Source organism: Callithrix jacchus, chromosome 2 (genome assembly GCF_049354715.1).
Source record: "Callithrix jacchus isolate 240 chromosome 2, calJac240_pri, whole genome shotgun sequence".
In the NCBI taxonomy this organism is placed as follows: domain Eukaryota; kingdom Metazoa; phylum Chordata; class Mammalia; order Primates; family Cebidae; genus Callithrix; species Callithrix jacchus.
This window is the reverse complement of record NC_133503.1, coordinates 176,200,134-176,272,222: the sequence shown is the minus strand read 5'-3', so window position 1 is coordinate 176,272,222 and position 72,089 is coordinate 176,200,134. Positions and strand designations below refer to the sequence as shown.

Genomic DNA, 72,089 nt, shown 5'->3' with positions numbered 1-72,089 from the left:
AAGGGTTTTTCGTATCTCAATCTCCTTCAGTTCAGCTCTGATCTTAGTTATTTCTTGTCTTCTGCTGGGTTTTGAGTTTTTTGATCTTGCTCCTCTAGCTCTTTCAATTTTGACGATAGGGTGTCAATTTTGGATCTCTCCATTCTCCTCATATGGGCACTTATTGCTATATACTTTCCTCTAGAGACTGCTTTAAATGTGTCCCAGAGGTTCTGGCATGTTGTGTCTTCGTTCTCATTGGTTTTGAAGAACTTCTTTATTTCTGACTTCATTTCATTGTTTACACAGTCAAAATTCAAGAGCCAGTTGTTCAGTTTCCATGAAGCTGTGCGGTTCTGGGTTGGTTTCTGTATTCTGAGTTCTAACTTGATTGCACTATGGTCTGAGAGGCTGTTTGTTATGATTTCAGTTGTTTTGCATTTGCTGAGCAGTGTTTTACTTCCAATTATGTGGTCAATTTTAGAGTAGGTGTGATGTGGTGCTGAGAAGAATGTATATTCTGTGGATTTGGGGTGGAGAGTTCTGTAAATGTCTATCAGGTTTGCTTGCTCCAGGTCTGAGTTCAAGCCCTGGATATCCTTGTTGATTTTGTGTCTGGTTGATCTGTCTAATATTGACAGTGGAGTGTTAAAGTCTCCCACTATTATTGTGTGGGAGTCTAAGTCTCTTTGTAAGTCATTAAGAACTTGCCTTATGTATCTGGGTGCTCCTGCATTGGGTCCATATATGTTTAGGATCGTTATCTCTTCTTGTTTTATCGATCCTTTTACCATTATGTAATGGCCTTCTTTGTCTCTTTTGATCTTTGTTGCTTTAAAGTCTATTTTATCAGAGATGAGAATTGCAACTCCTGCTTTTTTTTGCTCTCCATTTGCTTGGTAAACCTTCCTCCATCCCCTTATTTTAAGCCTTTGTGTATCCTTGTATGGGAGATGGGTTTCCTGGATACAGCACACTGATGGGTTTTGGATTTTTATCCAATTTTCCAGTCTGTGTCTTTTGATTGGTGCATTTAGTCCATCTACATTTAGGCTTAATATTGTTATGTGTGAATTTGATACTGCCATTTTGATGCTAAGTGGCTGTTTTGCCTGTTAGTTGTTGTAGAATCTTCATTATGTTGATGCTCTTTAACTTTTAGTGTGATTTTGGAATGGCTGGTACTGGTTGTTCCTTTCTATGTGTAGTGCCTCTTTTAGGAGCTCTTGTAAAGCTGGCCTGGTGGTGACAAAATCTCTGAGTACTTGCTTGTTCGCAAAGGATTTTATTTTTCCTTCACTTCTGAAGCTCAGTTTGGCTGGATATGAAATTCTGGGTTGAAAGTTCTTTTCTTTAAGAATGTTGAATATTGGCCCCCACTCTCTTCTGGCTTGTAGTGTTTCTGCCGAGAGATCTGCTGTGAGTCTGATGGGCTTCCCTTTGTGGGTAACTCGACCTTTCTCTCTGGCTGCCCTTAGTATTTTCTCCTTTATTTCAACCTTGTTGAATCTGACGATTATGTGCCTTGGGGTTGCTCTTCTTGCAGAATATCTTTGTGGTGTTCTCTGTATTTCCTGCATTTGAGTGTTGGCCTATCTTGCTAGGTGGGGAAAGTTTTCCTGGATGATGTCCTGAAGAGTATTTTCCAGCTTGGATTCATTCTCTTCGTCCCCTTCTGGTACACTTATCAAACGTAGATTAGGTCTTTTCACATAGTCCCACATTTCTTGGAGACTTTGTTCATTCCTTTTTGTGCTTTTTTCTCTAATCTTGGTTTCTCATTTTATTTCATTGAGTTGGTCTTCGACTTCAGATATTCTTTCTTCTGCTTGGTCAATTCAGCTATTGAAACTTGTGCATGCTTTGCGAAATTCTCGTATTGTGTTTTTCAGCTCCTTTAATTCATTCATATTCCTCTCTAAGTTATCCATTCTTGTTATCATTTCCTCATATCTTTTTTTAAGTTTCTTAGTTTCTTTGCATTGATTTAATACATGTTCTTTTAGCTCACAAAAGTTTCTCATTATCCACCGTGTGAAATCTAATTCCGTCATTTCGTCACAGTCATTCTCCGTCCAGCTTTGTTCCCTTGCTGGTGAGGAATTTTGGTCCTTTCTAGGAGGCAAGGTGTTCTGGTTTCGGGTGTTTTCCTCCTTTTTTCGCTGGTTTCTTCCCATCTTTGTGGGTTTATCCGCTTGTCATCTTCTTAGTTGCTGACTTTTCGATTGGGTCTCTGAGTGGACACCCAGATTGTTGATGATGAAGTATTTCTGTTACTTGGTTTTCCTTCTACCAGCCTAGCCCCTTCGCTGTACAACTGCTGAGGTCCACTCCAGGCCCTGCTTGTCTGGGGTGCACCTCTAGCAGCTGTGGCACAGTGAGGGATGCTACCCGTTTCTTTTTCTGCTATCTTTGTCCCAGGATGATGCCTGCCAAATGTCAGTCTTTTGGATATAGAGGGGTCAGGGAGCTGCTTGAGGAGACAGTCTGTACTTTTTTGGAGCTCAATTGCTGAGCTGTGAGCTCTGTTTTTCATTCAGGGCTGTTAGGCTGCTATGTTTGATTCTGCTGCAACAGAGCTCATTAAAAAAAACCCTTTTTTTCTCAAATGCTCTGTGTTGGGGGGTTTGGGCTTTATTTTTCGATGTCTGATGAGGTGTCCTGCCCAGCTAGAAGGCAGACTAGCCACTGTTTGGCTGCCGAGGCTCCGCCCTGCTGTTGTGTGATTCGCCCTGTTCCTGCAGGCTCTGCTGTGGTCTCCGCCATGCCCTGCGGTGGAGTCTCTTCGTTGTAGCGTGTTGCCTCAGCAACAGCAGGCTGCGTCAGCAGTGGGCGTGTATCTCAGTAGGGATGGGTTGCCTCGGCAATGACTGGCTGCGTCAGCAGTGGGCGTGTATCTCAGTTGGGGTGGGTTGCCTCGGTAGTGGTGGACGCCCCTCCCTCACAGAGCATCTCGGACTGTCTGCTCGCGATAGTTTGAAATCGCGGTTTTGTTCGTCCCACTGGGTATCCCAAACGATCTGTCCCTTCAATCCCCTGGGCTGGCCTACTGTCCAAGTCTCGTTCAGTCTCAAGTCCAGCCCTCTCAAGTCTCAGGTTGCCGGTTCAACAGGGCACCCGGACAAGCGCGCCCTGTGGGGATTGCTGGGTAGGGCCGGCCGCCGCCGCCCCGGCTGCCAGCTTCGCCAGGCAGACCTACTGCCTGGCGTCCCATGTCTTTTTTATACTTGGGAGTTTCCCCGTTCTGTGGGCAACAAAGATCAGTCTGGAAATGCAGCTCCGAGTCACCATTTGCGGATTCAACGCGAGCTCCAATCCTGGGTTGTTCTCACAGCGCCATCTTGAGTCCTCCCCCCAAACTTTTACTTTTATATTATTTAGGTACTAGGAGAACACTAAAGAAAAGAATCAAAATTTAAAAGAAATTCAGGGAAGAACGCATGAAGGTGATTATCACTAAGTTGTGTTTGGAAAATAAACAAGATCGACCAGGTTAAAAAATAAATAAACCTAGTAGAAACAAATAAAGGAAACGATATATCTTGACTTCTACTCTAAGAATTTCAAGTCATTCTTTATTGCATTTTCTTAATTGTCAAAATAATTGTAATATCTACGCAGGCTGCTCTTTTATAAGTGATAAGAAATTACCTTAAACCACATGACTTTCTGGAAATTTGCCAGTGATGCTATTCTAATTTTTTTTAAATGCACAAATTGCCTGCATATTAAATACAAATAATAAAATATTTTGCATATCAGTATCAATTATATTGAAGGACAGTAACATTCAGTTCAATTGATAACTCTTCTACCTGGAGCTTTATAATAGTAGATTTAACAATTTTCTTTTCCTCTAAGAGCATAGAAAAGAGAGTTAATAATTTAGTTTTAATTACAAATAAACAAATAACTTACACATTTTTTAAAAAAATAAGATCCTAAAAAATGTTCAGAAAATTTTATTTTATCTCTTAAGTGATCCATGACGTAATTACTAGAATACAAAGCTGTGTTTTGTATCACTCAGTCTAGCAGATATATTTAACATTAATCTAGTGTTCACTCAGATATATAGGATTTTCTTCATAAAATGTGTTAACCATTATTAGAAGTTTTAGACATTTAGACTAAAAAAATTTAGCCACCCTGTAGTATAAATCATTCATGTACTCTTGTGTATAATAAACATATATTTATTGTTAAAATATTCTTTCTGAATGAAGGGACCCCCCCCCCACCAACAGGCTTTGTGTGAGCAACATGACCATTTATTCACCCAGGTGCAGGAGGGCTGAGTCTAAAAAGAGAGTCAGCTGGAGGGCAGTGGGATTGGAGTTGGTTTTATTGGTTTGTGGTAGGTGGTGGAAAGTTATACATGTTACAGTTTAGTGCATTTTTTTTTTGCAAGCTGGGAGAGGGAGTGGTAGGTTTGCAAGCTGGAAGGGCATCCTAGGGCCTGGAGTCAGGAGATTGACCAAGGTTGGTTACAAAGTCCAATGGCCTTATCAATCAGGGCAGGAATAAGAAACAACAGAGAATGTATCAAGTTAAGTAGGCACTGCAGAGGTTGATCACTTCTTCCTCTTTTCGTGGTCTTCCAGTTACTTCGGATTTTCCAGGAACTCAACTGAAGTGTACTTGCAGGTCACAGAGGTTAACATGGTGTCCATAGTGCCATCAGTCACACTTATGATGCCACATTACTATAATATCAGGTTATCATTACCCACATGGAGTAATGATGAGCATTTGATAACAGTCAAAATTTCCTAGAAAAAAACCATTAAAAGCAAACAGATTGTCTTACACATCAGATTTTAATTATGTTTTCAATTTTGGTGAGAACTTATAATTAAAAATAGTTTTAAGAGATCAAAAAGAAAAAAACAGTAATTTGAAGTCTTAAGCAATAGCAACATAATTGCTTATTTCATAACAAATTGCTATGATAAATTGGCTTAAATTTTTTTCTTTGCAAAATGACATGTAAATCTGTTGGGGTGTTTTTAAATCTAGATACACAGTTTTTTGTTTGTTCTGTATTTTGTCTTTAAAGAAGATAAATGCCTATATTGTAAAAACAGACACATATTGTGAACTTTTGCTTTTATCTATAATAAATAACTTTTAAAATCTTGCAATAATATAAAAGGTGACCATAAATAAGTATAATCTGAATATGCATGAATATACAGGTATGTGTGCATACATAGTTGTACATGCTGTGTGTGTGTGTGTTTTTGTGTGCGTGTGTGTGTATGTATAGATATAATAGATGTTTCCTGGTAGATATTCTAAAATATTATTGTAAAGCAGTAAAATTTTGTTATTTCTTGTCCAGGAATATTTACTTTTGTATGAATGTTTTCATGTTATTAGATGATTGATAAATCATAATGGGTAGCTATTTTGAATAAGAAATTTGTTGTGTTTAAACGTGAGATGATAACTTATATACCAGGTAGAATGATGTTGTATTAGTCAGGGTTCTCTAGAGGAACAGAACTAATGGAATATATATATATATGAGTTTATTAAGTATTAACACATGATCACATGGTCCCAGAATAGGTCATCTGTAGACTGAGGAGCAAGGAGAGCCAGTCTTAACCCTAAAACTGAAGAACTTGGAGTACAATATTTGATGGCAGGAAGCATCCAGCATGGGAGAAAGATGTAGGATAGGAGGCTAGGCCAGTTTCTCTTTCACATTTTTCTGCCTGCTTTTTTTGTCTAGCTGAGCTGGCAGCTGATTAGATTGTGCTGACCCAGATTAAGGGTGGGTCTGCCTTTCTAACCACCCTGACTCAAATGTTAATCTCCTTTGGCAACACCTTCACAGACACACCCAGGATCAGTACTTTGTATTTTACCAATTGACACTCAGTATTAACCGTCACAAATCCACCCCTTGTCAACTTGAACCCATACAGATCTCCTGAGATCATACATAATCTCGAAATAAAGACAGCAATAAGGTCATAATTATGTCTAACATAATACAACTATCCTTTGTACAACCGAAAACACACCTTATGATCAAAGGTATTAAGCATAGTGTCACTAAACTTCTAGCCTCTCATGAGCGATGAATTAGAAGTGTCAATTGCATTTATTTTGCATAACTCTCTAAACAGTTCATGCCAAGGACTATGAATGTTCTCTATACTATTAGCAGTAGAGTCCTTAGCGTTTTTGAGTCTAATAATATTAAGCAGCCAACTCCAGAAACCCCAAAATTAATGATAACCCCATCTTTAGTATTCTGTTCCTCTAGAAGCACTCCTGGTACCAAAATCTGTATTAGTCAAGGTTCTCTAAGGGGATAGAACTAATGGAATTTATATGTGTTTGTGTATATATATGTAAAGGGAAATTTATTCAGTTTTAAGTCACGTGATCACAAGGTCCCACAATAGGCCATCTGCAGGCTGGGGAACAAGGAGAGTCAGTCTGAGCTCCAAAACTACAAAACTTGAAGTACGACGTTCAAGGGCAAGAAGTATCCAGCACAGGAGAAAGATATAGGCTGTGAGGCTAGGCCAGTCTCTCCATATTTTTCTGTGTGCTTTTTATTCTAGCCAAGGTAGCAGCTGATTAGATTATGCTCACCCAGGTTAAGGGTGGGTCTGCCTTTCCCAGCCCACTGACTCAAATGTGAATCTCCTTTGGCAACACCCTCACCGACACACCCAGGACCAAGAATTTATGTCCTTTAATCCAATCAAGCTGACACTCAGCATTAACATTATAGATGTTCAGTTTGTGGAAAAATGATGTGAAGAGTAGCAGTTGACAATTTTATTCTGCAAAGGAGATTAAAACTTGTATGAAACAGTTTATACTTCATTGATGCTTTTTATTGAATTTGGTTCATTTTCCTCTATATTATCTTATTATTTCACTTGTTTGACATTTCTATTTGTTGGTAACTGTAGAAAATATGAGTCATTAAACATATTTAAAAAAGCATTTTCAGGTATAGAGTTTAAATGAGACTGTGTTCCTTTTTCAGCTTTCTTATAATAAATTATCTTTGCATCTTAATTCTTTTAGATATCAATAGTGTATGCATTATTTCAACTCTACTTTGCACAATAATATATCTGATATGTAAATGATACTAAAATTTATAGCAAGAAACAGTAGAGTTCATTTTACTCAAGAAAGCCACAGCATTTCAATTTAAATGTAACTAATTGAATCTTAATGTAACTGTGCTTTAATTTAATTTCTGTTTTAGACTATCTTCAATCAAAAGCCAATTGAAACTGTACTTGGGAAGAATTTTTGTTGTGAGTCATTTGATATAAATATTTGAGACATCACATCATTTTTCCCGAATAATTCATTGATTTATATTAGTAAATATAAATTGGATGTAAAATTGAAATATGAACTTTCATTATGTAGGAAAGTTATAAAGCTATTTACTTAAAATTATTGACTAGCAGTACATTAAGAATGCATTAGATAACATTTAGGAAAATCATTTTTAAAGTAATTGTATCTCAATTCATGTATGCCTATTATTTATAAAATTTAAATATTACACATCATAAATAAACATGTCATTTAAATTATAAATTATTCATACTGATGAAACGGCAACATTGGCAAAATAATACACCATGCTCATAATGAAGTGATCAAGTAAAATTAGACCCTGTTGTCCAGAAGTAGTGGGCATAGCATACAAAATTCTCCAAACATGTCTGTGCGATTTTCTTTCTTTTATTCTTTTTTTAAAAATCTTCATTAACATTTTGTGACTGGAGTCTTTCCCTTGTTCTCTTGTTTCAGCATGTAATCTATTGGGAAAATTTAAAAAAAAATTTATGCTAGCAATATCACTTTAAATCATTTTTGACTCTTTATTATAACAATTAGTCTACTAAATCTTGACTAATCATTAATAGCAATTTTTTATCTATGTCAATTTTTATTGATATTGCCAACATGATGGCTGGAAATCTTTTAATCAGAAAGTAACTGCATTATTGCAATAGATAGGTAACTCGAGTCACTTGCTTTCCATGTCTGCAAATTAAATAGATTTATAATTTCTTTAGAAGAAAAAGTTCAAGGCTTTTAACATGGCATTCAAGGCATCAGAAATATACCGTTCAGGCCAGCTGCGGTGGCTCATGCCTGTAACCCCAGCACTTTGGGAGGCCAAGATGGGTGGATCACTTGAGATCAGGAGTTCGAGACCAGCCTCGCCAATATGGTGAAACCCTGTCTCTAGGAAAAATACAAAAAATTAGCTGGGCATGTTGACAGATGCCTGTAATCCCAGCTACTTAGGAGGCTGAGGCAGGAAACTCTTGAACCTGGGAGGCTGAGGTTGCAGTGAGCCGAGATTGTGCCATTGCACTCCAGCCTGGACAAGAGCAAAATTCCGTCTCCAAAAAGAAACATGTACAAATTATTGTTATTCTTCTTCATAAGTGCTCTAGTATTCTGCAAGTTTCCTTTTACCAAGTGCAGGTCAGTCTCACTTCCACAAGTCTGCTTACTATTTTCTCCTTTACAAAAACTCAGACAAGTTTGTGTGTGTGTGTGTGTGTGTGTGTGTGTAGGTAGAGGCTCTAGATACTATTCATCTATCTAGAGCCTCTACCTACATTTTCTACCAAAATACTATCCTAAAGCATCAAGGATTCCTGACTATAGCCCTTTTTCTGCAGCTAATTAGTTTATGAATGCTCCTAACATCCCTGACAATTTAATTCTTCTCTCCACTCTCTAGATGTTATCTTTACTTATCTTTCTTAACATCTTGCTCCAATAATTTTTCTCTTGTAACTTTTGTACACTCAGTGTTTCTGTTATTTTGTACTATATCTCTTTAACAAGACATATGGTCCAGCCAATGACATACTTAAAATAACAACAGTAATAAGGAAAACAATAAAACAGTAACATTTCTAAAAGTTCATATTGTCCATGGTCCTACATCTCTCTGTGCTTATGCAGCCACAGTCTCAAAAAATATGTATGCTATCTGCCTCTACTTTATGCATCATATATTTTTTAAACAACTGCCATTTAGTTTTGTACCTAAAAACTAAGCCTAAGCTATGTGTTAAGTTTAAAAGACAACAACAAAACATACCTTTTAAATATTCATTTTACTAGAACTTTACTCATCACTTGACATTTTTGCAGATTTCCATCTTGAAACCCTTTTGTTTAAATGTGTTAACTGCAGTCTTCTTTTTGGTTTCTTTTTAATGTCTTTAGATTCTCTTAATAATTTTCATCTTTCTTCTGCCTTATAGAATCCATGGTCTTATGTAGAGTAACATCAACACCCCAACTATTTCACTCTAAATGTTCTAGATAAGTGGCCTTTTCTAGACTTCAGACTTCACTGGCTAATTATGCAGCTTTCATAAAAATCTTAATTGCCTGTTAGTTTTATTCTAATTCTAATCATATTTTCCTATTTAGATCTTTTTAAAAGTTGCTTTTAACTCATCGTGTACAGTCTGAATTTACTAACTTCCCTGCCAACCTTGTCCCCTATGTATTCCTAATATGACCATCATAAGTATACATTTTTACCAGAAAACTATTAAACATAGACTTTATTATCTTTTCTGCATGCACCTGAAGGGTCCCATTTTTCTCTAGAGCCTTCTACTATTTTTCAATCCTATTCCTTCTGCCTAAATTCATGAGATTATCATTTCTCATCTTTTACTATAGCCTCCTAGTTTTTTAAACTCAATCCTAACACTTGTCTGAAGTAAGTATCCATATCCTTCACTCTACTCAGAATGATTCCTACTGGTTTCCTATGAGTTTGCAATAAAGCTGACATTTCTATGTCACACATGCCCCTTCTCGGTTTGTATTATTTCTACCTATCTCAACCTAATCCCTATGATTTTCCACACTCACCCTTCAAACATGGTTGGAGAAATAGTTGTAGCCTACCTAACTGAATTTACTCATGATTGACTTGCCCTCTCTTCTCCTTGATCTAATAAACACACTCATCCTTTAAAAGTCAATTCAAATGCCAACCTCCATAGGGAGCTTCCACTGTACTTTCAAGCAAAAGAGTCTTTTTCCTATATTCCCAAGACACCTCATTTATCTTTATTAGAGCAGTTTTAGGTGACATTTATCGAGAAATTTCTCTGGAGTTGAAATTAGGCCCTAAGGAAAGGTCAAATAACTAGTAAGTTTTGGGACAGTTTTCAATTTGGATCCCAGAACAAAACATCATTCTCACCCCACAGACACACACAAATACAATCACCACTAAGGAATTCTGATGCTTACTTACTGCATTTGCCAGAAATCCTTTGCTTGTCTGGACTTTAATGATCTGAAATATTGGAACTGGATTATAATTATCCTTGTTCTATCATCAGCACCTAGCACAGTTACTGAAACATAAGGGGAGAATATTAAATGTTTTATCATTGATTGAAGAATGGATGGATGGATGAATATATATGTTCAAGTATTTGCTAAACTAGTACTATTTTGAATGACTAACATATTGATCTTCATTGAATGAATTAATACACCAATAAGCAAATGATCCAGTGAAGGGAATGAAATCAATGAGAGAATGTACTTTTATGTCTTTCTCATTTGACTTTTTGCAGTTATAGTCTGTCATCACTGAGTCCTGGGTAAGGCCTTGTGTGGGCATTTAAGTACTATACATGGGTACATTTTTCTGTCTAACTAGATATAGTCTGATGTAGGCAGAAATAGTGACTTATACAATTCTGTCCAAAATGCTTAGAAAACGGTTACATATATCAATACCTATTGAGTGACTGACATACAATCAAATACCTGTTATTTTATTAGTTTTAATTAAATTTATGTAATGAATTCTAAGTTATAAAAATAACAGAAAAATCTATTGTATTTCATTTTTTTGGGGGGGGGGTGAGGTAAATTGTCATTACAGTAAATTATATCCAAATAGGAGTCAAGAGAAGGACAAAGCATGATTTGTTTTCTTACTGTATTGTTGACATTTGCTCTCAGTCATTGGTCTATACTGTTTTGCTTTATTTTCTTTCTGCAGGAAGAAATACGCCAGTGCAATTTATTAAAACAGTCAAATAGTATTAATATGCCCTCAGTACATTTGATGTATCATACATGGGTGATGCTTTAAATAGCACTAGAGAGTTAATTAGATGTTTCAGATTTATAAAGGGAAAGATTAAGAAGATAATGAACTGATAAATCAGTAATAGACCTCTTATGAAGACTAAGACATTTGACTCTCTTCATTAAGATTTGTCTCCTTAAAAGAAAATTATTTCTTAAAGTGGAATCATCAGATATTTAATATGGTCTGTTTCCCCAAACAACATTTAAATGACAAATAAGTGGGTATAGAAGCTACAGAAAAATAGAAAACTAAAATATTTATTCTTCATCTTATTAGACATTGTGTAAAAAGTAAACAAAAATATGTTATTGATTACCATTTTTATAATTTCCATGTCAGTATACATATGTTTAAATCATTAAAGTTAAAAGAAACACTGTGTTCTCTAAAACCACAGTATATAACTGATCAAAATAAAGTGACTCTTTCTTTTATTAAAAATAAATAAAAAGAAACCAAGATTTAATCTATACACATGCTGAAGTAATTTCCATTATCTTCTTACATTTAATTATGCTTAAAATCAGCACATCTTATAAATTGCTAACTTGATATACTGACATTTCTTAAAAAATAGCAAAACGTAAAGAGGATAATTTTATGTAGTTTTTAACTTGATTACCAAGAAATACCTAAAAGATAAGAATAAATTGCATTCTGAGTAGTCAAGAAAGATAATTTTTAAAATAACAAATTTATGTCCTAAGATTTCAGAAAATGTATCTCAAAAGTGATTGACAAGCATTGATTGCAAATGTTCATATTAGCATGACTTAAAGAAAAAAAGAGATTTTGATATGTATTAATATTAATCTGAAAAGCAAATGAAATTCAGTAAGAAAACATAAAACATGTAAAAAATAAACTTATACAAATAAGCCTGAAATTAATTGAATATTTTAAAGGATATATAACTAATAAAATTATTCAGTTATACACATGTTAATGCTAATATTAACAAGTTATAAACCTAGTTGCCACAAGGGACAAAACCTTTCAATGGTTTTGGACAATGGAAAAATGTTAAGAACAAGAAAAACTACTCTTTACTTTTTCCAGAACAAATATACGAAGGCAAGGATGAACGGTTACTTCGAAAAATGTTATAAGACTGACTAATCAGTAGGTTGAGCTACTCCTATTATTAGCTTAAAAGTTCTATGAAAAAGAGTAGACAGGCAACCTTTTGTGAGTCAATTTCTTAATGCTGCCCTGGGTATTACAGTTAGCATCTTAATTTAAAACTATCTGCTTTTGATTAAGTTTAACACAAAATTTTTTTTTCTCTACTCCTTCCTTTGTACGCTTATTGCTGTAGAAATTTCATATTTACACAATCAAAGACTATTAAGACATTACAATTATTTATTTAAGGTCTTCCTTAATCACATAAGAGTAGAAAAGTGTTACAAATAAAATATATTTATTTTGCTTTCTTATTTGCTGATGTAATTACATTTATCGGTGTTCTTTATTTATATACACAGCAATAAGTTACTGTCTAGTGTCTTTCATTCAACCTGAAAAATTCACTTTGTATTTTTTGTAGGGTTGGAATAAATGTTGGGTAATAATAAATATTCTGTTTTTGTTTTGGTTAAAATTGTCCGACTTCCTTCTTCATTGTTGAAGGGCAATTTTATCTAATATAAAATTTTAGGTTGTCAGTAATTTTTATTTTTTTATATATTTAATATGACGCCATATAGTCTTATAAAAAGTGACTGTTAATCCTTGAGAAGACCTTGTGTTTGATGAGTCTTTTTTCTCAGACTATTTTCAAGATCCACTCTGCTCTTGGTTTTTAAAAGTTTGTCTGTAGTGGGTCTAGATGTGGATTTCTTTATCTTATTGCAGATCACTGAGATTCTTGAATATGTGGATTACTGGAGTTTTTAACGTTAAATTTGGAAACTTTTCAGTAATTATTTCTTAAAAGTATTTTCTGCCCTGTTCTGTCTTTCCCATCCAACTATCTGTTGCTATGCTTCTTAGTGTCCTACAAGTCTCTGAGGCTTATTTTCCTTCATTCTTTTTGTTGTTGTTGTTGTTCCTCAGATTGAGTAGTCTTTATTTACTTATCTATAAATTCACTTATGCCATTTTCTGCCAGAATAAATATGTTGTTGAGACCCTATAGTAAATTTTTTAATTAAATTATTTTATTTGCTAACTCTGAAATTACTATAGTGTCTCATGTCTTATAATTTTTTTTCTCTTTATTGATATTCTTTATTCAAAGTGATATTATTGCTTGACTTCCATTTAATTATTTAGGCATGTTGCCCATAGTTTTGGGAACATATTTTTAATAGCTGATTTTTAATATTTGTTTGTGCTGGGTGCTGTGGCTCATACCTGTAATACCAGCACTTTGGGAAGCTGAGATTGGTAGATCACTTGTGGTCAAGAGTTTGAGACCAGCCCGGCCAACATTGTGAAACCCCATCTCTACTAAAAATACAAAAATTGGCCAGTAGTCCCAGCTATTCAGAAGACTGAGCGAGGAGAATCACTTGAACCAGTAGCTGGAGGTTGCAGTGAACTGAGATCTCATCACTGGACTCCAGTCTGAATGACACAGCAAGACTTCATCTCAAAAAAAAAATAATAATTGTTTGGTAAATTCATCATCTAGCCATCTCGAGGTTATTTTTTATTGGCATTTTTTTTCTATGAGCTACATTTTCCTGATTCATTACATATATCACACTATTTTGCTGAAAACTGGACATTGGCCAGGTGCAGTGGCTCATACCTGTAACCTTAGAACTTTAGAAGGCTGAGGCAGGAGGATGCTTGAACTCAGGAATTCAAGACCAGCCTGGAGAACATAGCGAGAATGCATCTCTACAGAGATAAATAAAATTAGCTGAGCTAGGTGATGTGCATCTGTAGTTACAGCTATTCTGGAGGTTGAGGTAGGCAGATCACTTAAGCAGAGCATGTGAATGATGATCATGTCACTACACTCCAACCTGGGTAACACACACACACACACACACACACACACACACACACACACACACACACACAAAATGAATAAATAAAAGAAAAAGGAAAGGAAAACTAAATATTATAAATAATATAATGTGGGAACTCTGGAAATCATTATTACCCAGATTTGTTGTTTCTGTGTTTTTTATTGCAGTTTTTGCTGCTACTACTATTTGTTTAGTGATTATCTTTTTCTCTTTTTTAATTTAAGTTCTGGTATACATGTGCAGAACGTGAAGGTTTGTTACATAGATATACATGTACCATGACGGTTTGCTGTACCTATTGACCTGTCCTCTAAGTTCCCTCCCTTCACTCCCCACCCCATGACCGCCCCTAGTGTGTGATGTTCTCCTCCCTGTGTCCATGTGTTCTTATTGTTCACCTCCCACTTATGAGTGAGAAAACGAGGTGTTTGGTGTCCTGTTCCTGTGTTCATTTGCCGAGTATGATAGTTTTATAGGTGTCCCTATAAAGAACATGATCTCATTCCTTCTTATGGCTGCACAGTATTCTATGGTGTATATGTACCACATTTTCTTCATCCAGTCTATCATTGATGGGCATTTGGGTTAGTTCCGTGACTTACCTATTGTAAATAGTGCTGTAATAAACATATGTTTGCATGTGTCTTTATGGCAGAATAATTTATATTCCTCTGGGTATATACCAAATAATAGGATTGCTGAGTCAAATGGTATTTCTAGTTCTAGATCCTTGAGGAATTTCTATACTGTCTTCCACAACAGTAGAACTAATTTCATTTCCAGCGATAGTGTAAAAGCAGCTCTATTTCTCCACAGCCTTGCCAGCATTCATTGTTCCTTGACTTTTTAATAATCGCCGTTCTGATTGCCAAGAGACAGTACCTTAATGTGCTTTTTATTTGCATTTCTCTAATGATCAGTGATGTCGAGCTTTGTTTCATATGTTTGTTGCCTGCATAAATGTCTTCTTTTGAGAGGTGTCTGCTCATATCCTTGTTCACTTTATGATTTTTTTCCTTGTAAATTTGTTTAAGTTTCTTGTAAGTTCTGAATATTAGACCTTTGTCAAATGGATAGATTGAAAACATTTTCTCCCATTCTGTAGGTTTCCTGTTCACTCCGATAATAATTTCTTTTGCTGTGCAAAACCCCTTTTTGTTTAATTAGATCTCATTTGTCATTTTGTCTTTTGTTGCAATTGTTTTGATGTTTTAGTAATGAAGTATTTGCCATGCCTGTGTCCTGAATGGTATTGCCTAGGTTTTCTTCTAGGGTTTTTATAGTTCTAGGTTTTACATTTAGGTCTTTAATCCATCTTAAGTTAATTTTTGTATAAGGTGTAAGGAAAAGGTGCAGGTTTAGTTTTCTGCATGTGGCTAGCCAGTTTTCCCACTCCCATTTATTGATAGGAGATCCTTTCCCCATTGCTTGTTTTTGTCAGGTTTGTCAAAGATCAGATGGTTGTAAATGTGTGGTATTATTTCTGAAATCTCTGTTCTGTTCCATTGGTCTACATATCCGTTTTGGTACAAGTATCATGCTCACTAACTCATTTTATGAGTAAACTGGGAAGAGACACAATAGTAAAAGAAAACTTCAGACAAATATCTCTGACAAACACTCATGCAAAAATCTTCCATAAAATATTGGTAATCCATATCCAGCAACACATCAAAAGCTAATTCACCACAATCAAGTAGGCTTCATCCTTGGGATGCAAGGCTGGTTCAATATATGAAAGCTAATAAAGGTAATCCATCACATAAACAGAAGCAAAGACAAAAACCACATTGTTATCTCAATAAATGCAGAAAAATCCTTTGATAAAATTCAACATTTCTTCATGTTGAAAACTCTCAATAAAATAAATATTGATGAAACATACCTCAAATTAATAAGAACCATTTATGACAAATACACAACTGATATCATGGTGAATGAGCAAAAGCTGGAAGCATTCCCCCTGAAAACTGGCACAAGACAAGGATGTCCTTTCTCACCACTCCTAGTCAACATAATTTTGGAAGTTCTGTCCATGGCAATCAGGCAATAGAAAGAAATAAAAGGTATTCAAACAAGAAGAGAGGAAGTTAACTTGTCTCTGTGTGCAGACGACATAATTTTGTTTTAGGAAATGTCATCATTCTCAGCCTCAAAACTCATTAAACTGATAAATAATTTTAGCAAAGTCTCAGGATACAAAATCAATGTGCAAAAATCATTAGCATTGCTTTACAGCAACAATAGTAAAACAGAGAGCCCAATAATAATGAACTCCCATTCACAATTGCTACAAAAATAATAAAATACTTAGGAACACAGTTAATGAGGGATGTAAAGCATATTTTCAAGAACTACAAACAGTGCTCAAGAAAATAAGAGAACACACAAGCAAATGGAAACACATTGCATCCTTATGGGTAGGAGGAATAAATATTGCCAAAGTGGCTATACTGCCCAAAGTAATTTATAGATTCAATGCTATTCTCATCAAATTATCATTGACATTCTTCACAAAATTAGAAAAAGTTTTATATAAAATAAAAGAGAACCCTGTATAGCCAGGACAATCCTAAGCAAAAAGAACAAAGCTGGTGGTATTACACTACCCGACTTCAAACTATACTATAAGACTACAGTACTGGTACCAATATAGTGACTATCTTTGACTGATTGTTTAGGTCTGTATTTTTTATTGTATGCAACCCCAGAAGGCTTTCTGTCCAGTTAGCTTTGTGGTCAGCTAATAACAAAAAGATATAGTTTTTAGCAAATTGATTTAGTGTTATTTATTTACAGTGAGAAAGTTGGTTCTATTATGTCACATATCAGTATTGGAAATTAGGAGCATTTGTCTGTTTGCTGATCTTTCTCTACTCCTTAATTATAAATCCTTCTATGACAGACAAGATCCACTCCAAACTGTAAAAGGTATTTATTTTAGTTTTATTTCTCATTTATGTATTCATTACATATTCTCATCATTGAGACCTCAGATACTCCATAGTACACCAAGGGACCTAATTTTTCTCTTGTAGAAGTTTTTCTATCAAATTTAATACCTGTTGGGGGAGTTGCAGCATCAGGAGAGAAGTAAGCATTGGCAGGCAGGGCAAGATATATGATCTATCTTGTGTCAAATAGCAGAACTATATTTTTCTGTAAATATAACTCCTCTAGTTCTGCTTATTCATTTAAAGCTTCCATCACTTTAAGTTTTCTTTGTGCTCTGGCTCATGCAAACTGTAGATCAACCACAGATCCTATCTGCTCACTTTATGTAATTTCTTGAAATTATTCCTAATGACTTCAATATTCACTTTAATTCTTTCAGAACTAACAACCTTTAATCTTATTGCTATCACCATTCTGTATTGGCTTTTTACTAATATTCTATAGTAGACGATATTATGGTAGGGTGTTTTTTTCCCTTTCCACCAAACAAGAAATTCAGTATGATGATGTTACAATATTAAACTAGGATTCTAATGCTTTCTCCTTAAAAAATAAAACTCTTCAGTTTTCTAATTTCTAAAATTAATAAAAGTGTATTTTATTTATTTCATCTACTATTATTTTCAATACATTTAAAATTTTTATTTGTTTAATTAATATTTATATCTTAAACTATCACCTTATCTTAATTTAAAAACCAGTCTTTATATCCTTTGTACTTAAAACATTGACATGTATGAGATGTTATGTGAAGTTTTTTTTAATGCTGTTAGCACTTTTTATTTTCTAAACATATGAAAAATGTGTATGTCCTGGCTGTTTGGCAGGTGCTTCTCTTTAATGATTTCCTGTCTGTATTAAGCTGTCTGAACAAAGTATATAGGAAATTTACATGCTCACAGTGCATACTATTGGCCACCAAGTTCAGCCTTAGAAATTATGAGTTGATTTTGGTTTGTGGGCTTTTTGTTTTCTTTTGGGGTTCTTTATGCACTGACATCTGTGCTAGTAATTTATGAAGAAATTGGTAACTAGGTGGCACATCATGCTGACCTTTTAGTATGTGATTCTTTATTGTTACTAAGAAAACATGTTGTTTGTCAGCTAAAGATAAATTTAGTTTTAGATAAGTCAACAACTTGATAAAATATCAAAAAGCCGTAATCCATAAAGGTATTAATTCCATATAGAATATAATATTACGTGTGAGAAAATGCAATTTTTTTGCATATAGTAGGTAAAGGGTTTATTGCATAATGCAGATTAAATAATAATACTGGATATTGTTTGACCATTGCCTCACAATCTTCATACCCTATTATAGGTTATAAAGTTTCCAAGTGAAATTCAATTTGAGTGCCAATAATTAATTCTGAATTTTACAAGAAGGCAAGTGATTTTTTACTTCTTTCTGATTTGAAACATAGCTTATGAATGCTATGCTTAACACTTAGGTTATGGGTTGATAGGTGCAGCAAACCACCATGGCACAGATGTTACCTATGTAACAAACCTGCACATCCTACATATATACCACAGAACTTAAAGTAAAAATGTATATATTCAAAACACATTGTTGTATTTAGAGCAAACTGACTATTACAGATGCAATGATCGTTCATATCTGACTAAAACACCTGTAGAGAATATTATTAGTTAGTCTAATTTTGTACATTGCAATAGTAATGAGATATATTTTTGATAAGTTAGAAGTGAACCAAAAGGCTAAAATAAATTATATTAACTGAGGCAATTTGAAATCCTAAAATAAACAATAATAATTATGGAAAATTTACTATATACTATATATATAATAGATATGTATACATATCTGTATATATGTATACATATACATATATGTAGCAGATATATATATATATACTATATATATAAAACGTGTGTGTGTGTGTATATATATATATGTTTCACATGGTATTCCTAAAATAACTGCTGAAAAGCACAAGAAAGTTATTTATAGAAGTGAGCAGTTGTATGCACCCTAAACAACTTTATAAAATAGTGCTCTATATTTATATTTAATTTTTATATTAATGTATTTATAATAAATTTTTTCTAATTCATACCAAGACAAGAAAAAAAGGCATGAAGAAGAACCACTATGTTTTTATGTTATATTGGTTTATCCCCTTCAAAAAATTGTATAATATTTTGTTGTATTAAAATGGCATATATTACATGCATCCTTCTCTGAATGTCATTTCAAACTTATTGAATAAGAACAATTTCTTTAAAAAAATAGAAACAATATAAAATGTGATGACAAAGTAACAATTTATAATACACATCTTGAATTATTTGGTATATCTAAGCCAGACCAAGTTATAAGATAGTTAAAGATTTTTTAAGTGGTTCTGAACTTCCTCCACTGAGTAATTTAAGATTCTAGTAGAAGATGAGTATAGATGATACATTCCTACGTTATGGTTATGCATTACTGAAATAATCCAGTGCTTATGAGGATCTTAGAGCATCCCATGACTGCAGAAATCAGAGATTCCTCAGCCCTTCTTTATTCACCTTATTTGATTTTCCCATGCTCAAATTTAAATTTATTCTCTCAAATTTAAATTTTGTTCATTTTTGACATATAATTATATTTTTGATATCTTTCTAGGTCATATAAAATAATAACTCAAATGCAGTAATTTATTTGTATCCAGGGTATGACTGATAAATATTATCAGTTAGTCTTATTACTGTACAACATGAAAAAGATCAATAGTTCTAGTAAAGTTGCCCAGTTACCTCGAAAACCCCATAAAAACATAATTATAACCACTATAAACGAATCACCTTATAAGCAAAACTCAACCAAACCTTCAACATGCATATGCCTGGGAATTAGAAATATCTTGTATTACTAAGGATGAGCATTTAAAATGAATATTCAACCACATGATCAGGTAACATAAGTTACGTTAGTTCTATTATTATTCTTGACAAATGAATATGTGTATCTTTGTTTCTCTTGAACTATCAAAATGTGAACATTGATTAGATGTATGTTTACTCTGAAGAAAAATAACTATGCTGGTATCAATGACTTACTCTGATATTCAGCTCTTACCCAATTTCCCATTTAAAAAAAAATCCTCTTTTAATTGCAATCTTGTAGTTAATAATCACAAATTGAGCTTATTGATTATCAGCACAAATTAAAAATAATAATTAATCCAGGATGAACACAGAGCTCTCTCCTAATAATCTAGGGAATATATTGGTGAAATCTGACAGCTAGAAAAATCACCATTAAACTATTTCTATGTCACATAACTTTTGCTTTAAGGGAAAAACTACTTTTTAAATTACACCTGTAGTTTTATCAGTCTTTGCTCATCATGACAGATTAACTTCCAAGTAAATTGCAGAACAGTTCTCTGGGTGGCCTTAAACTGACCCAGTTCTCCTCCCATCTGTTTTGCTTATAGTTCTGAAGAATAACTATGGAATATGCTGGGAATGCAATATGCTAAAAAATCTTTGAAAACGGGGGAGGAACTAGTTGGAACAGTTAAGGCTTTTTTTCATCCCACCCCACACCCCTCCTCCGGCCTAGAAACATGTTACCCTTCAATGTTTTCTGCCAGTATTTCATAAAACTTCAAGGGGTACTTCAGCTGTGGTGCATGTGGGGTGCACATAGGTGAGACTTGTAGCTCCATGGACAGCTTTTTTGAGCATGGTGGTGGAGGGTCATCAGGAATCCTAGGCTTCCATTTTCCCTTGCTGCCTGGCTGTGAGTAATAAACCTGCTTCATATAAGTGTTTCACTGGACTTAGACCAGTTGGTAACCAGCACATGGTGAAACTGCTTCACATGTATCATACAGCAGGCTTTTAGACCTAGAATATGAGGAGGGCTTTTACAATTTAGACTGTAAGAGGTTCATGCCTCCACCACATATATGTGGATTTGGATGTTGATGAAAAAGGTTTTTCATAAAAATGCTATCTAACGTAGAAATAAAGCCACTTACTTTTCCAGATAGGATAGATTCACAATTTTTTGTAGGCTTATTATTCATTGTGTTTCAAAGCCAGAGTTCCCAATCACAGTTTACTTAGCACAGAAAGTTCATCAATTTTTAAGTAATTAATAGTTTTACTTCACTTGATGCTCTCTCCCTTTGCTGTTCATACTCATTATTATGGTTGTCAATTATCTTCTTAACCGATGATTTTAATAAAGGTAGCTCTGCTATTAGCAAATTGCTCAGAAGCTGCTAATAGCTCTCCAGAGAGCACTTGTCTCACCCTATATCTCCCACCTTATCAAAAGGTCACATTAATTATATCACCCTTACTGAGAAAAAAATCAACATGTCAGTCAGACGTGCTCACAATTGTGCTGCAGGTAGAACATGAAGATAAAATCAGGTTTATTTTGTGTCCCAAAGTAGCCCATTTACATTTAGCTCTTGTAAATGCAATTAACACAAAGAAAACAATAGATCACACTTAGATTCATAAGTTTACTTTTTGACAAAAGGCTAATTTCTATTCTTTTATGTTTATAGTAACCAGTAAAATATTATAAGTCATCAGATATTTGTCAAAAATAGTTTTAAAAAATCTTTGTGTAATGGCTCCAGAAGTGTAAGGGTTTCATTGTGGCTGCAGAGATCTTTTGTTCATCATTTCAAGTTTTTAATAATTATGAACATAAATTGATTTCTGATAACCTTCTCTCACTCTTATATGTTCCACATTCTTGGGATCACAACTTAAGAACTAATTATGAGAAAAGCTAGGGCAGAAGCCAGGGAAACTCTAGGAATTTGAATATTTCTAATTAATATTAATATATATTACATGCATAAGTAAATATTTTCAATTCACTTTATTTTCAAGTGAGTTCTATGTGCCTGGGAGCCAATTTTTCTATTCAACATTCTTCTGCCATTAATAAATTATCTTTCACACAAGAAACAATTATCCATTTGTTCATTTCATATGGTCTTTAAATATTTATTAGCTATTTAAATTGAGAATAATGCCACAATTTACAATGATTTTTGCATTACTTTGGCCAAATTATTGACTATGTACATAAGTTATGGTCCCAGCAAAAGAGATGGCATGCATATTTTAGGATAATTTAAGGATTTTTAAAAAAACTATTGTTTATACAATTAGAAGTAGATGTAGGAAAATAATAAAAGATAATACAGTGGTAATAGGTTTGGGGTATCTAAACCCCTAACGATGACAGGATTGAATAGGGCAAAAAGTTGCTTTGGAATGGAAAGTAGAGTCAGTAGAAAGTCTCCCTTAAGAGGACCTGTGACTATCAACTGGAACACAGCCAGCCCCAGTAACTGGGCCTGGAGACAGTCAAGGGGTAAACACCCTCCTTCCACTCTCCTCTTTCCTGCTAATGTTGGATTCCTTTGTGGCAACACTTCTCAGAAGCAAAATTCAAGGGAGACCATTGATATAATCCATATAGATCAGCTTCCTGGGGTAGATAATATAGTAGAGAATGGTTGAGAATTAATCTGAAGAGTTAAAATGAAGATGGTGATTTTAGAGACTGAATATATCAATTTCTAATTGTCAGCTGGGATGAAATAGGACATAGAACTGAGAAAATATGATACATGCAACATATTGAAATAGGCAAGTTACTTGCATTTTTAAAAAAAAAAGGAGTAGAAAACTAAGAAAGCTACAATTTAAGAAGGAGTTTCAGACTCACAAAACGATTGATATGTTTGGGAGAGAAGCAGTTTGGAAGCTCTGAGTAAGCAAGAGTAAAAGGTAATATGGAGCCCCCTAACTTGGAATCAGGGCTACTAAGGCAAACCCCTCTCAAGAGCATCAGTCCTATGCTATACTACTGGGGAAACTTGTCAAATTACTAAACATCTCAAAACCTATTTTTTTTTCCTGATGTATAAATTGTACAGGGTAAAGCACAATTACGACTGAGATATAAGATGTAAATGAGAATTCTGAGCTTAAAGTCCAAGTGTAACAGCTAATCTTGATACAAATATATTTGATTTTAAGCTTATATTTCTTGGCTATATACTGGTCTAGACTGTGGTCTTCAAATATTCATTACAAATTTAAAAATTATAATTATTATTTATCTCAAAATCTAATAATTACAGGGCATAACTACTCTAATTTTCACTTCATTGCAATTAACAATTATAACCTAGATTAAAAGATTTATAATTAGTTTCTGATATATTAAAGAATCTTCTCTGTATGATATCTTGAGCACAATTTTAACTGTGTTTTTATTCATAGTAAAATACTATAGTAATGTCTTTATCACCCCGGTGAGCCATTCAACTTAAAGTACTTATTTCTCCCTTAGCCACATGGAAACCAGCACTGCCCTTTTATTACTCAAATGCAACCTTCCCACAGGAGAAAACACTGCAAAAGAGAAGAAATGCTATTTCCTACTCCTGGATTTAAAGTGATTGATACGTCCCTTAGATTAATTCTTGTAATGCTTGTTTAACTCAATTAAATTTTAAGTAATTCCTGAACAAAAGTGGCGTTTCCACCAGGATCCTGTTGAGCCTGAAATGATTACCACTAGAGTAATTTCTACGGGTTAAATTACTATCTCTTAAAGAATCTTTTAAACTCAATATGCGTTATTGAAGAATAGGTGCTCCAGTTAGAGACATTAATGCCAAATTGATAATAGTGTGTCAATGTCATTACCTAGTAGGTCTTTCGATGTCATTCTAAATGCCTTCTATTTATGGACATTGAAAATATATGTTCAGTTTGGGGGATGCTAATAGGAATTGATGTTTCACAGATTGATGGCAACTGATAATACATAAATAAGGCCTCAGAATGAGTAAATTATATCAAAGTATATATAGTCACAATGCATTCTGTTTATCAGAAAAATATCATGTAATTTATTGGCCATGGAGAAAATATGTGTCATGAAAGCTGATTTTTGATAAGGGGCCGAGATTTTAATTAATGCTTTTACCTGCACACTCAATTTAACAATGACATTCAGATAGAAAATCAGTATCTAGTTTTTCAAAGAGGAATTCCACACTGAGAGTTGAACTGATCCTCATATTGGAGTCTTGTTATTTGCAAAATATATTGTTAGATTTCACCATGAAGGGAATACTTGGAAGCTCAGGAAAGTCTTTAAGCATAAGTATATTGAATATACAATACTTTTTTCTTTTTGTTTTTTTTTTTGTTTTGTTTTGTTTTTAAGATGGAGTTTCACTCTTGTTACCCAGGCTGGAGTGCAATGGCACTATCTCGGCTCACCACAACCTCTGCCTCCTGGGTTCAGGCAATTCTCCTGCCTCAGACTCCTGAGTATCTGGGATTACAGGCACGCACCACCATGCCCAGCTAATTTTTTGTATTTTTAGTGGAGACAGGGTTTCATCATGTTGACCAGGATGGTCTTGATCTCTCGTGATCCACCTGCCTTGGCCTTCTAAAGTGCTGGGATTACAGGCTTGAGCCACTGCGCCTGGCCAATACTTTGTTTCTAACAGCGAAACTCACTGTTAGCTTCAACCTTGGATACTAATATTTCCATTTTTTTTGTGGAGATGCTCTGATAGTATACTTATGTTATCACTATATGAAACTATGGAATATAAATTTAATAATAATAGATATAACACAATTTCAGTCAAGCCCTTTAAATATATATATATATATATATATATTTAAATGAATAAGTATAAAATATTTATGTATAATCCATATAGCACTCATAGTTCTAGTTAAGGAATAACTATATACAGAATAATCCAAATAATAACAGCTAATGTCTAGAGAGCACTTATTTATAAGTACTAAAAATAATCCAAGTCCCAATACTCCACTTTAGGTTTCCTGTTTAAAATGGCATCCTCCTGGTAGTGCAAGCCAGTCAACTTCAGCAAGACCTAGTGCTCCACTGTAGTTCCCGGCAGCCAGGTCCAAGCACTTCAATTAACTTCCAGGAGATGTTGGACCATGCAGGAGTATCAGAGCAAGAAACTGATATCTGACAACAGAGTGAGAGTTCAAAGATTCTTTATAGCAGTCACTGTGAATTAAGTTCTTGAGGCAGCTAAGGGATTGAATGCAAAAGAAATTGTTTTAATTAAAAGCCCAGATCTTACCTGGAAGAAGAGGAAAGGGTGTCTTCGATCACGGTTTGAAATGAGCTGTTCACTTAACAAAAGAACCTAAGGTTGTGGGATTGCTGGCTAATCAGATGATTGGGTATATTTGGGGTAACAAACCAAACTCCAAAAGAAAATGTGAACGTTAGCAAGCTGAGGGTTACTGAAACCTTGGACATTTCCAGAAAAAAACTTACCTGACAATTCAGATGGACAGGTCTGGCAATGGCCCCATGCTGCTGGGCAGGCCCCAGGGGGCATTGACATTGAAGAGGTGGCTGTTTCAAATTCAGAACCTGTTTTTAAGGAGAAAATTGACATTTTTCAAGGGATAAAGGACAGCTGAGTTCAGAGTTCAGCAGATGGTAGAAAATCTAGGCTTCCTTGGGTCTTTGAAAAACCAGGTTGGAAATCAAATTAAGAAACTGTATAATCTCTTCCTAAAAGTTGATGCTACTCAGGTGAAAGTGAATCCTTTTGGTGAAACTTGAGAAAGACAAGTTGTCTATTTTAATGCCAAGAAAATCTTTGATGACAATGAAGAATTCTGACAACAGGGCATATTTGCTATGAATGACAAACCAGAAAATGAGCCTGATAATGGTTGTTCTTGTGATAGTGAGTGAGTTCCCACAAGATCTGATGATTTAAAAGTGTGGCACTGCCCCCTTCTTTTGCCCCTGCCACCATATAAGAAATCCCTTGCTTCTCCTTCACCTACTGATATGATTGTAAGTTTCCTGAGGCCTTCCCAGCCATGCGGAATTACAAATCAATTAAACCTCTTTCCTTTATAAATTGCCCAGTCTCAGGTAGTTCTTTATTGCAGTGTGAAAATGAGCAAATACAGAGCTCATTGAAAATGAAGTTGTCAGTTGTGACCTAAAATACATAGGACTGTATGCAAAAATTTTCTGCATTGCAAATTGTTGGGATTCACTCAGGGTGGCTGGCAAAATATCAGGGAAAGTTATAAAATTATAGTTTCAAAACTTTTGGAAGGCTCAAAAGTTTTAATGGAATGGGCTGAAGGCAGCCAGTTTTAAAGTTAGAAATTTAAGTCACAGGGTAAAGATTAGAATAATAAAAGCTTCCCCAGTTAATTCTGTTTACCCCACATTCTTTTGTCCCTACTCTTACTGTTTACTCATGTAAACTTTGTGCTGGATGGTCCTCTCAGGGGGAGGTCAAAAGAAAAAGAGAATTATCCGTTAGTGGTGGTTTTTTTTTTTTTTTTGAGACGGAGTTTCCCTCTTGTTACCCAGGCTGGAGTGTAATGGTGTGACCTTGGCTCACCGCAACCTCCGCCTCCTGGGTTCAGGCAATTCTCCTGCCTCAGACCCCTGAGTAGCTGGGATTACAGGCATGCGCCACCATGCCCAGCTAATTTTTTTTTGTATTTTTAGTAGAGACGGGGTTTCACCATGTTGACCAGGATGGTCTTGATTTCTTGACCTCGTGATTCACTCGCCTCAGCCTCCCAAAGTGTTGGGATTATAGGCTTGAGCCACCACGCCCAGCCTAATGGTGTTTTCCTGGGCCCAAGAACCAAAACCTTTTATCATTCATAAAACCACTCTTTTAACCATGTTAATTATTCACAAGCATGTTGACTTGAACCCTCTATTATTAAATCTACACTGAATAAATGTGAGGAGGAAGAAGAGGTGGTAGTAGGTTAGCTCTAATTGCTCTGAGAGCAGCTGAGAACCATCCCTAGCCTGTTCAAATCACTGTACTGGGTGTGAGTGTATTTTCTTCATCTTTCACTGAGTCAGGGTCTGCAGGACAGATCTCTGAAGATGATGATGAATGTCTCAGTGAATAGTGCTAGACTACCCATGGCTACTGGTGATACCGTTTTCCTTAATAGTGAGAAGACAGCCAAATTCTTGTAATCTTGGAAGCTCAAGTATATCAAGCATTCACATTGCTCACAGTTGATCCTAAGGTTGAAGCCATTCTTGTCAATATTTTTGGTGGTATTGTCCACTGTGCCATCATTGCCAGTGGTATCATCAAAGCCTCCCAGGCATTAGAATTAAAGATGCCCTGGAGGGAACCAATGTTCAAGAGACTCAGAGCATAACAATAGGCCAACAGTGAACACCTCATTACATCAGCCCAAGAAGGCTGTGGCCAGCATGGCCAATAAGTGATTCTCTGTCCTGATCAGCAGGAGAAAGAAACACATTTTTCCTTAAAAATGAATTTCTCTCATCAGTGTGAAGGAAATTGTTCTCATTGGGAAATGAAGGAGAAAAGTATGAGCAAGAAACACTGTCTTAAAAAATCTTTTTTTTTTTTTGAGGTGGAGTCTTGTTCTGTTGCCCAGGCTGGAGTACACTGGCTCAATCTCAGCTCACTGCAACCTCTGCCTCCTGAGTTCAAGCAATTCTTCTGTCTCAGCCTCCTAAATATCTGGCTGTAAAGGTGCATGCCATCACACCCAGCTAATTTTTGAATTTTTAAAGTAGAAATGGGATTTTGTCTTATTGGTCAGGCCAGTCTCGAACTCCTGACCTCAAGTGATCCACCCACCTTATCCTCCAAAAGTGCTGGAATTATAGGCATGAGCCACTGCACCTAACCTGTCTGAAAAATCTTAAATTTGTATTTTCTAGAATAAGATATGTAGACAGTCTGAATCTGGTTTTACTTACAGTCTTTATAAAAATAATGTCCTGGAATCTCATACTTTTCTATCATGGTTAGCCTGCTCAATAGAGAGTGTTTTGCTGACTTAGGGGAACCGTATATGTGGAAAAATATTTTGTGTATACTAGAAATTTGAAATCAGGTCCTAGTTCACTTACAAGAATTTTGGTGGACATCTAATTTTGCATAATTAAAAAAAATTACAGGCCATAAAAAACACAGACAAGATTACATTTAATGTATAACATAACAAAAAGGCACAGCTAAGACATCCAAATGAAAAGCTATTATACACTGCAGCAGTTTTTACAAGTTTCTAATTCCAACACGTTTGAAAAATCTGAGTATTCCAAGTATATTTTACAATGGAATTTCTGCATTAATATACAGGTATTTTACTATTTGCATTAATATGGAATATACTGTTAACTAAAAAGAAAGCCAGGAGACTTATTTGTGATTTTAGAGTAGAAGTTTCCATTTTAATGTCAAAACTGAAGAGTGCTGATTCTTATGAGAATTTCTATAATTAAGTCATTTCAGGATGAGACAAAGCTGAAGATCAAATTGTGTTGATTATCAGAATCTTCTCTCCTCTCTTATCTTCCACCCTGAGCCACCCCTTCCTCCTAGAATCTTCCAGCTTGTGGTAGAAAAATAGGAACATGTAATTGAAGGAAATATGACTTCTTTTCTATGATGTCCATTTTACTTGTGAGAAAATAAATTGAGATAAGGTTTCTCTTCAACTTTTGGAAAATGTTTGTTGGTATACACACTCAAATAAAATTCTGTTTATAAACTCTAAAATAATAATTCAAGTACTAATAGCTAATAGATATTATTTTTTTAGGTTATTAAATATATTATCAGTTTTCCTTTGTGAATATACTTGAGAGTCAGAGCAAAGGCAAAGTTAAACTGCAGCACGATGCTTTATTTGCACATTTCTTTCTTCTTTGGGAGTAAATCATCTTTTTTTTTTCCTTTCCATAATTCTGCCTCATTACTCTGATCTGAGTAATACTTTTCTTAGGTAATTGATTACTTAGTTGGAGAGGAAGGCACTATTCCATTGGCTAAAAGGAGGCCAAAAAAAAAAAGAAGTTTTTACTGACTTTTGGTTAAAAGTCCTTCTGCTTTGATTAATATTGACTCTAAAGAAATTGCATGTTGATTATTATGGTTCCAAAACAGTATCAGATAACATTATGATTTGAGTTCCCATTTAAAAAATCGAATCATCTTTCGATGTCAAACAAAATAAAAAGTGAAAATAAAGCCATCAGCATATAAATTATCAGAGATATGGTGGTACTCTATCAATGCCATCTGAAAAAATTATTTATGTGAAATGTTATTTTTCCCTATTGGTGATAGATTATAGAAGTACACCCTATCAACCACTTGCTATGGATGGAAAAGTTATCCGAAGCAAACATATACATAACTCCATGTCTTAGCTGGATAATCATGGGTGAAAAAGAAGAAAAGTGAATATAAGATGGAAGGAGTTCTAGGAAGTAGGCACACAGTGTGAGAAGTTTTTACTGACCGTTTATGGTCACAAGAGTTCATCCACTGTAGAATATGTGAAGTCATCCAATTACTAGAGTAACCATGGTGATGGAAATGGACATACCCGTAAGCATGCCATTGTTTTCCCCAAAGCTTCTCTAGCTATTTAACCAGCTGAATGTTTGACCCATCAACAACAGAAAAAAGCTGTGAATATAACTTTTTCTACATGAATGCCAATCAGTTACTTAAGGACAAGTTGATTGCATCATTCATCTTTCACCTTGAAGGAGGTATCACTTTGCCTTCACTGCGATTGACAGATATCATTATATGGCCTGACCTTCTGTGAGCACACCGTCTCAGCCAGAACCACTATTTGAAGACTCACAGAGTATCTAATTTATCAAATGTAGTATCTCCTAATATATTATCTTGGCCCAAAGAACCCACTGCATAGTGAAGGATCGCATCAGTGGGCAAATGACTGCAGGAACCATGAGTCTTAACATATATCTCATCATTAGGAAGCTCTTGCTGACCTAATGAAACATTCAGATGGTTACTTAAAGGCATAACTAGCATAGAAGGTGGGAATTGATTTCTGACCCTGTCAGAATGCTTTCCTAGTTTCAGGGTAACGATGAACTCATGGCTTTCTCAGGCATTATATCTCAGATAGAAAAGACAGGTTCAGGAAAAAGAGGATAGAAATAGGAGAGACACCATGCCATTCTCAGAATTTTTTGGTCTGCAAAGATTGGATAAACGATTTCTGGTAGCATGCTGGTCATGAGAGTACTTGTAACAGAGGGAAAAACAAGGTTTCTCCTGAAGTTATATCTGCTACCTATTTTGGACTTCACATACTAAGAGATCAGAAATGTGTGTTTATAGATTTTATAATAAAAAATTGGAAATTACTAAAGTAAAAACATCAGTCATAGCTGTGTATGGTAGAAAATGTTAAGCAAATAAAACAGCAAAAACTTAATGAAAACATTGCTACTTTTATTTCAAGGGGTTAATCTTCTGAAATAGAATATTTATTATGCAAATATAATGTATTATAAAATATTTATATATTATACAGTATAGTTTATACATTATACTGTATATTTGTATATATATAAAATTATGTTTATAACCTATACAAATATATATATAAAATTCAAAATAAAAATTGAGGAAATACTGAAAGAGATGGTTCCCCATAATGCAAACCAAATGGGAGTGATTCCTCTTCTAACCACATAAAATCCCATAGAAAGTCTTCCTCCTAGAATTACAAATTCAAAATTGACTGGTTCCCTATTTCTTATCTATAATATTGAAAATAACATAAAAATCTGACATCACACTCTCTTACTAAACCTGAAAGTAGCAAACATTCCTATCTATTGCTCATGGAACTGGAAAAACATACAATCCTATGGAGGCTTTGCCAAACAATTAATGCATTTAGCCTTTAACAAAGTATTCATATCACTGCAACTGTACCTTCAACATACTTCTCCACAAACATCAAACTTTACGTTCATTGTGTCTTAGTTGATATTAGCAAAAATTTTAAACAACCAAAATGTCTCTAGGCATTTATTAAATAAATTACAGTTCATCCACTTAATGCAAGAGCAAGTGGTCATTAAAGCACACTGCCATGTGTGTTCCTACGCAACTGTCTTACATGCTCTGCTCATGTACCCCAAAACCTAAAATCCAATAAAAAATTTAAAAAAATAAAATAAAATAAAATAAAATAAAATAAAAAGAAAAAGAAAAAAGAAGATGCCTCTATAATTATAGGGAGTAATCTCTGGAATATATTGTCAAGTGAAAAAGGCAAGTGCATAAGAATGTACATGGTTATATAATATGTACACTCAAAACCACAGATTTGTCTATTATCACAAAAAGAATGTTGAAAAAAGTATTCACAAACTATAGAAGTTGGTTTCATATAAGGAGAGAAAAACTGTTGAGAAAATAGGAAAATTGTGGTACTTTTCTGAGTATAGCAATTTTATGTAGTCTTGATTTTGCACATGTAAATGTTTACAAATTCAAAATAAATTTAAATAGGAGAATGAACAGTCTTAAAATTGCAAACAATTTACAATGAATAAATTTAACTCTATTTAAATTAGTACTAAAGCTGCCCACAATTAGCACTCTAGCTGCCTAGAGAAAAATATTTGATATTGTTAAAGGATAAAACAAATAAATAATGCTAGTGTTATTAAAAATAACACTTTTAAGATAAAAGGGGAAAATGATTCAAATATAAAATTCAAATAGATTACACAAAACCTCTGAAAATTATGTTGGAATTGGAAGTATAAATTGATGCATTATTTTTAAAATGCATTTTTTGCCCTGGTGGCTGAAAGATGCAGTAAAACCCTGCAACTTGATACAATAGTACTCTGGTTGTGTGGCACTCCAAGAACTAGATGCTTATTTCTAAATGTTATTCCTACTAAAAGAAAGTGAGAATCTTGGCAAATGGTTGGTTCCACCACCGGAAAAGAGAACATATAAAGTAAGCCCGCCACATGTGCCAGACATGTAAATAGGCAGAGAATATTGGAAGAATGTGAAAAAAAAAGTGCAGAAGATAGCTTGACAAGATTCCCACTGACCACATTTGTGACAATTTAGACAATTTGTGACAATTTTTCTAGCAATACAATAAATGCCTACTCTAAACTGCAAAGTGTTAGTTAAATTGAATCTGTCAGTCCATAGAGGGGGGTGTGTGTGTGCGCGCGCGCGTGTGTGCAGGTGCACACGCACGCACGTGTGTGATAGAGACAGAGAGATAGAGACTTAAATACCACCATCAGAAGTGAACCCATTTTCCCACTTTGAAAATTGATAATTGTAAATGAAATTATTAATTAGGAAGCCTTTCTATTTATTTGTTAAGAATTCAAATTCAACTACAGTTGAGAAAATAAAGTGTATCAGCTAATAAAATGTGAAAAACAATAAAATATAGAAAATAAATTTGCAAGTACAAAAATGAAATCGATTCAAGTGATAATCACCAATATATGCTAAAATTACTTAATAAAATGTTGTCAGCTAACAGTATATTTCAAAGATTGTGACAAAGTATCAGCAAACATTATTTACCAATTGTAAGAGGAAATCAGATCTTCATAGTGAACATATCTGGCAGGAGCCAAAGTAACAAAGTATTCAAAATTTTTTATACTTATACATTGGCTAAGGGGATATTATATACCTGCTGAGGAGATGTGACATGAAACACACAACATCACCTCCAAAACATTCTTGACAAAATGTTTAATCTAGATATAATCTAGCATTTAGGCCAAACTTCCAGTTTAAGAAATAATCCAAATTGTGAGAGACTTGATAAAGGCTGGCTATCACCATAATTAATAATAATCATGAAAAAAAAAATGAATAGAAACTCTACATTGAATTAGTATAAAATAAATACCTAATAACAAAATCCAACGTGTGAACCTTGATCAATTATTAATAATTGATATTTTGAAACTAACATATATATTTTTAATTAGGGAAAATTAAATATGAAATGAGCATCTAATAATATTAAAAATGATAATGATTTTTTACTTATGTAATTATGTGAGAGAGATTAAAGAGACCTTATGTCTTCAACTTAGCTAAAAAAGGTTAAAAACATAGACAGATGGCTATATCACATACCAATATGATAACAATTGCTAATTCTTAATACTTATGATGTCGGGCTCAGGGTAATGTTCTATGTTTTCCAATTTGAACTACGTTGTGAATTTTATTTTTGAAAGTTGAAAAATTATAATTTCAAAACTTTTAGAAGTGCTTCAAATGAACTATGTTTTTAAAGCAATCTATAGCCCTTTTGTATGTTTAAATTAAGGTTTAATTTACATGCAATTCACTCTTTTTGGCATATAGTCCTGCGAATTTTGACAAATGCACAACAATCATGTAATTAACACCACAATCAAAATGTAGACTAGTTCTCCAAAATTCCCTCTTGCTCCTTGTCAGTCAGTTTCCCTACATCTGAATACTGGCAACTATTGATCTGTTTTCAGAAAGCATCGCTTTGTTTTGCAAGAATATTAAATCAATGGAAACATACAACATGTACCTTCTGCATTTTTCTTTAATAAAAGAGCATGTCCAGATCAAGTTATTTCTTCATCATACCTTTCTCATTTATTATTTGTCATTATTTATTTTTTCTCATCTTTTCTTTCCAGATAAAAATTTACAATAATCCTAACATTAAAAATGGGTTAGTATAGCACTCACAATGTACAAAAACTCTTCAGCTGACATTAAAGAGTGATAGTATTATACTTTCAGTGTAGAAATGATTGATCACTATTTTCATATTGTGCATAATCTAAAATTGGGAAGATAGTGAAGCTCACAGTGGATCTGCATGGCATGTAAATCTCTGACTGAAATAAACGAAATACCACATACTTAAAAAACAGCCATAAATTAGTCATTTGTTAATTAAACTATTCTAAGAGCATAGAGTGAAATAGGTTTTCTCAAAAATTCAAATCAACCATAGGCATTGTCTAGAGAAAAAAAACTACTTTGAATCAAAAATTTCACCCTAAACCAAATCTATGCACCTATTTGCAACTACAATTAAAAATATATTTTTGAAAGTAAAAACTAAAAACACATTAGAATTTAATTGCTTTTAGATAAAGTATGGGTAATTTGGCACCTTTAACTTTTCTAAACTTCATGTTTTGTTCATAGTTAGAACTAAAACTTGTGTTCCATAGAATCAAAATATTCACGTTTCTCTCAATTCTCTAAGATTTTTTAGATATTTTAGTCCGGAGATCAGAGGAGATCCAAATAATTTTTATGAAATATGGAAACTATTCTCAGACTTTCTCTGGAAGGAGAAAAAAAGAAGGTCGACTTTCTATATAGCAATAACTATAAGAAATCTGAATACTTTATTCCACAAAATCCTCACAATAATTTTTTTTTTTTTTTTAGATAAGTCCTCCTCTGTCACCCAGGCTGGAGTGCAGTGGTGTGATCTCAGTTCACTGCAACTTCTGCCTCTCCGATTCAAGTGACTCTACTTCCTCAGCCTTCCCGGTAGCTGGAATTACAGGTGTGCACCCAGCTACTTTATTTTTATTTTTAATAGAAACAGGGGTTTCATCACATTGACCAGGCTGGTCTCAAACTCCCAACCTCAAGTGATCCATACTTCTTGGCCTCCCAAAGTGCTGGGATTACAAGTGTCAGCCATTGTGTCCAGCCCACACAATAATCTTATGAAGAAAGCGTAACCAACTGATTAAAATGTTGGCCTCTGAATATTACTGCTTTGATTTATTCCCTGACTTCATTGTTTTGCTGTGTTAATTTGGGAAATTTACTTAACCTCCCTGGGATAGTCTCCTCACCCATTTAGTGAGGATACATTTAATATCTTTTAGGTAAATTATCGATGATTTTATAATTCTTTATCTCAATTCCAAAATCCAAACAAATCTGAACACCAAATCCTTTATCTACAATTCCAAACAAACCTGAAACAAATAAACCTGAAAATCAAGAACCTTTCCCAACTCATCTGGCAGAAAAATGAGACTGAATCTGAATTCGTTTGGTGGCAAGATCTGACATGAATTAATATGAGATGCTTTAGAATTTTAGTTTGTGCCACTTAGTGTGACAATCTATGCTTCACTGCAGAAATATCAGTATAATTGCTAGTATTTGTTCCAAGTTGAAGATACAGAAATGAATTAAATAACTTATGCTAATTTCTAGGGATTGAGATTTATTTTAAATAGTTTTTCCTCTTAGAGATTTCATAAAAATTTATGTAATTTAAGCATTATTCAAAAAGGAAATGTGGAATAAAATTACCATAGAGTTTATGATTGGTTTAGAAAGTAGTATATGAACCTAAATGCCATTAATGTTACTTAATTTTATTTGCTTTGTTGTTCTTATTTATGTATTTATTTTTATAAATAAATAAATACTTGTGTACTGTTTGTGTGTGTGTGTGTGTAATTTAATGTTAATTTTCCTGATTGTGTTTGTGTATGTATTTATATGTGTGGTCATTTTCATATGTGGGAAGTGAACAGGCTACATTTGAGAAGATAAATCTGGAGATGTATCAAGGAGGTGCTAACTCAGATTTAATGTGGTAAGGATTTAAAAATATACAATTTACCTATTTTGAACATTATTTCAAACTACTATTAATTATTTTCTCACAATGCAGTGTTTTCTATGTTTTTGACACAAGGCTTTGTTTTTCCATAAAACAACGTCTTAATTGATTAAAAAAGAATATTAAATTTAATGAGTTTTCACATTGCATGGTAGGATGTTAGAGGTCTAAGTGAACAATTTTTAAAAAATATATAATTATTTGAAATTTGCCTTTAAAAGATATAAACATATGACATTATTTTGTTGATATTTTAATTATACTGCTGCTTTATCTCATTACTAGGTACTGGTTTCTTTGCAAATCAGATGAATGGAGCTAAGGCCAGGTAAATAGCTTAAAACCACCTGCATTTTTATGTGGGAAAGTTATTGACATATTAAAATTGAAATCTTTAAATACCCAAAGTAGTGCAATATAAAAATTTTGAATCCAAATGCTGCAGTCATGAAAAGTTCTCCAGATTAAACTATAATTATTATTTTTAATTTAACACAGATAAGTGGATTTTAGATAGCTTCTTTAATTTTAGATTTATTCTTTGTCTCCAACTTCTGATGTTTCTGTATCACTTCCTTTCAGAAAATGTGTCTTCGAATATTTTGCAATCAATTTTTTCTTTATACAGACACAGTTAAAATATGTATGTATACTCCTGAAAAAAATTTAAAACAAAATATTGTTCTCATATATTTGTTAATTTTTTAAATAAGGTGTCAAATGAGTTTGAATTTTAGAATGTGCCGATGAAATAATTAATTATTCCCAGAATCATAATATCAAGTGATACTTTTTTTTTCAAATGGGCCATACAAATATATATGTCATGAATTCTGCACAAAATGGATAATAAATATATAAATCCAGATGTTAACTAAATAGAAAAATAGTGAGAATATAATGTAATGTATAATGTAATAAAATATAAAGTATCCACTGATTCATTTTAATTTCAGACTTTTAACTATAGTTTCTAAGTACTGGTAATATCTTCATTAGACTAGTATTTTGGTGTCTAGTGGTAAAGGTATTATTTTGTGATATTTACCTTCAATTCATATTAAATGTAAATGGTTTCCTGCTTTCTTCTCTTTAAGTTTCAATAGTAATTAAGCCTGAAGGGTATACTAGTATTGCTCTTAAAAATAAGATGAATATTGCATCCCTAATTGATTACAAAAGTACTTCAAAGAAAAGCATTAATTAAATGAGTAGTAAAACATTTACTCAGAAAATAAGAACCCAATATTTTCAGTAAAAAATTACACAAATTTTCCATGTAGATTTAAAAAAGAGATTTTCTTAAGCCAGAAGTTTGAGGTCATTTAACTTTGTCAAGGTCTGGAATTTTATTCTCAAACATACTTGAAACTAACTCAGATAACTTTGAGTGTCCATCAAATTTTTACAAGAGACATGAGTTGAAATTACCTGTCATAATAATGGGTATTTATCAAAATGAATTTGGATAGCTTCTTTAATTTTAGATTTATTCTTTGTCTCCAACTTCCAGTGTTTCTGCATCACTCCCTATCAGATTTCTCTCACTTCTATTTTTGAGAGCATATAGTTTTGTCGTGGTCTAATGTGAGAGTATTAATAGTCTCTCTAGAAGGTTTTTTTTCCTCTGGAAAATTATGACATTAAAAAAATTACCAGCTTTCAATATCTCTCTAGTAATAGAAATTCTAAAATAGAAACCAGGAATTGCAATATCTATTCTCCTGAAGTGCTGGATTTCTTTTTGCCCTTCCAGATCTCCTCTTTACCTTTTTCATCCAGCCTGTGACCCGAGGCCCCGATCTTTACACAAGGTGTCATTAAGCTTTCTGCCTTCTTATTCTCACTAAATTCAGTCCCCCACAAGAACCTAGAGGAGACCAGAAAATGAGAAGAGAGTGAAGCCAGGACACTTAATAGCAGGACTTTTCCCTACCTATTGCTATGAGTTACCTATGTCCCTCTATTGCAGATGGCATTTCTTGTGAGAGTCTTTTCAGGCTATGTGACCACTCCCCTTATCTCCCTCTTCTCCCTGATATTGCAAAGACTAAGTACTTTGCCGCTTTCTGTCAGTTTTCCCTTTCCTTATCCACAACTTTGGAACGAGTCCATTTGTTCAACTTTCTTTTGTGTTACTCCACTTTCATGTGCAAACTTTTCCAGATGAAACTTTACTATTGGAACTACTTAACCTGTGATGGGTTGCTAAAAATAATGACAAGCTAAGTTCATATCCACAGGAGTTATTCTGACATTCCAAACAAAAAATATTAAAAAGTAAATGTATAATCTTAATATTTTAGGTTGAGAAATAATTCAAGGCTATAAATATAAATCTTCAAAAGTAGATCTAGCTTTTTTATTTCAGAGCAAGTACCCTGTCTTACCATGTGCACTGAATATTCTGTTTTGTCCCTCAAATCTAATCTCCATCTTTCTTTTTTTTATTATTATTATACTTTACATTCTGGGGTACATTTGCAGATTGTGCAGGTTTGTTACATAAGTATACATGTTCTATAGGGTATACATAAGTATACATGTGCACCCATCCCCCTGTCATCTACATTAGGTATTTCTCCTAATCACTCCTCAGCAAATGCAAAAGAACAGAAATCATAACAAATGATCTCTTAGACCACAGTGCAATCTCCACCTTTCTTTATCTTTCCCTGTGTCCTGTGCCTAATATTATCTCAATGTCCCATTTGAATTCCCTTGCTCTCTGCTTCTAGCTGATGTTGGTCAATGATTAGCATCAACAGAAGATAAGAAAGAAGGAAAGAGATACATAGGGATATTTATTCAGGGTGCTCCTTCCCTGTAATTTCTCAGTCCTAAGGAGGGTGAAGAGGTTTCCCGTATTGCTAGATGCTGTATACTTCAGCATCCTTCGATAGTTCCCTTAACTCTACCCAGGCTTTAGTAGCCATCTTTTCCATAAATGCTATTGTTACCAGTTGGTGTTTGTCACACTTTCCTGCCAGGATTTTGAACAAGTTAGCATCTGATTCATTTACAAATTGATTTTTTAAAAATATGATGTTTGCATCATAAAACAATGTAATGGTTTTTCTTTTTCATTGTAGTGGAGTAGACAATTTTAAACTTATAAAATGGACACTTTTATCATCCACAGTCATAAAATATATCTTAGAAAATTATTTTTATCCCCAAATTGCCTTAAATCTAAAATGCAACATGGAATATTTCAAAAACAACTATTTTAAGAAAGCCAACAAAAACGTAAACAGAGGATTCATATCAAGAGAGATGAGAGCAAGTATGACTGTATGTCCAGGATATCCAAAGGTGTTTCATTTTACATAGTATCAAGATTAAATTCACAACAGTTTCCCTGTTCACTATATAATATATCCCAGTAAGACAGTTAGTTTTATGTTCTTTATAGTCAAATCACAACATTATTTTAATATGTTAGAAAACATAATATAGATTTTATTATTTAGAAGATTTTTAGGCTAAGGTAATTGTTGAAGTCAGAAGTTGTATTCATTCTTCTTTCAAAGCTACCAGGAAAGTTGTTTCAGAATACATGTACTTTCTCCCACAACAGGAATGAGTCTGCAATTCAGGGTGAATAATCAACAAAGATATAAGGCAATATCTTTATTATGTTAATTTTATCTTTTGGAAAAACAATTATGTACTGTTTTGTGGCATGCAATAAATTATAATGAGTGCTAATGTTTGTTTCAAAAAGATTTAGATTTTAATGAAAAATGTGTATGTCTGCAATAAAACTTCTGAGGATACACTAAATTTGGCATATAATAAATATAATATTGGGTTCAATATGTTTCTAATTTTAAAACATCACATGATTTAAAAACCTAGAACAGTTTTAAAAATTATCATAAACTTTAACACTCCTATATATGAAAGTTTAACTTATTATCTTTTATATAAACCAAAATATAAAAAATAAAAAGCATACTACCTATATGAATGTATGTCAGTTTCTTCTGCCCTTATGGAGATGCTTTGTTAGTGATTATGCTTAGAGAGATATTTTGAATTTTCCAACAACTATTTTAGTAGCCTTTGAGAGCTTTATCTGATTGGAGGAGATTCAGCATTCCTGGTGTAATTTAAGAATAATTGTGACAAGTACCCTTTGACACATTATATTTAGTAAATGCCTTAAAATATTTGAAGGGTGTCAAAATATATCAATCTTTTCAAATACAAAACTCTGTCAAAGACTAAGAATGTAACAATTAAGGTGATGTAGTTCTTGAAGTTATATAACAAATGGCTTTCACATGTTCATTTTTAAAATAAGTAGGAGTGTATCTTTAGATGCAATTCATTAATACAGTCTTAAAATTAAATGCCACCATTGTCCTATGTGAAAAAGATATTCCACTTCATTTCTTGTAAGTTTTTTCTCCCCTTCACTTTAGATGCATGAAATTAATAATGACTTTTATAAGCATTAAAAAGCTTTGGTCCTTAGAAAGAACCAGATCTATTCTATGTTAAAGTAAAATAGTCCAAAATTGAATGAATACATCTAATTTCATTCTTTAAATGGATAAGTGTCCTGGTTTTGTATTTATTGCTTCTAAGCTCCAAATTTATTCTTTTTACCTACTATGTTAAAGAGGAAAGTGGCTCTATAATTTTTTTTTTTTTTTTTTGCCAGTTGACAATGAAACTGTGTCAGTGGAGGGTGCTAGTGAGATATTAAAGCTTATTTAGAAAGAAAGAAAGAGAAAGAGAGAAAGAGAGAAAGAAAGAAAGAAAGAAAGAAAGAAAGAAAGAAAGAAAGAAAGAAGAAAGAAAGAAAGAAAGAAAGAAAGAAAGAAAGAAAGAAAGAAAGAAAGAAAGAAAGAAAAGGAGGAAGGAAGGAAGGAAGGAAGGAAGGAAGGAAGGAAGGAAGGAAGGAAGGAAGGAAGGAAGGAAGGAAGGAAGGAAAGAGAAAGTACTCTACTTCCTTGTTCTGATGTACTCACTTGGCAAGTTCCTGAAACATATATGGCATCCTCCTGCACCTGCTTCCTGCACTGCCTACAGCTTATTTAGGGGGCATGGCTCCTGCAACACACTGTGGCAGTACCCAGTGGCTACCAGCTTCCCTGGGCATCCAAATTTGGACAATTTTATAGCAAAGCGCCTCCAGAGAAGTTTCTCATCAACAGCCTTCCTTGGCATACTTCAGGGTAGACTTCTAGCCAGCTCCATTAACAGGTACCACAGCAATTTTTTTCCATCCAAAAGCCATAGGCACATCCTGGATCTTATCCCTAGAGATGTAGCTTTTCCTCTAAATAGTGGTTGCTGTTCCTACATTCTTCTCTGTTTGAATTATTTCTAAGAAGCAGTTCCTGCATTACTTTAAACTTTTATGTTAAAAACTATGTAATTTTCCTGTTCAAATTATTGTGCAGCTTCTCTTTCTGCACTGGGCTCAGACACAGTCAATAAGTAATTTTGCAGAACTATTCATTAATTGTCATTTCTTTCTGCACTTATCTGAATGCTTATATATACTAAAAGATTTGGGAAAAAATGTTCATAGTAGCCATATTCATAAATATCCAGACAAACAAAAAGGAAACAACACAAATGTCTATCAAATTAGAATAAATAAGTGCATTTCATGCCAATTACAATGTCGTATGTTATAAGGGACATTTTACCAATTGTATTCTCAACTACTGAATACCACGCTGTGCCTCCTGAAGGAGGGCAATGTGTCTTGAAATTTATAGACAGTAGGAGAGATTACTTGTAACTTCAGCACACACTCTGACAAAGAGATCTTGGCCATTGACCTAGGTGTATACAACCATCGGCCTACATGTGAGTCTGTGAATGTTGAGGTAATAATGAAAAGTCTTGTCATTTAGAATTTATTACAAAAGCATCTTGAAAATCCCCAGCAGCAACAGCATAACCTAGGACATCTTAAGCAGCACATTCAGAGACTAAGACTCATAGGATTCACTGGGCTACCCCTGGGTGTTTCCAAATATGGTGACAAAAATCAACCAGCTAAAAGGCTAAAGATGAGACTTATAGTTTATTGAGAAACGAAATAAATTATAACTACAGCCTTGGAAGTAGTTCCTGCACAGGGATTCTAGCTTGTGGACCTAACCTTCATTTTCACATCATTTTTTAGAGATTATGAGTAGACAACACATTAGGGGCTCCATAACAGACAGGATCAATCAATGTAGCATAAGCAGATTTGAATGTTAAATGAGTGGACAATAATGTCTCAGCCCCTCTGAATGCAGTTGAAGCCACATATTCCATGAATACTGCAGCTTTCTACCTCCAATACATGTTTCTCTTTGCTTCTGCTTATCAGATTCAGCTCTTCCTACAGCACCAAGAGATCTAGTCAGGTCCCATAGTTTTATAGTCCTAAAATGCTTTGAATTTAGTGTTGCCAAAGTCAATATTCAACTAGTAAGAGGCAAAAAACAGAAACTTCATATTTCAATCTTCTCATCTTTCTTTAGAACATGGCTAAGGTATAGCGTTTTTCTGACATTCCTGGGAAGATTGAGCTTCCTTGCCCACCTCATTAAACCACTCACAAGACTGCCCTCTACCGGCTATTCTCTCTTCTCTCTTACTTTATTCTACTCTCTCATTTATACGTCCTGGATCGCTTAAGAAAAATATACCTATGAATAGCCTTTGTTTCAGGATTTCTTCTGGGTAAAACTAAGATGTCTCTAGTTGTGTTGAAAATATAACTACAAGCTTACATTAAATACTAATTTGGGTTCTACAACCACATACCCATATTGGTGTATCAACGTCGTTTCAGTACATAGCTTTTTGCTCTCTTCTTTGCAATTCAAATGTCTCATGTCATACCTCCCCATATTGTGCAAAGTGAAATATTTAAAATCCCATGTAGCCACATCTAAGATTTATCTCCAACAGGTGCAGTCATATCATTGTAACATTTCATCCTACAATATAAAAGTAGTAATTCCTGTTGTTCTGGAGATGCAATGTTAAAATTGCTGCTTTTAACTTTTAGTGCATTTTTGAAAAAGAAATAGAAAATCACGTTCTAAGACCAGGAGCTAATCTCCATAAACTGAACAAATTTAAAGAAAAGTCCATTTTTTTCAATAACCATCCAATTAAGGATTCACGAATGGATAAAATAAGGTTATTAATGATGGTTCTCAATGTAAATATTAGTGTGTTCTAATATTATGTTATTCTGCAATCAGAGACATGATAATAGCTTAATTGGGAGTTCATAGAATGACTGTTTTCATTACTGGGTCATTATTTCATTATAGATGTCTATATTTTCTGAATTTTCTTAATAATTTATAAAGTAATTTTAATAGAATTTTCTACTAAAATTAGATTTCTATAGACTAGAATTGGATTTCTATAAACTATTAAAATTAGATTTCTATAAATAGGATTTTATATTAAAATTATAAATGAAAAATCTGTTTTGAGCCTATGTATGTACACTGTGACTATAACTAGGTAAAATAGAAACGAGTACTTTTTTTCTTTCAGAAAATCTAGGGTAACCTGGAATTTCTATACAGTTAAGTATAAACAAAATACATGAAACTGTATTAAATGAAAGACAGTTTCAATTATTTTTAAACTATCTAAGAAAAGCAAAGTTCTGGAAACAAGTACTTCACCAAATTAATATTGACTATTACCAGGAATTTGAAGATTATTTCATTGTAGATATCTGTATTTTCTAAATTTGCTTAAGAAACTGCAGATTATATAACATGATTTTTTAAAAGTTTTTAAGGTAGACAAAATTACATAACTATTTAATTTATAAATATATATTTGATTAGCAACCATTTTCCTCTTCTGCAACTAAAATGGACTTGTATTAATCTCTGAACATGGCTCTTTCTTTCCATCTTGTATTCCTTATAATATTGGTGCCCAATAACACTTTCTGCAATGGTGGAGATGTTCACATTTCTGTTCTGTGCAATAGAGTGGTAACTTTTAAATATTTTAATAAATTGAACTTTAAATTTAAATAACCACAGTTAGCTAGCAGCTACCATATTGGACAGGACATTTTTCTAGACTAAAAAACACATACAAATAATAACTTTGAATTACAATTAGAAAAATAGAGGTTGATCTGTTCTTAAATATAAAAACATTCTGAGTCAAGAAAATACAGTCTGTTTAACTGACACAGTTCAAGTTTTATTATTTTTCCGATGTATTTCATCAGCAGATTTGAATGCTAAGAAATTACTTAATGGTTATTAAATATGCATTGTATGTCTGCGGATTTTGCTTTTATGTTTTGTGGTTTAGAATTGCAAGTGGGGTTTGAATTCACAGTAAAACTTAATGTACCTTTGTGAATGAATGCAACTGTGTTTCTAATTGAATACATTAAGATATTGTACTATTTTATTGAACTAATAAAAAGTCTAATATTAAGTTAGGCATATGTCGTATGCTTAGAGGAACTGAATGAATAGTTTAATTTAATATTGAATACTTTGAAACAAGAACACATGTATTAGAATTTAAAATAGTTATTATTGCTGGTTCAAATGAGCTGGTAACTTTTACAACTATGTGAGCATGTTGAATTCTCTTGAAAATGTTCAACATAAGAGTTTTTCTTTCTATATCTACATCATGTATAGATATAATGTTTAGTATATATATCACATAATTTTTCATATACAAAAAATGACATTTTCTATTATATATGCAAGTTACCTGGGTGCACCTTATGATATTCATCAAAGAAATGAAGGATTTTACTTAGTGAGCAAATATTATTTTTACTCTCCATGACATAGTATTAAGAGAGTAGCATACTGAGAATTTTATTTCTTATTTTTGTAATATTAAGTAAATCGTTGTAGCAGTCCTGAAAAGTGCTTGAAAAATGTTAATTCATTAGATAATTTTATGTTTATCTAAGATTTCAAAGGGCATAATGAATTAAATTTTAATATTAATAATAACCCTATGTGGAATGTATCTGTATATGTGTAAGGCGGATTTAATTTTGAGAAAGGTATGGAGTGTGTATATCTTGGGAATATAATAGTAGTACATTTACTTACTTTATATTCACCAGTTTGGTTGTTTTGCTTTAGGGTAGTGCTATGCTTCAGGATAAATCAAATTTCTTTAGAAAAGCTAATAGGTGAAAAACCCTGGTAACTATGGTTGCTTTCTAGACCTTCAGCAGCATTTACTTCCAAGGCACATTTGTCATAAATGATCTGAATACATTTTTTGGTGTTTTACTGATAACGAATTTCAATCTTCATCCTTCTCTCTTTCTCTTCCAACCCACATCCAGGAAAGCTAAGAAAGCTTGGATGTTCCTTTTTTTGGCAGTAGTAGGGCTTCAAACACTATAAATACCTGCCCATATGGGAATCCCCACTCTGGCCCTATCTTCTGACCATGAGAAAAAACTCTAAACCAGTCCTCTTTCCCTGCTTTCTCAAGCCATTTCCGGAACTGCTTATGAGCCACGATGCTCTCTCCAGAAACCCTCAGTTTGTGAGTAATACACCTTTTCATTCTGTGTGTGTGTGTGTGTGTGTGTGTGTGTGCGTGTGTGATCCATTTCTACATCTAAACCAACTTTTTGAGTTGTGTTATATCCTATACATTAACAGTGACGGCACAATTGCACAATGCTCAGTGTGGCTACTGATGACTACCACCACTGGTGAGCCTTCTTTCCTTGTCTGGCTTCCTAACTGGCTTTGTTGCCTGCTGGTGAGCCTGTAGTTTGAGCTATTTCTTGCTGGCAAGCTTACACTTGGAACTGTGCTGCTTTGTGCTGTATTTGCTGAATTCTACCCAGCCTCTGTTATAGATTTAAAACTCTGAAGTCATATATTTTGATGACTTGTATTTAGGAACAGAAGTAGAGAATCGAATATCTCCTTTCAGTGTCCCTGAGTCATATGTCTTATTCTAGTCGTATTTGTGTATCTTAGATGAAGTTTTTCATCTCAATTCCAGAATAAGCCTTGTCTGATATTAGACTCTGGCAAATGACTCTTACCCTATGACCACTGTTTTTGTGTGTCAACTTCATGCTGGCTCAATTTTATAGGTAACTCAGGTGAAAGACTTACACTGTGTGTGATATATGGGCCCATCAGATGGTTGGTTGTGTAGAGTGGAGGAAGAAGAGTCAGTATTTAGATTTCTGAGGTCCACTTTTTTAAAAGCAGAAGGATCACTAGAATTCTACAAAATAAACTTTGTTGTTTCTGCTGCTACCTATGTCTCTAACCAAAAAAGATCTTGAGTTTCAGGATTATAAGGAAAGCATATATGATACTCCTGTGATGGAGCTAAGAGTTTAATTCAGCCATTTTTATTAAGGAGGTGTTTAACCCTCATGATATTGATTCCAGCTTGTTTGAAGGAATAAATGTAAATATGAGCTGGGTAACAGTGATTATAAAAAGGAAATAAAATAATAAGAAAATTCTACCTAAGTAGAAATCTAAGATTTGCTACAATAATGTATGTAGCTAACTGATCAAAAAAGGCACAGGTTGGATTTTTTTAATTCTAAGACATAGGTAATTTAATTAGCATCTGCCAATATGCACACCCAAAAGCCTTCATGGTTTTAATTAACACTGGGATTTAGTTTACGTTAGTGCCTTGGAATCCCACTAATTTTAAATAAGGTACCTCTCTGATCTTGGGGTTTATAAACATAAAATGGGGAACAAATAGATATTCCTCACCTTAACTATCATATTGCCTTGCCTAAATCCTTCACGGTTATGGTACCCATTGTCCTAAAATATTCTTGAGTTTGGCTAAAGACATTCTGATCAAATGAGTAATAAATAAAATTAAATGAACTCTTTGACACATGTAAATTAGCTTCAAAAAAAATGAAACTCCATTGTTCTTCCATTGCAGTTAAAATAGTTAACACGGTGCAATGTAAAGTCAATCAAGGATTGAAATAAATTATAAAAGACCTATTTAGGCTGGGCATGGTGGCTCATGCCAGTAATCCCAGCACTTTGGGAGGCTGAGGCGGGTTAATCATGAGGTCAAGAGATAGAGACCATCCTGGCCAACATGGTGAAACCCCGTCTTTATTGAAAACACAAAAATTAACTGGGTGTGGTGGCACATGCCTGTAGTCCTAGCTACTTGGGAGGCTGAGGCAGGAGAATTGCTTGAACCTGGAAAGCAGAGGTTGCAGTGAGCGGAGATCGGGCCAACTGCACTCCAGACTGATGACAGAGTGAGACTCTATCTCAAAAAAAAAAAAAAAAAAATACCTATTCAGAGAAAAGGTGATTATTTTCATTACCTCCACATTTATAGCCCAAGCTAGGCTTTTCTTAAACTTAGAAAGAGTGAGTAGGCTTTACAATTGATTACCACAAACTTAAAGCTACTTAATGCTGTGAACCAACATTGTCTCAAATGAAGAAGCAAAATCTACTCTTCCCTGTGTACCCAGGGGATATTTCAGCAGCTTTGATGTGGTGCATAGTCTTTACTGTCAGCATCTTAAACATGCCCAGCTTTTTCCAGGAGCACAGGTGCAACCTCACTGATAGCATCCTCCTCCGTAGGAGTTTCCTTTGACACATTCAAAATGACATACTCATTTTGAGTACACAAAGATACTAAAAAAAAATTTCAAAAATATAAAATGGGCAATTGCCCCACACATAGTACAAAGCCCACCATCCTGTTTAAAGTTCTGAAAATTATTTGGTAAACTGAGGGACACTCCATCCCTGACACTGTCAAAAAACTGCTATTGACCTTTTTATCACTCACAATGTTAAAAGAAGCCAAACATCTTGTAGGCATTTTTTATGCTCTAGAGGCAAAATATTTCTCATTTACAAATTTTGCTTAAGATTATTTATGTTATCCTCTATCGTTACTTGCAAATCAGCCTACCTTGCACACAACCCCTTCCAACAAAGGGTGCTAAACATCTATAAAAATTACAATAAAGCAGCCACTTCCACTTGTCTCCCCAGAGACTCCTTCATTGTAGGGACTTTAGAAACCTTCTCTCATGGTTCCAAAAGGTTTTGTTCCATGAGTTTATCACAATATTTTGTCTATGAGTTTCTTTTTTTTTTTTTTTTTTGGTGCGCCGCAATAAATCGTACTACCTGGTCTCACAATCTAGGTCAATAGAGAGGCAATTCCTGGTCACATACTGTACTCTCTTGAAAACAGAGGCTCTTAACAGACCCAAGATCCTTGATCCTTCATACCCAGCTATTCTGCCTTAAGTCATGGAAGCAACAACCTAAGAGCTTAGCACAGCTATTGAACTCCCTTGTTATTGAAGCAATCTTTTCTCAAAGATGTGATCCTTCTTTCACATCTCACCTGCAGTAGGAAGTAGTCTCCACTTTCTTTCACAGAGAATGTGTTGCTGGAGAAGGTCACTTTTCTCTCAGTCCTCTTGGTTACCTAGGGAGCCCCCTGGGATTAACTGAGTTAATAACAAATGGAGTTGCTATAATTTGCAGATGGCATCTGGAGGAAAACAAATATTTCACCCCAAAATATACTTCTTTAAGGTATGTTGAGGTGGTTGTTCTGAAGGCCTGCAAACAGAAGTAATCCTGCAAAGCTGCCTTTGGTGGGGGAGACTTGTGTCTGGAGAAAATCCGTACTATGCAACCAGGCTTTCTCTGAAGGCCCTCCCTTGTCCAGACCCAGGAAAGGTGAACTGAAGTCTGATGGCTTTAAAGACCTAAGAAACATTTACCATATTTTCTCCCTAAGGGGTACTGCCTGTGAGAGATTTCATCTGCATTACAAGAACATAATTTGCTACACAGGCATCCTCTTTTTTTCAGTACTATAGCCTGTTTTGCTGCCAGAACCTGTTTTGTCTTGCTCCAAAGCCCTTATTTTTCTGTAACTCCTGTGCATGCTTATAAATTTGCATGTTTTTTTCCTTATAATCTGCCTTTTGTCAAGTTACTTTTGAACAAACTTTCAGAGGGCAACGGGAAGAGGGCCCTTACACATTGCCATCATCACATGTGATGGAACTCATGGAGAAATACTGCTTTCCACCCTTTAACTGGGACATCCTGATAAAGATGGGACCTGAGGTCAGTGCAATTAAGATGATCGTTGGTAGATGATCACAAACTAACAGTGGCATATTTACACAATATATAATATGCTTATGTGTATATATGTCATTGCTAAGCAAAAACAAAATTATAACAAAAGAGAAACATAACCACAAAAATCTCTATTACACGCAACAATATACATCAAATATTTGAATGATTCAGATATATGCACAAAATATATGATTCAGAAAATGCACAACACAGTATGCACATGAAAGCTCATTTTTGTTTTTTAATGTGTAATAACAGTATTATTTTCTGTAGAAATTATTCTTATATGTAGGAAATACATACTTTGAATAAAGTTTCACAATATGTGCAATGTGCAGAAAAAATAAAATTGTTCAACCATGTCATTAAATAAATGAATAAATGAGTGACACAGATATAGATGTATAGAAGCAAATATATAAAAAATTTAACAGTTTATAACCTACTTTTTAAACTTTTCTAACTTTATTAATATTCAAAGTACAATTGGAAGGAGTATATGAGGAAAAGTAACCAAGTTCAATTAATTTATGAAAGTGGGAACTCAAATAATATAAATACCAGTAGATCTGAATAATTTTATATTGAATTACAAGTTGAATATTTAGAATAAAAAAGCTTTGTTTCTACCATTTTTTATAGTTTTGTTTTTTTTGTGTGTGTGCTTACTTTTAAATTGTGTAAGTCCATTTAGACAGAGATCGATTGATTTATTGATTGAGTTTTTGAGACAGGTCTTTCTCTGTCACCCAAACTGGAGTATAGTGGCCCATTCTCTGCTTACTACAACCTCTGCCAACCAGGTTCCAGCAATTCTCCTGCCTCAGCCTCACAAGTAGCTGGGATTAAAGGAGTGTACTCTTGAGCCTGGCTAATTTTTGTATTTTTAGTAGAGAGGAGATTTCACCACATTGGCCAGGCTAGTCTTGAACTCCTGACCTCAGGTAATCCGCCCACCTCTGCCTCACAAAGTGCTGTGATTACAGGCATGAGCCACCATGCCTGGCCCAGACAGAGATTTTTATACATAATAGTTATGTGTAATTTTTTTTCTAATTTTTGTCTTCTGTACCATATATTTAACTTTCCTCCATTTTCTTCCATATATAAAGCTATCATCTTCTGAAATTTCTTTAATTTGCTCAAATTCATTTAATTTCTGCTTTGACCACAAGATGTCTCCTGACACACTGACTTCAGTAAATGGTAATTTAAACTGCTAGTAACACCATATTCAATAACATTTTACTTAAAAAATTCTACATATCTTAGTGGTGATTCTCTACAGAGCCTACAAAGAATTTCTTCTGAAATAAAATAATTAGCAAAAACCTATCACTTTTTCACTTAACATAAAAAAAGAACTCCTTGATCTCACTCATATGTGGAATCTAAAAACTGAATCTCATGGAAGTAGAGTGTAGAATAGTGGTTACTAGAGGATGGAGAGGCAGAGAGGAAGGACCAACAGTGAGACGTTAGTCAATGGATTCAAAGCCACAGTTAGACACGAGACATGAGTTCTGCTAGTGTATTGCATAATGGGCATAATGAGATGGCTAGTTACCAATAGTGTATTGTATATTTTAAGACAGAAGAGAGGTTTTTGAATGTTCTCATCAGAAATCAATGATAAATGGTTAAGAAGATAGATATGCTAATTAGCATAATTTGATCATTATACAATTTATATACAAATGGAAACATCACATTGTACACCATAGATATGTGCAACAATTAAGTGTCCATTATATTTTTTTCTTTTTTCAGATGGAATGTCACTTTGCCGCTCAGGCTGGAGTGCAGTGTCATGATTTTGGCTCACTACAACCTCCACCTCCCTGGTTCAAGCAATTCCTCTGCTTCAGCCTCCCAGGTAGCGGAGATTACAGGTGCACACCACCATAGCTGGCTAATTTTTTTGTATTTTTAGTAGAAATGGGGTTTCACCATGTTGGCCAGACTGATCTCAAACTCCTGACCTCAGACAATCTGCCCTCCTCAACCTCCAAAAGTGCTGGGATTACAAACGTGAGCCACCTTACCCAGCCAATTAAATATATTTTTAAAAATTTCAGTGCTTAAAATATTTCTAAAAACCCATGCACTTAGGAATTAATATAATGACAGTCATACAGAATCTGCCTCCCCAAAACTTACACTGTATGGAGAAATTTTAAAACATCTAAATACATGGAAAACAAAAAAAGTTTTAAAAAAGATAATACTACTGTACACACAGGCAAATAAACACACTTTCAATTTCCTTATAACTTATTATCGATGAATGCAAAATGAGAAGTTTCACTATGTATCAATTTTATGCCAAGCCTTACGTTGCATATTAGAACCAGGAAAGTGTACTTCCAGGCAAGGCAGATATGTCTATGTGGCATATCTTTTTTCTAAGATGGAGTCTTACTCTTTCATCCAGGCTAGAGTGCAGTGACATGATCTCTGCTCACTGCAACCTCAGTCTCCCGGGTTCAAGTAATTCTCCTCTCAGTGTCCTGAGTAGCTGGGCCTACAGGCACTTGCCACCACATCTGTCTAATTTTTTGTATTTTTAGTAGAGATGGGTTTTCAACATGTTGGCCAGGCTGGTCTTAAACTCCTGACCTTTTGATCCACCCATTTTGGTTTCCCAAAGTGCTGGGATTACAGGCATGAGTCATCTCGCCCAGCCTTATTATAGCATTTTATAATGTCTATCTCTTCTTTGTTTTATGGTATTCTATACAACTGAAAGATACAAAGGCTTCTCAGAGGCATTATTATCAGCTACTCATTTAATATTATAACAATTTGTTTAGTGCAAAAAATAAAATTGGAGTCTTAAGAAATCAAGAATGCATTCAAATAATGCACTAATTTCGAGATATTGTCTCTCAAAGCCCAACCTTCTCTACTTATTTTGTGCTGACGTTGCAAGGACTTGGCCAAAACATTTCTCTTTTGCGAGCTGGAAATCAGTTCAGCTCTTTCTGTAGGAACCTCCTCAGGAGGAGGCTGGTATCTGGAAGGAAGAATAATACACCACTTGCTTCTTGATGTTTTCTTGCTGATCATGTGAACATCACTTCAGCAATTATCTTCATCAGTGGATTTCAGTTAGACATCTTGCCACAGAATTATAAACAGTCCCACTGAACTTCCCTAGAAGCATCCGAAATTATTTGGCAGGTGGCCTGATGCCAAGCAGTCACACAAGACCTTGAGGTTGGGTGGTTTCAGTGAAAGTGTGCATGAAAAGTGTCTATTGCAGCTCAACCAGATTCAACTGACCAAGAAGAAATGGCAGTGCTCTTACTTTGACTTCTGGCTGCCGCATGTACCATTCAAACCTGCCTATGCCTTATACTAGGCTACTTTGTTATGGTTGCTTTAAAGTAACAGCTCATCATAATGTCTAAAAATGATGTGATACTAGACGTCAAGTGGAATAAGCTACAGCTTCTATTGCAGCAATTACTCCCAAAGCTTTAGTTGATATTCATTTCCTATCGTAACCAACCTTTGCCCTGGGCAAGAAAGTCAGCTGGTTGGTTTGCTTGTCCAGTAGAGTGGTGTAGACATAGATCCTCATCTAATTACCTTGCCTTGTCAGGCCATGGTGGCAGCAGCTGCCAGCTGACTACTGTCACCAACTTTGGAAGTACCCAGAGGTAGCTCATTGAATTATTTGAATTCCATATTTACTCTTTCTTCCCCTCATCATGTTGCAGCAATCCTAGTACTTCATAATATTCTAGAAAATTTGTCCACTAGTAGAATAATGTCTTTCTTCTTTTTTTTTTTTTGAGACAGTTTCACTCTTGTTACCCAGGCTGGAGTGCAATGGTGTGATCTCGGCTCACCGCAACCTCCGCCTCCTGGGTTCAGGCAATTCTCCTGCCTCAGCCTCCTGAGCAGCTGGGATTACAGACATGCGCCACCATGCCCAGCTAATTTTTTTGTATTTTTAGTAGAGACAGGGTTTCACCATGTTGACCAGGATGGTCTTGATCTCTTGACCTCGTGATCCACCTGCCTCAGCCTCCCAAAGTGTTGGGATTACAGGCATGAGCCACCGTGCCCAGCGAATAATGTCTTTCTTTGCCTGATGATCTATCATCAGTATTTAAAGTCCAAAATGACATCATGACATCCATAGCATTAGTTCATAAAAGAGATTCCTTCCCCCCACCCTACAACTGTTATCAGCTATAAACCCTCATTGACTAAAAAGATTGAAGAGCACAAATTTTGCAATTGGTAATTGAAAGTGATGGTAATAAAAAAACACTTCTGCTATCATGCAGTGATTTCCTGATGTAAGTCTTCTATCCATTGAATCTCAGCAAGATATAATGAACATTGATTCAACATGTGTACCTTATCATGTCCAACAAAATATTTCAGCACCTATCTGGTGATTGCATGGAAATTTTAATAGAATACCGCAATCTTCTACTGGACACTGGCCTCAGCAGCCGTTTGGCAGTGGCTTTTCTCTGGATTGTAACTCTTCCAGGTCTTTTATCTAATTCATGCAACTTAATCATCCTAACTTCATCAATTGCATCTTCCAGTGTACCAGAGTAACTGTAACTCTCTAATATCTTGGTGTCCATCTCATTTATTTCGTGTTTTACAATCTCCACTACCAGTTCAGATAATTCTTTATGCCCTCTCATCTTTGTTTGAATAGCTGGTGCATTTTCTGTATTCTTGATTAGCACCAGAGAAACAAAGAAACTTTGAGCCAGACTTAATGTGGTATAATATTCTGAAGGTAGATAATGGGGAGAGAAGTTATAAGAATAAATTACTGTCAAACCCATCACAGAGCTGCTGTGGCCATGGGTAAAATTGAAGTCCAAGTAACCAACATTGTTTTTAAGTCATAAGAAAGTGGTATCTTGCTGAATGTTGTCATTAGAGGATAGGCCATAGCAGCAGGAATAGGGAGAAACACCTAAGAGAAACTCAACTCTTGAAAATTTCATCACATTCTGTATAAATGAAGGGCATAAAAAAAAAAAAAAACCATAGAAACTTCTTTGGTACTCCACACTATTGAAAGATTTCTAAGCAAGATAATGTGGTACAGAATATATTAGTATTATATAGAAACTCAAACAATGTCTTTACCAGGATTTGTTGAAACTGTGTGCGATTTTAATTAGAAAACAGGGTGGTCTAAATAAGTGGGAGTTGAACTGTAATTTAGTAACCAAGAACCAGGAATGCCATACCTCCTGCAATGATGAGCCTTTGCAGGACAATGAAAACCTCCCTCCCCCAATACCAGTAACATTCTCATTGAGAGGTATCATCTCAGATACTAGTCTAAACTTTTTTTAATGATATATTTTCTTAAATCACTTCCTTGCATTTTACCTTATACACCATCTGGCTCATGTAATACTTTAGCAAAGAAATCATTTCACTAATGAATCTAAAAATGTTAACGGAATAAATCTTAAACACAAGATTCTTGAATTTTGTAATATACAACTTTTGAAATTACATAAGTACTTTCTATTAATCTTATTCAATTTGGAAAGGCACAGATATTCTCAAGATTTCAAAGACGTTTATGTCAAAACAGTGATAAATGTTTACAGATTTTTCTCAGTAGATTCAAACAGTTTTGCAAATGTTTTGCTTTTAAAATAGTATAAGAGTTTGAGTTCATTTTTTTCACAAATTTTCTACTCATAATTCTTTTCTTTGTAAATATTTATATGAAGTAGTCAGGATATAAACCTTGAAAGCTGAAAGAAATGTAGATTATCTATGGCAGGAAAAAATGTTTTGCTGAAATTACTGCTGCTGGGTGGCAATATGAGAATGAAAATATTCAGTGGTTTATACCTGGTACAGTTGTAAATGCTGAGAACTTTGCAAATAGGTTTGAACTAAGTAAAAACATATAAGGATAAAATTAAGAAAACAATAATATCTAATTGCAAAATATGTTTTTGTATAAAATGAAATCTAGAATGCATTAAAAATCTCTTGCCCAAAATTTTGTTTGGGATTTTTTTTTCTGATATACCTTATAATTTTCTCAGGTGCATAATAATATTGGTATTAAAAATGCTCAAGGGAGTTTTCTGACTTGAAAAAGATTAAGAAACCATTCTAACAAATTAGAAATAACCATTCAGTGGAAAGGCCATTCTTACAATCTTTAAATTGCTATTTCTTTAATCTATCACATGTTGTTGTTTGTTTGTATTTATGTTGTTTTTCATACATAAATGCCTCTATGAAGAATAAACAATAAAATGGCATTTTAAGGCATTTCTTCCCTCTTTCCTTTGCCAATTTGCAATAAAACTTTGATATGTCTTAAAATGAAGTTTTCTGAAAGGTTGCTGGAGCAATGCAGGTGGTTCGTTGAGTGCATTACTGAATGAAAACTATAATAATTTCAGGAATAGAAACTGATCATTGGTTACTGTTAAATTATTATTAATATGATTATATTATAGATTATACTTTATTATTAATAAAAGCAGATTAGATTCTTAATATAAAAATTATGATCTGATTAATATACATGAATACAATTATGAGCACAAACAACTTTTTCATGTTGAAATACTAATACATTTCAAGAATTGAGCATAGCTGACTCCTAAGTAGTCCCACTAAAAATTCTCTTCCTGACTGCTTTACAAAGAGAGACATCTGCTCACCCTTGAGTTACGGGGATGGCTGAACACATGGCACCTGACCCTGGGCAGATGAGATCAGCAGCAGTTTGTCAGACACATATACTCACAGACCAGGGGAGGACTACATAGCATGCTATTCAAGACCACACAGGGTTTGTACCTGGGAATAGAATGAAGAAACAGTAACTGTGGGAGGCAGAATTTGTAGTAGCAAAAGTGTGGGTAAATCCTGGTCCCTAAGGGAGGGTGTGATTGGCTTGTTTGAGTAATTTCTATGGATTGCAAGGAAATGAAACCTACTACTAAGGGGTAAGCAGGTATTGTACCTACTCTGCGTGAAAAGGACGAGATTTTATCTGTGGGAGCAGTTAGGAAAGAGAACTTGTAGTATGACAATCTGAAGACTTGCTGGTTTTTCCCAGATGTCAAGGAAACATATAGTAATAAGCCTTGATTTTAAGACTCCTACCACACCATTCTTCTATTAACTTTCACAATTAGTTTAAGCTGCTACGTTAAGAAACGGACAAAAAAATGTGCCAGTCATATAAAATATTTTCTTTCTATGGCTACTACTTATCATAATCATTAAAATCTATGTTTAAGAATGGGTTTGCAGTGTCAGGGAGTGAGGATTGCAAAATTCCTATTGGCCACAATGCTCAATATTTGGATGATGGGCACACTAGAAGCCCAACCTCATCATTATGTGACATACCCATGTGACCAACTTGCACATGTACCGCCTGAATCTGTAAAAATATAACAAATACTAGCTAGAGAAAACTACAAAGAAGAAAGTAAACAGTATCTCATTAACTCTTTTAAAAAGGAATGGATTTGATCATTCATTTTTACATTTATAGAAAGATACATCTCTATGAATCTTTCATAAATTCATATATGTGTGGAAATTACAAAGTGTACAGGATATGTGTCTTAGTCTGCCTTCACATTGGTATAAATAACTACCTGAGAGTGGGTAATTTATAGAGAAAAGAGGTTTAATGGAATCACAGTTCCACAGGCTCTAGAGAAGCATGGCTGAGAGGCCTCAGGAAACTTATAATCATGGTGGAAAGCAAAGGGGATGCAGGCACATCTTTACACTGCAGGAGGAGAGAGAGAGAGAGAGTAAATGGGGAGGTGCTACACACTTTTAAACCTTCACATCACATGAGAACTTAGTCACTATTATGAGAACAGCAAGTGGAAAATCTACCTCAATGATTCAGTCACCTCCCACAAGGTCTCTCCTCCAATATTAGGAGTTACAATTAAGCATGAGATTTGAGTGAGGAAAAAACTGAGCCACATCATTTCACTCCTAGCCCCTCCCATATATCATATTCTTCTCACATTTCAAAACACTATCATGCCTTTTCAACAGTCCCCAGTCTTAACTAATTCTAGTATTAACCCAAAAGTCAACAGTTAAAAGTCTCATTTGAGAAAAGGCAAGTCCCTTCTGCCTATGAGCCTGTAAAATAAAATTAAAAAAAAAATAGTTAGTTACCTCCAAGATACAATGTGAGTACAGGCATTGGGTGAATGGTCCTGTTCCCGATGGAAGAAATTGGTCAACACACAGCGATTACAGGCCCCATGCCAGCTCAAAGTCCAGCAGGGCACTCAATAAATCTTAAAGCCTCAAAATAATCTCCTTTGACTCCATGTCTTACATCCAGCACATGAGGATGCAAGAGATTGGCTCCTAAGACCTTGGCCAACTCTACTCCTGTGGCTCTGCAGGGTACAGCCCCTGCAGCTGCATTCATGGGCTGGTGTTGAGTGCCTGTGACTTATTAAGGCTCAAAGTGCAAGCTGTCAGTGGATTTACATTCTGGAGTCTAGAAGATAGCAGATCTCTTCTCACAACTCCACTAGGCAGTGACCCAGTGAGTACTCTGTGGGAAGGCTCCAATCTCACATTTCTCCTCCACACTGTAGGAGAGGTTTTCCATGAGGGATCTGCACCTGCAGCAGACTTCTGCCTGTACATCCATGTGCTTTCGTACATCCTCTGAAATCTAGGCAGAGGCTCCCAAATCTCAATTCTTGCCTTCTTTGCACCTGCAGGCCCAAAACCATGTAGAAGCCACAGAGCTTGAGGTTGGCACGATCTGAAGCAATGTTCCAAGTTGTACCTTGGCTTCTTTTAGTCGCAAATGGAGCTAGAGTAACTAGGATAAAGGGTGCATGTCCCAAGACTGCACAGAGCATTAGGGCCCTGGATTCTGGCCCATAAAATTGTTCTTTAACCCCTAGGCCTCTAACCCTGTTATAGGAGGGGCTGCCATGAAGTGTCTAAAATGTCCTGAAGGTATTTTCCCCATTGTCTTGGCTATTAACATTCAACTCTATTTTACTTATGCAAATTTCTGCAGCCTTGAATTCTTCCCCAGAAAATTGGTTTTTCTTTTGTACTGCATGGTTGGGCTGCAAATTTTCCAAAGTTTTATGCCCTGCATCCCTTTTAAATACAAGTTCTATTTCAGATCTTCTCTCTGTTTATGCAAATAAGCATAGGCTTTTAGAAGCAGCCAGGCCATGTCTTAAACACTTTGCTGCTTAGAAATTTTTCTGCCAGATACTCTAAATCATATCTCTCAATTTTAAAGTTTTACAGATCTCCAGAGCATGGGCACAATGCTGCCAATATTTTTGCTAAAGCATAGCTAAAGTGACATTTATCCCAGTTCCAGTAAGTTCCTCATCTGCATCTGAGACCATCTCAGTCTGGACTTCACTGTCCATATTACTATCAGTATTTTGGTCACAACCATTCAACAAGTCACTAGGAAGTCCCAAACTTTCCCTCATGTTTCTACCTCCTCCAGAGCGCTCCAAATTGTTCCAACCTCTGCCATTATCCAGTTCCAAAGTCGCTCTCACATTTTCAGGTATATTTATAGCAATGCTGCCCTTCTCTGGTACCAATTTTCCGTATTGATTCATTTTCTCACTGCCGCAAAGAATCACCTGAGGCTGGGTAATTTATGAAGAAAAGAAGTTTAATTGACATACAGTTCTGTAGACTGTACATGAGGTATTCCTGGCAGGCCTCAGAAAATGTGCCATTATGGTGGAAGGGGAAGGGGAAGTAAGCATGTCTACACATGGCAGCAGGAGAGAGTGAAAGTGAAGGGGGAAGTGCTGCACACTTTTAAACCAGCAGGACTTGTGAGAACTCACTATCAGAAGAACAGTATGGGGAAACCATCCCTTGTGATCCAGCAACCTCCCACCAGCCCCCACACAACATTGTGGGGGGTTCAACATGAGATTTGAGTGGAGACATGGAGCCAAACCGTAACAGTGAGGCAACACTTTTGCAAAACATTATTATACTTCAATTTCTGTCATTGTATATAGAAATGTTTACCTTGTCAAAGCATTGTGTTTTGCCGTGAAAATTACTATTGGAGAGAAAAAAAAAAAAAGCATTCTGTGATATGTATTGACAACCAGGTTCTAAAAGTATGGATCACCTCAAAAGTCCACATTTCAAAGTCTCATCTGAGAAAAAGCAAGTCCCTTTGTGACTAGAGTAAAACCTGCAGGCAGATTCACTGGTTCCCAGACTGGGAATCAAACCCAGGGCCTAGCAGTGAGATCACTGAATCCTAAACACTAGACCAGCAGGGAGGTAGTGTAGCTGCAATTGGAACTTAGGCTCTTGACTTTCCTAACCTCTAAGAAAGGGGAAAGGGGTCCCAGAGCATGGTCAGTTTTACAAGTGAAATAGACTCATGGACCCAAAGAGTGTGCAACAGTGCAATTTATTAGACAGAGTGAAAAGACAGTTTCCATATCTGTGGAAGGGGATCCAGAGTTCCAGCCCAAGCTGGGGTGCCTAGAGTTTTATCCTTGAGTTATTCCTTCCCCATTCATGTTCTCATCCAATGAGAGGAGTTCTTTCAAACTTCCTTTGGATTGATTGATCTTTGACTCCATTACCAGATTGGCTACTTGTTATATAACCCTGAGTCACAGAGACTTCACCTTCAAGAGCCAGCGTCAAGAAAAATCAGAGACAAAGGGCCTACCAAGCTTGTCAGTGGCGGGAAAGTGAAATAGAGGGGCCCCACCTGGCTTGCTGGAAGTGGAAAAACCAGAGACAAAGGGCCCATACCTAGCCTATCAGAGGTAGAAAAACCAGGGAATTCCTGCACTTGAAACAATGCCCCAGCTGACCCCTAAAAGTCCCTTTAACGTAGACCCTCACCTTCTGCCTATGAGCCTGCAAAATAAAAAAATAAAAAATAAAAAAATAAACAAGTTAGATACAATGAGAGCATAGGCATTGGTAAATGGTCCTGTCCCAAATGGGAGAAAGTAGTCAAAACAAAGGGGTTACCTTTCAAGATATCGAGTTACTTAATTAAAATAGTTATATTAAACGTTGTGTTTTTTTTGTGGGCTCATATTATCTTTTTTCTTTGTTTTATATATTAATTAATGGGTTTTCTTAATAAAAGATTATTAAAGATCCTCAGAGTATTTAAAAATAGGCTACATAATTGACATAATGCAAAGGTATTAAAACACCATCTTAGTTATTAAAAAGAATTCAAGAAAGGGGCAAAAATGGAAATTTATGTTTTGAAGAATCACATTAAGTGTTATGATCATTATAAACAGAAGAAATATCTTACTGGAACATTTGGTGCAAGGAAGGGTTATGGATTTCGAGAGGAAACAAAACCACCCTGATTCTCCTAACACAGCAAAGAAAAAGAGTTGGGGTAGTGTCATATATTCAAGGGAGCTGCCAGTGCAGAAGCATATAAAGAATAATTTGTGAAAATATAAATAATGTTTTACAAAAATCCAGGCTCTGCCTTCCATTTCAGTCTCTTTTCCTACCAGTTTTCTCTTGATTATGCCTCTGACTTACCATTCCTGCTTCTTGAACAAACCTAGTTTACCCATGCTTCAGAGTCTTTGAAACTTATCTCGCTTTGCCTGAGAGGATCTTTATTTTTGCATGGTTGGCTATTTCAGTTTACGTCTTAGCTCAGATGTCTCTCTTCTCAGAAAACTGATTCAGGCTGTTCCTCTTTTTCAGATTTCATTACCTTCAAACTGCCTCATTTCATTATTTTTTAAGATTGGTATCACTTTTCAAAATTATCTTTTCTATCTGATTTTATTTTCATTGTATTTTTTTTTCTACTAGACCAACAGTCACATGAGATCAAGAATCACGATGCTGGCTAATGCTATATCCTCAGACATATAAGAGTATATGACAGAAAACTGGCAGCCCATAAATATGAATGGATAGATGAATGATACATTAATAGAATGAGACAAGAAAATTCAGTGGGTGCCAGGTTACCTTTGATGAATGGCTTTGAATTTGAAGGATATTAGGATTTATTGAAGAATTTGAAGAGAGGTAACATGATCTATTTGTGTTTTTAGAAAACTGTGGAAAATCTGTCCCAAAGGATGAGGACAGCAGATGAAGAGCAAGATAGAATAAATAGAATAGAATTCTAAACTAGGTCATATGTGAGATGCACAGAAGAAAAAACTTTTGTCATACACCAAGGAAGTAAAAATCAACCAGACCTAATCAAAAATGAATAATGAAGATGAAGTATGGGGTGGAAAAATGATATAAAGTATGCTACACATTTCTGCGCTTATTATCTTACTTTCAAGGCACCAGAAGATTTAATGTTTTTCTCTGGATTATATTTGCATAGAAATTGTTAAGTACTTATTCAGCAAAATAGCATCTTTACCACATAAAGCTCCGAGAGGATGAATACATATAAAGAGCTTAAAATACTTTTTAGGAGTTACGTAATTGTGCACATTATAGCAGTTCATATTTCCATCTTCACATTCCTGAAATTATATCTGAAAGGATGGAAATATATTCTCCTAAACACACAATCTTTATCTGAACTACTTAACATGCATACAATAGCCATTTAATACTGCATATTAATAATTACTTTAAAACTGACATTTTAAATAAGCTGTTTTTCTGTAATTTGATTATCACATTTTCATTTATTAACTGCTATATGATTGTAACAGTCATATGTGGGATTAAAACACATTTAGATTGTACTTTAATATCACATAATTATTCAAAAATTATTTTGGGCAAAGAGGTTTTAGATGGTTTATTACTCAGATATTTCACTTTCAATGGGACAAAAATTATTCTGTAAGTCTGTAACTCAGTCCAAGAGAGGCCAGGGTCACTTTCTCTTTTCAAACCTTCTAGACTTAAGTAAGCAGGAACCCCAGCACAAGCCCCATGCCTCATGGGCCCAAGTTTGAATATGTTCCTCAAAATATTGAAGTTCTTCTCTAGTGTTTGAGACTAGTCAAAGCCAGCAGGGATACCCATGCGGGGCAGTGCAAGCTCAGACCTGGATCTGATTGGAGCTCTCTGACACCGTGTCTGTGTGTATGGGATCCAACAGATTTCCCAACACAGACGCAGAATAATGTTTTGGGAGTTGTCCCAGTCAAAGGCCCAACATCAGGCTCAGTTCCAGAAGAGAAACGTGGTAAAATGATTGATTGCATTCCACAGCCAGAATAGAATGTCTTTCATGAAACTTCAGGAAATTAGGTGCATTAATAATCCCGAAAGGATCAATTTGGATGACTTGTATTTGGGTCAGACACAGAAAAAGGTCAGGATTCTGGACTACTGAAAGACCTCTTCTGACTCATGGTCTCAAGTCATGTGTATGGGTCCTTCCACTGGGTTTCCTGGTCCTTGTTCCCACTGAGGTGCTGCCTCTGCTCCTAAAAGCAGCAGAAGTGGGGAAATATTTAATCACCCTGTACACACTCCCTATTCACTACTGACATCCAGTATGGTCATTTAGTCCCCTCCAGTGTGAGGAGATCTTCTGTGGGTGGCCACATCAATCACATCTGAGGTTTGATAACATGAAAGAACCATTCTGATTCATGTCTTTTCTCCAATCAGGGCTATCTCTTCAGGAATGTGCAACCTGTGCAATATCCCAGAGCACTTTGTTGAGAGGGTCTCATTCTTAATTTAATTATCTGCTTTTGCTATCTTTTAATTTAGTGAAATTTTTTTAACAATAGTCCTTCATTTTTGTTTTTCACTGGGTCCTGCGTGTTATACACACAATCCTTCCTCTGGGCAAGAAGGTAACATCATGATCTTCCAAGCAGGTCTTAAGACAAATTAGGATGCTCTTTTCACCTCTCCATGCACTCCTGGTTGTTCTGCATGCAGATAGAAACATGTGGCAGGCAATGATGTGGTCAATATCGAAAGCAATCACATTCTAGAAGTGCAATGATTGTGTCCTAAGTGTTCAATAGTAAATGGATTTGGAATACATGAAGCTCTACATTTCTGTTATACATTTTCAGATGCTAAATATAGCATGACCAGAAAGGGAATATGGTTCAAATGTTTCATTTTCTTTCTCACTCTTGGTAAAACTAGCATCTGTCATCATCATTAACTCATTTTTCAGAGAGTAAATTGGAAGCCATTATTTAGGAGTTGGTTGGTGGATGAGGTAGGTCTTGAGCAAGGATGCCACCAACATAAAATATGCAGCATTAAGAAAATTCAGAGACAATTAGTAGTACATAGTTTCAATACAAAGAAATCTGTGGCGCCATAGAGTTATGAGTCATATAGAATTGCTACATAGTCCACTGGGATGAGAGAGAGGAATTTTTCCAGTAACAGCACATTTAACAGTGAAAAACTTGATGAGATGGTGTGCAGATCTGAACAAGAAAACAGCATGCTTGGATACTACAAATAATCTTCTCTTCCTATTTTTCTAAATCTTCATTGAAAAATCACTATATCTCACATGGGCCCATATACTTTGTAAACATTTTTTAAGCAAATGGTTTGCATAGATAAGGGCTACACAAAAATGTATTCTCTTGGTATAACACAGACTTTAGTGGTAGTCCTGGACTCTGATACATGAAGTTTTAGAAATGTCAAAATTGGGCTATGAAATTAAATATAAATTAAAGCTAACACTTACCAATTACATTGCATATAAGCAAATAAAAGTGCACACATAGCCCCATTTAGCAGTAAAACCAAAAGTGAAATCTATGTCCACTGTGAACAATTTAATTATCCATTTCCACCTCACTCCTACCCCTAAAATGCATGTAACCACAAATCTCTCTACCAATATGTGTTTCTTGCTTAAGTCACAAATATTCTAAGAATAGCATAAATAAAAAGATTTAAAAATGTTTAGAACTAGAAACTAGGTTTTGTATTTTTTTCTGTTCAGTAAATGTGTCAAAAGAAATATTAAATTATATTCAAATTATAGAAAAATTGTATTTAATATAATTTTATATGAAATGTAATCCAGGATCTATCAGTTTGAAATATACAGCAAAAACACAGGAAATTAAAGAAAATTATAGTAGCATAACCAGTAATTAAAATAAATATACTTATGAATCACTTAATGAAAGGGATATATTCTGAGAAAAGAATTATTAAGTAATTTTGTCTTTGTTGGAACATCATAGAGTGTACTTACTCAAAACTAGATGATGGAGCCTACTAAAAACCTCCACTGCATGATAGCGTTTAATGGTCCTAGGTTATGCACCTGTACAATATGCTACCATACTGAATTTTGTAGGCAATTGTAACACAATGGTATTTGTATATCTAAACACAGAAAAGGTACAGTAAAAGTACAAAGTAAAATATTTACAGTATCAAATATTTTACATCTTTAGAGGGTACTTACCATCAATGGAGTTTATAGGACTGTAAATTAATCTAAATGAGTCAGCCAGTGAATGGTGATTGAATGTAAAGACCTAGGATATTACTGTGCATTACTGTAGACTTTATAACACTGGAAAATTCAACATCACTAAATTCATTTTAAATTCTTACTTTAAAATCTTATTTTTTCAATAAAAAATTAACCTCGGAGAGAGAGAAGATGGCACTGTAGGATCAACTCAGGATTGCAGCTTCCAGTGAAACCACAGATGGTGAGTGGATGCCGCATTTCCAGACGGATCTTCATTGTCCACAGACCAGCAGATTCCCAGGTGTAGGAGCCCCACGGGCCACCAGCGCGGCTGTTTGGGCTGGCGTGGCTGTTTGGGCTGGGGCTGTAGCATAGCGGCACTCTGTACAAAATACACTGATTTGGTTGCCCTGTTAAACCGGCAGTTGGAGATTTCAGAAGGCTGTTTGGCATATTCGTCTGATTAAACAGGACTTAAACAGAAAGCCAGGCCAGGAGATTCCCGGGCAGCAATGTGGTTCCAGCCAGCACAGTGGGTCGCTGCATGGGAAATCACACAGATCTCGGCACCCTTTCAGCAGGCAACTGGAACACCCAGGAGAGAGTCAACCGTTCAACTTAAAAAAAAAAAAGGTCTCTGAGGTAGGGAGCCAGGTGATCAGGCTCGGCGGGTCCCACCCCCACAAAAACAAACAAAACAGCAATAGGAAATGCTCCAGGTTGAGAGTTTCATGGCAAGCACAGCTGAACCCAGGATGGTGCAGATTGGAGGGGGAGGGGCATCCACCATTACCGAGGCACTCAACCCATATGGAGGTACACTGCCATTGCTGACACAGCGTGCCATTGCAGAGGCAACCCGCCATTGCCAAGGCAACCCACCATAACAGAGAAAGTCTGCCACTACAGAGGCGGGCCGTCATCACCATGGCAGCTCTAACCACACCCATATAAACAGAACTACAGGGAATCACAAACGGCAACAGGGCGGAGCCCATGGCAGCTCAGCATAGCCACTACAGGCAGGCAGTGATTAGACTGCCTCCTTGCTGGGCAGGGAAGTGCAATGGATACTCATAAATAAAGCCCTAACGCCCCGGGACAGAGCATCTGAGGAAAAAAAGGGGGCTTTATGAGTTCTGCTGCAGCAGACTTAAACGTACCTGCCTAGCTGCCCTGAATGAACAATGGAGCTCACAGCTCAGCACTTGAGCTCCTATAAAGTACAGACTGTCTCCTCAAGTATAAAGTACAAACATTCTCCTCAAGCAGCTCCCTGACCCCCATTTATCCAAAGAGTGACCTCACAAAGGACTGATCAGACTGACATTTGGCGGGCATCATTCAGGGACAAAGATAGCAGAAGAAGAAACCCGTAGCAACACTCACAGTTCCACAGCTGCTACAGGTGTACCCCAGGCAAGCAGGGCTTGGAGTGGACCTTAGTAGTCCCACAGCAGAGGGGCCAGACTGTTAGAAGAAAAACTAAGAAACAGAAATACTTCATCATCACTAATCTGGACATCCACTCAGAGACCCAATTAGAAAATCAGCAACTGCTCAGATGACAGGTGGATAAATTCACAAAGATGGAAAGAAACCAGTGCAAAAAGGAGGAAAACACCCAAACCAGAACATCTCACCTCCTACAAGGGACCACAACTCCTCACCAGCAAGGGAGCAAAGCTGGATGGAGAATGAGTGTGATGAAATGACAGAATCAGACTTCAGAAGGTGTGTAATGAGAAACTTCCATGAGTTAAAAGAACATGTTCTAACTCAATGCAAAGAAACCAAGACCCTTGAAAAAAGATTGGAGGAAATGATAACAAGAATGGACAACCTAGAGAGGAATATGAGTGAATTGAAGGAGCTGAAAAACACAACACGAGAACTTTGCAAAGCATGCTCAAGTTCCAACAGCTGAATTGACCAAGCAGAAGAAAGAATATCAGAGGTCGAAGATCAACTCAATGAAATAAAACGAGAAGGCAAGATTAGAGAAAAAAAGTGCAAAGAGAAATGAACAAAGTCTCCAAGAAATGTGGGACTATGTGAAGAGACCTAATCTATGTTTGACAGGTGTACCTGAATGTGGCAAAGAGAATGAATCCAAGTTGGAAAATACTCTTCGGGATATTATCCAGGAAAATTTCCCCAACCTAGCAAGACAGGCCAATATTCAAGTCCAGGAAATACAGAGAACACCACAAAGATATTCCACAAGAACAGCAACCCCAACGCATGTAATCCTCAGATTCACCAGCATTGAAATGAAGGAGAAAATGCTAAGGGCAGCCAGAGTCAGGTCATCCACAAAGAGAAACCCATCAGACTCACGGCAGATCTCTTGGCAGGAACCCTACAAGCCAGAAGAGAGTGGGGGCCAATATTCAACATCCTTAAAGAAAAGAACTTTCAACCCAGAATTTCATATCCAGCCAAACTGAGCTTCATAAGTGAAGGAAAAATAAAATCCTTTGCCAACAAGCAAGCACTCAGAGATTTTTGTCACCACCAAGCCTGCTTTACAGGAGCTCCTGAAAGAGGCACTACACACAGAAAGGAACAACCAGTACCAGCCATTCCAAAAACATACCAAATGCTAAAGAGCATCAACAAGATGAAGAATCTGTATCAACTAATGGGCAAAACAGTCAGCTAGCATCAAAATGGCAGTATGAAATTCACACATAACAATATTAGCCCAAAATGTAAATTGACTAAATGCACCAATCAAAAGACATAGACTGGCAAATTGGATAAAAAGCTAAAACCCATTGGTGTGCTGTATCCAGAAAACCCATCTCACATGCAAGGATACACAAAGGCTCAAAATAAAGGGATGGAGAAAGATTTACCAAGCAAATGGAGAGCAAAAAAAAAGCAGAAGTTGCAATTCTCGTCTCTGATAAAATAGACTTTAAAGCAACAAAGATCAAAAGAGACAAAGAAGGACATTACATAATGGTTGAAGGATCGATACAACAAGAAGAGCTAACAATCCTATATATATATGGACCCAATACAGGAGCACACAGATATATAAGGCAAGTTCTTAATGACTTACAAAGAGACTTAGACTCCCACACAATAATAGTGGGAGACTTTAAAACCCCATTGTCAATATTAGACAGATCAGCCATACAGAAAATTAACAAGGATATCCAGGACTTGAACCCAGACCTGGAACAAGCAAACCTGATAGACATTTACAGAACTCTCCACCCCAAATCCACAGAATATACATTCTTCTCAGCACCACATCACACCTACTCTAAAATTGGCAACATAATTGGAAGTAAAGCACTCCTCAGCAAATGCAAAACAACGGAAATCATATCAAACAATCTCTCAGACCACAGTGCAATCAAGTTAGAACTCAGAATTCAGAAACTAACTCAGAACCGCACAGCTTCATGGAAACTGAACAACTGGCTCCTGAATGTTGACTGGATAAACAATGAAATGAAGGCAGAAATATAGAGGTTCTTCAAAACCAATGAGAATGAAGACACAACATACCAGAATCTCTGGGACACATTTAAAGCAGTCTCTAGAGGAAAATATACAGCAATAAGTGCCCACATGAGAAGAGTGGAGAGATCCAGAATTGACACCCTAACATCAAAATTGAAAAAACTGGAGGAGCAAGATCAAAAAAACTCAAAACCTAGCAGAAGACAAGAAATAACTAAGAACAGAGCAGAACTGAAGGAGATAGAGACATGAAAAACCCTTTAAAAAATCAATAAATCCAAGAGCTGGTTTTTTGAAAAGATGAACAAAATAGACCACTAGCCAGATTGATAAAAAAGAAAAGAGAATAACCAAATAGTTGCAATAAAAAACGATAAAGGGGAAATCACCACGGATTCCACAGAAAGTTAAACCATCATTAGAGAATATTACAAACAACTCTATGCACATAAACTAATAAAGCTGGAAGACATTGATAAATTTCTGGAGACTTGCATCCTCCCAAGCCTAAACCAGGAGGAAGCCAAAACTATGAATAGACCAATAACAAGGTCTGAGGTTGAGGCAGCAATTAAGAGCCTACCACACAAAAAAAGCCCAGGTCCAGATGGGTTCACAGCCGAATTCTACCAGACACACAAAGAGGAGCTGGTACCATTCCTTCTGAAACTATTCCAAATAATCCAAAAAGAGGGAATCCTTTCCAAATCATTTTATGAGACCAACATCATCCTGATACCAAAACCCGGCAGAGACTCAAAAAGAAAAGAAAATTTCAGGACAATATCCATGATGAACATAGATGCAAAAATCTTCAATAAAATACTGGCAAGCCGATGGCAACAGCATATCAAAAAGCTTATCCACCATGATCAAGTAGGATTTATCCCAAGGATGAAAGGCTGGTTCAACATACACAAGCCTATAAATGTAATTCACCACATAAACAGAACCAAAAACAAAACCCACATGATTATCTCAGTTGACGCAGAGAAGGCCTTTAACAAAATTCAACAGCCCTTTATGCTAAAAACCCTCAATAAACTTGGTATTGATGGAAAGTCTCTCAAATTAATAAAAGCTATTTATGACAAACCAACAGCCAATATCATACTGAATGGGCAAAACCTGGAAGCATTTCCTTTGAAATCTGGCACTGGACAAGGATGCCCTCTCTCACCACTTCTATTGAATATAATACTGGAAATTCTAGCCAGAACAATCAGGCAAGAAAAAGAAATAAAGGGTATTCAAATAGGAAAGGAGGAAGCGACATTGCCTCTATTTGCAGACGACATGACAGTATATCAAGAAGACCCCATCGTCTCAGCCCAAAAACTCCTGAAACTGATAAGCAACTTCAGCAAAGTCTCAGGACATAAAATCAATGTGCAAAAATCACAAGGATTCCTATACACCAATAACAGACTTAAAAGAGAGCCAAATCAAGGATGAACTGCCATTCACAATTGCTACAAAGAGAATAAAATATCTAGGAATACAACTAACAAGGAACGTAAGGGACTTCTTCAAGGAAAGCTACAAACCACTGCTCAACGAAATAAGAGAGGACACAAACAGATGGAGAAACATTCCATGTTCATGGTTAGGAAGAATTAATAGCATAAAAATCGCCATACTGCCCAAAGTAATTTACAGACTCAACGCTATCCCCATCAAGCTACCATTGACTTTCTTCACAGAACTGGAAAAAACCACCTTGAACTTCATATGTAACCAAAAGAGAGCCTGCATAGCCAAGTCAATTCTAAGCAAAAAGAACACAGTGGGGGGCATCACACTACCGGATTTCAAACTATACTACAAGGCTACAGTAATCAAAACAGCATGGTACTGGTACCAAAACAGAGATATAGACCAATGGAACAGAACAGAGGCATCAGATGCAACACAACCTACCTACAACCATACAATCTTTGATAAACCTGACAAAAACAAGCAATGGGGAAAGAATTCCCTGTTTAATAAATGATGTTGGGAAAACTGGCTAGCCATGTGCAGAAAGTAGAAACTGGACCCCTTCCTGACACCTTACACTAAAATTAACTCCAGATGGATTAAAGACTTAAACATAAGACCTGGTACCATAACATCCCTAGAAGAAAATCTAGACAAAACTTTTCAGGACATAGGAGTAGGCAAAGACTTCATGACCAAAACACCAAAAGCATTGGCAGCAAAAGCCAAAATAGACAAATGGGACCTAATCAAACTCCACAGCTTCTGCATGGCAAAAGAAACAGTCACTAGAGTGAATCAGCAACCAACAGAATGGGAAAAATTTTTGCAGTTTACCCATCTGACAAAGGGCTGATACCCAAATTTACAAAGAACTCAAACAGATTTACAAGAAAAAAAACAAACAAGCCCATTCAAAAATGGGCAAAGGATATGAACAGACACTTTACAAAAGAAGACATACATGAGGCCAACAAACATATGAAAAAATGCTCATCATCACTGGTCATCAAAGAAATGCAAATCAAAACTACATTGAGATACCATCTCATGCCATTTAGAATGGCGATCATTAAAAAATCTGGAGACAACAGATGCTGGAGAGGATGTGGAGAAATAGGAACACTTTTACACTGCTGGTGGGAGTGTAAATTAGTTCAACCATTGTGGAAGACATTGTGGCTATTCCTCAAAGACCTAGAAATAGAAATTCCATTTGACCCAGCAATCCCATTACTGGGTATATATCCAAAGGACTATAAATAGTTCTACTATAAGGACACATGCCCACAAATGTTCATTGCAGCACTGTTTACAATAGTAAAGACCTGGAACCAACCCAAATGCCCATCGATGATAGACTGGACTGGAAAAAATGTGGCACATATACACCATGGAATATTATGCAGCCATCAAAAACGATGAGTTCGAGTCCTTTGTAGGGACATGGATGAATCTGGAGAACATTATTCTCAGCAAACTGACACAAGAACAGAAAATGAAATACCCCATATTCTCACTCATAGGTGGGTGATGAACAATGAGAACACATGGACACAGGGAGAGGAGCACTACACACTGGGGTCTATGGGGGGAATAGGGGAGGGACAGCCGGCGGGGGAGCTGGGGAGAGATAGCATGTGTAGAAATGCCAGATGTGGGTGAAGGGGAGGAAGACAGCAAATCACACTGTCACATGTGTACCTATGCAACTATCTTGCATGTTCTTCACATGTACCCCAAAACCTAAAATGCAATAAAAAAAATTAACCTCAACTTACTGTAACTTTTTACTTTGTAAACTTTATAGTTTTTTTTAACATCTTGATTTTGTTAACAACACTTAGTTTAAAACACACATTGTACAGCTGTACAAAAATTATCTTTCATTTATTCTTATTCTATATTTTTTTACAGTTTTGTTTATTTTTTAAACTTCTTGTTAAAAACAAAGACAGAAACACACACATTAGCCTAGGCCTGCCTACATGATCAGGATCATCAATATAACTATCTTCCGTCTCCCTGTCTTGTCCCGCTGTAGGATTTTCAGAGGCAGTAACATTCACAGAGTTTTCATTCATGATAACAATGACTTCTCCTGGAATACCTACTGAAGAACTTGCCTGAGGTTGTTTTACAGTTAACTGTAATTTTTAATTAGAAGAAGTACGGTCTAAAATTATAGCTAACTGACTCAAGAACAGAAAATCAAACACCGCATGTTCTCACTCATAGGCGGGTGTTGAACAATGAGAACACATGGACACCTGGAGGTGAGTATCACACACTGGCATCGGCAGGGGCGGGGGGGAGCCAGGGGAGGAACAGTGGGAGGTGGGGAGTTGGGGAGGGATAACATGGGGAGAAATGTCAGATATAGGTAATGGGGGGGAAGGCAGCAAACCACATTGCCATGTGTGTAGCTATGCAAGAATCTTGCATGTTCTTTGCATGTACCCCAAAACCTAAAACACAATAAAATATATATTTAAAACTAAATAACTAAATAAATAAAATATAGTAAAATATGTAAACTGGTAATCATTATAAAATAGTATGTAAGGTAAATAACTGTATATGCTATACTTACATGTAACTGGCAGTGCAGTAGGTTTGTTTACACAATAAACACAAGTACTGCATTGCACTGCAACATTATGACATCACTAGGCAATATACATTTTTCAGCTCAATTATAATCTTAGGGGACTGCCATCATATATGTGACACATGACTATATTGAAATTTGTACTTCACCTAGTATTCTTAAGTTTGTAATTTTTAACCTAGATTATACATGGTTGGTTGTATGTCTGTTGTCTCCAAGATTCAAAGGGGCCCACCAACTTTTTACTTCTTTCTTCAAGGTGAGTAGTCTGAGGTGAAGCAATTTGCCTCTTACTTAAAAATGGATTACT

General features: G+C 35.3%; 1 pseudogene; it reads left to right on the top strand.

Annotated features, from left to right (window-relative positions):
• The first annotated feature begins 22,302 nt into the window (after positions 1 to 22,302).
• Positions 22,303 to 27,329, top strand: LOC100401330 (succinate--CoA ligase [GDP-forming] subunit beta, mitochondrial-like; annotated as a pseudogene).
• Positions 27,330 to 72,089: the final 44,760 nt, after the last annotated feature.